The 72089-nt window shown below is 42.5% G+C and overlaps 3 protein-coding genes and 1 long non-coding RNA gene across 4 annotated transcripts in view; 3 read left to right on the top strand and 1 right to left on the bottom strand.

Annotated features, from left to right (window-relative positions):
- Positions 1–629, top strand: part of LOC128124029 (extracellular calcium-sensing receptor-like) — a 14879-nt gene extending 14250 nt beyond the window's left edge. The window contains exon 6 of the mRNA XM_052760264.1: positions 583–629. Coding sequence (XP_052616224.1) covers positions 583–629 — 47 coding nt within the window. The remainder of the gene's footprint in view (positions 1–582) is intronic.
- A 10912-nt stretch (positions 630–11541) lies between these two features.
- On the top strand, positions 11542–36659 carry LOC128124028 (extracellular calcium-sensing receptor-like; the record flags this gene model as incomplete). Its single annotated transcript, XM_052760263.1, has 6 exons — positions 11542–11708; positions 21086–21377; positions 25537–26334; positions 28421–28630; positions 33344–33467; positions 36631–36659. Coding segments are annotated over 6 exons (1620 nt in total), but the record flags the coding sequence as incomplete, so codon positions are not given.
- On the bottom strand, positions 29131–31774 carry LOC128095119 (uncharacterized). Its single transcript, XR_008213161.1, has 3 exons — positions 31675–31774; positions 29844–29944; positions 29131–29294 (listed from the first exon to the last, which is right to left on the bottom strand). It is a non-coding gene; the product is annotated as an uncharacterized LOC128095119 (long non-coding RNA).
- A 5060-nt stretch (positions 36660–41719) lies between the features above and the next one.
- Positions 41720–70400, top strand: LOC128124027 (vomeronasal type-2 receptor 26-like). The gene is made up of 6 exons (XM_052760262.1): positions 41720–41928; positions 45391–45682; positions 50843–51640; positions 53814–54023; positions 66874–66997; positions 69424–70400. The coding sequence occupies exons 1-6, from the start codon at positions 41720–41722 to the stop codon at positions 70398–70400; spliced, it is 2610 nt and encodes an 869-aa protein (XP_052616222.1).
- The last annotated feature ends 1689 nt before the right edge of the window (positions 70401–72089 follow it).

Below are 72089 nucleotides of genomic sequence, written 5' to 3'. Positions count from 1 at the left end.
GCTCTTTAAAGCATTCACTGTTAACTCTGACAGCCTGAGTCCAGCTTCAGAGACCCTGACAGGTTTACTGACCTTCAGGAGGATACCAAGTAAGTTTGATTAGAAAAATAAGGTGGGCAAAATGATTGGGAAACAATATCTGATAATCTCTGGTCCCACAAGCATGTGCATCAGCTTACATACATGTATGCACACACAAACCTGCACATACACAAACTCACACAAATTAGGTATCGTGGTGCAGGCCTCTAATCACAGCACTTGAGAGGATGTGGAAGAAGTCTCAGGAGTTGAAGGTCATCCTCTGCTATTCAACAAGTTCAAGGACAGCCTGAGTTACACAAGACACTGTTTGAAGACAAAACAAAACTCCTCACATAAAACAGATATAAATTGTGTAGTTATTTCCTTTGTGTCTCTGCCTCTAATACCAGACATTCCAGCCCTGGACACCAAGAATAAATCATAAATACATGACTTGATGGACAGGCTGTAAGAGCAGTTAGTGCTTGGGACACCTTCCTTCAGAGCTGGTGTAGTTCATATAGTGTTGTAGAAATGGTGTCTGTGTGTCTCCCATAGACATGAAGAGCTGTCTTCTGTGCCCCAAGGAGCATCACCATCCCTGACCTCAAGGTCTACTTTAGAGCTATAGTAATAAAAACAGCTTGGCATTGACATAAAAATCGACATGTGGACCAAAGGAATCTAATTGAATACCCTGACATTAATCCGCATACCTGTGAACACCTGATTTTTAACAAAGAAGCCAAAACTGTACAATGGTAAAAAGAAAGCATCTTCAACAAATGGTGCTGGTATAACTGGATGTCAACATACAGAAGATTGCATATAGATCCATGTCTATCTGCATACACAAAACTGAAGTCCAAGTGGATCAAAGACCTCAATATAAATTCAGTTAAACTGAACCTGATAGAAGAGAAAGTAGGAAGTAGCTTTGAATGCATTGGCACAGGAGACCACGTCCTAAATATAACAGTAGTAGCACAAACTGAGAACAACAATCAATAAATGGGATCTTCTGAAACTGAGAAGCTTTGTAGGGCAAAGGACATGGTCAATAAGACAAAACAACAGCCTACAGAATGGAAAAAGATCTTCACCAACCCCACATCTGACAGAGGGCTGATCTCCAGAATATGTAAAGAACTTAAGAAACTAGACATCAAAATACCTAACAGTCCAATTAAAAAATGGGCTGTAGAGCTGAACAGAGAATTCTCAACAGAAGAATGTCAAATGGCTGAAAGACATTTAAGGAATTGCTCAACATCTTTAGTCATCAGGGAAATGCAAATCCAAACAACTCTGAGATACCACCTTACACCTGTCAAAATGGTTAAGATCAAAAAAACTGAAGACAGCTTATGTTGGAGAGGATGTGGAGCCAGAGGAACTCTCCTCCATTGGTGGGAGTGAAAACTTGTACAGCCACTTTGGAAATAAGTATGGTGGTTTCTCAGGAAATTTGGACTCAGTCTACTTCAAACCCAATGATACTACTCTTAGACATATACTCAAGGAATGCTCAATCATACCACAAGGACACTTGCTCAAGTATGTTGTTCATCGCCACATTATTCATAGTAGTCAGAACTTGGATACAACCTAGATGACCCTCAACCAAAGAATGGATAAATAAAATGTGGTACATATACACAATGGAGTGCTACTCAGCAGTAAAATTCTATGACATCAAGAAATTGGCAGGCAAGTGGATGGAAAAAGAAAATATCATCCTGAGTGAGGTAACCCAGACTCAGAAAGACAAACATGGTATGTACTCACTCATAAGTGGATAGTAGAAGTAAAGCAAAGGATAACCAGCTTACAACCCACAGTTTAAGAGAAGCTAGGTAACAAGGAGGTCCCTAAGAGGGGTGCATGGAATGCCCTGGGAATGGGAAATAGATGAGATTCCCAGAGTAAACTGGGGCATGAGGGGGAGCATTGGATTGTAAGGGGTGGTGGATATGAGCATGGGGAAATGGGGTGGTTGAGCTGGAACATTGGTGGAATGGGAGAGCAATGAAAGAGATTTCTTGATAGAGGGAGATATCATGGGGATAGGAGAAACCTGGTGCTAGAGAAATTCCCAGAAATCCACATGGATGACCCTAGTTTAGACTACTAGCAGTGGTAGAGGGGGTGCCTGATCTGGCCTACCCAGGTGATTAGATTGGTGAATACCCTAACTATCATCATAGAGCCTTCATCCAATAAGTGATAGAAACAGATCTAGAGAGCCACAGCCAAGCACCAGGCCAAGCTCTGAAGTCTAGTTGAAGAAAGAGATGAGGGATTCTATGAGCAAGGTGCATCAAGACCATGATGGGGAAACTTACAGACACAAGCGAACCAAGCTAGTGGGAACTCATGAACTTTGGACTGACAGCTGTGGAGCCTGTATGGGACTGGACTGGGCCCTCGGCATGGTTGAGACCATTGTGTAGCTTGGTCTCTTTGAGGGGCCCCTGTCAGTGGGAATAGGATCTGTCCCTGGTGCATGAACTGGCTTTTTGGAGCCAATTGCCTATGGTGGGACAATTGCACAGCCTTGATCCAGGAGTAGAGGCTTGGACCTGCCTCAGCTGAATGTACCAGACACCCCATGGGAGGCCATACCTTTTCAGATGAGGGCCTGTGAGGTGGCTTGTGGTGGGAGAAGGCTGGGAGGAAGTGGGAGGAGAGATGAGGGAGGATCTGTCATTGGTATGTGGAATGAACAAAAAATTTCTTAATAGAAACGGAAAAAAATAAAAGTTGCATAATGTAAATGAATGAACCGCACAGTATGTGAATTATGTCTCAATAAAGCTTGTATTAATAAAGAATTATCTATTGGACCCAGTCCCTGGGACATAGCCAGTCCCCAGGAACCCACACCCAAATCTGTGCCAGTTGCCGGCCAGCAGGGAAAACTCCTGCAGAAAGCCCCCCCCCCCCCCACGGAAACTCCCCATCAGACCCTGAAATCTACTAGTTCCATACTCCACAACTATACCCATATGCCTGTGACCCCAGTAATTTCCTGAGGCAAGAAAACCAAACTGCTAGCTCTCATTGGACCAAGAGGTGAGTCACTCTTCCCATACCCAGAGTCCTGCCCCTAGGTCCTAGGCCCTGGGACACAGCCTGTCCCCAGGAACCCCTACCCAACTCTGCCCCAGTTGCCAGCCAGGAGGGAAAACTCCTGCAGGAAGGTTCCCACACACCCAAAACCCCCATTGGACCCTGCAATCTACAAGTTCCACACCCTGCCTCAACACCCATCCACCTGTGACCCCATCCTGAGGCATGGAAGCCAAACCACCAGCTCTCATTTGACCAAGAGTAACTTCCTGAGGCACAGAAACCAAACCACCAGCTCTCATTGGACCAAGAGCTCTCATTGAACCAAGAGTAATCTCCAGAGACAGGGAATCTGCCAGCCCTCATTGGACCAGGAGTGTCTTTCTGAGATATAAAATCTGCCAGTTCTCATTGGACCAAGAGAGGCTTCCTGAGACACAGAATCTGTTAGCTCTAACTGGACCAAGAACCCCGATAAGACCAAGAGTGGCTCTGTGACTCATAGAATCAACTAGCTTGGGTTAGGCCAAGTGCAGCTCCTTGAGATACAGAATCTGCCAGCTCCAATTAGACATGAGCCCAGATTGGACCCAGAGGGGCCCCCTGAGACACAGACACAACAAGCACAGATTGGACCAATAGCAACTCGTTCAGACACAGGCACCTCTTATACCTATTAGAGGAGGAGATGGGCAGATGCAAAGGCAAAAATAGATACAACAACATGAAAAGCAATATGGCATCACCAGAACCTAGCCCTCCTCCAACAGCAAGACCTGAACATCATAAGGTAGAAGAAGCAGAAGAAAGCAACCTTAAAAATAGCTTCATGAAGATGCTAGAGGCCTTTCAAGAAAAAAATGAAAAATAAAATTAAAAAGACAAACAAAAAATTGGAAGAAATCAATAAAGAAATTAAGGAAAGACAAAAAATTGGAAGAAATCAATAAATCCCTTAAAGAAAGCCAAGAAAACCATGAAAAAGCAATTTAACAGGTGAGGGAAACAGTTCAAGCCCTGAAAAGTGAAATAGAAACAATGAAGAAGACACAAACAGAGGGAATGCTAGAAATAGAAAATCTGAATAAATGAACAGAAAACACAGAAGCAAGGTTAGCCAACAGAATTCAAGAGATGGAAGAGAGAATCTCTGGTGTAGAGGATACAATAGAGGAAATATTTTTGTCAGTCAAAGAAAATACAAAAGCCAAAAAAGTCATAACACAAAATGTCCAGGAAATCTGGGACACCATGAAAAGACCAAACCTACGAATAATAGGGATAGAAGAAGGAGAAGAATACCAACTCAAAGGCACAGAAAATATAGTCAACAAAATCATAGAAGAAAACTTTCCCAACTTAAAGAAGGAAATGCCTATGAGGTACAAGAAGCCTATAGAACACCAAACAGACTAGACTCCTGCAAAAGTCCCCTCGCCACATAATAATTAACAACTAAACATACAGAATAAGGAAAGAATATTGAGAGCAGCAAAGGAAAAAGGCCAAGTGACCTATAAAGGCAAACCCATCAGAATAACACCCAAATTCTCAATGGAGACTTTGAAAGTCAGAAGGACCTGGACAGATGAAACGCAGACACTAAGAGACCATGGATGCCAGCCTAGACTAATATACACAGAAAAACTTTCAATCACCATAGATGGAGTGAACAAGACATTCCAAGTATAAACCAGATTTAAGCAATACCTATCCACAAACCCAGCCGTAGAGAAAACACTAGAAGGAAAATTCCAACCTAAGGAAGTCAGATACACCCATGAAAACACAGGTAATAGATAACCCCACAGTAGTAAATCCCAAAGAAGAGAAGTACACACACACTACCACCAAAAGATAACAGGAATGAATAATCACTGGTCATTAATATCCCTTAATATCAATGGAATTCATTCACCTATAAAAAGACACAGGCTAACAGAATGGATATGAAAGCAGGACCCATCTTTCTGATGCATACAAGAAACACACCTCAACTTCAAAGATAGACACTACCTTAGAGTAAAAGGCTGGGAAAAGACTTTCCAATCAAACGGTCTTAAGAAACAAACTGGTGTAGCTATGCCAATATCCAACAAAATAGACTTCAAACTAAAATCAATCAAAAGAGATCAAGAATGGCTTTACATACTCATCACAGGAAAGATCCAGCAAATTGAAGTCTGAATTCTGAACATTTATTCCCCCAATACAAAGGCACCCACATATGTAAAAGAAACATTACTAAAGCTTAAAACACACATAAAACCCCACACATTAATAGTGGCAGACCTCAACACTCCACTCTCACCACTGGACAGATCTGCCAGATCAAAACTTAACAGAGAAAGAAGGGACTTAAATGATGCTATGACTCAAATGGACTTAATCTATAGCTCCAGAACATTCCATCCTAACAAAAAAGAATATACCTTCTTCTCAGCACCCCATGGAACCTTCTCCAAAATCGACCTCATACTCAGTCACAAAGCAAACCTCTACAGATACAAAAAAATTGGAATAACCTCCTGTGTTCTAACAGACCACCATAATTTAAAGTTAGATTTCAACAGCAACAAAAACTACAGAAACCCTACAATCTCATGGAAACTGAATAATGCTCAATTGAATCACCAATGGGTCAAGGAAGAAATAAAGAAAGAAATTAAAGACTTCCTAGGGATCAATGAAAATGAATGTACTACATTCCCAAACTTACGGGACACTATGAAAGCAGTGCTAACAGGGAAATTCATAGCACTAAATGACCACATAAAGAAGTTGGAGAAATCTCACACTAGTGACTTAACAGCACACCTGAAAGCTCTAGAACAAGAAGAAGCAAACTCACCCAGGATTAACAGATGCCAGGAAATAGTCAAATTGAGGGCTGAAATCAATAAAATAGAAACAAAGAGAACAATACAAAGAATCAATGAAATAAAGAGTTGGTTCTTTGAGAAAATCAGCAAGATAGACAAGCCCTTATCCAGACTAACCAATAGGCAGAGAGAGAGAGCATCCAAATCAACAAAATCAGAAATGAAAAGGGAGACATAACAACTGACAACAAAGAAATCCAGAGAATCATCAAGTCATACTTCAAAACCCTGTACTCCACAAAATTGGAAAATCTAAATGAAATGGATAATTTTCTGGATAGGTACCACATACCTAAGTTAAATCAAGACCAGATAAACTTTTTAAATAGAGCTAAGGAAATAGAAACAGCCATTAAAAGTCTCCCAACCAAAAAATGCCCAGGACCAGATGGTTTCAACACAGAATTAAGCCAGATCTTCAAAGAATTGTTAATACCAATGTTCTTTAAATTGTTCCACATAATAGAAACAGAGGGAACTATACCAAACTCCTTTTATGAGGCTACAGTTATTCTGCTTCACAAGCCAAACAAAGATGCAACAAAGAAAGAGAATTACAGACCAATCTACCTCATGAACACCGATACAAAAATACTTAATAAAATATTGGCAAACAGACTCCAAGAACACATGAAAAAAATATCCACCATGATCAAGTAGGCTTCATCCCACAGATGCAAATTTGGTTCAACATAGGAAAGTCTGTCAATGTAATACACATATAAAAAAGCTGAAAGAAAAAAACCACATGATCATTTTATTAGATGCTGAAAAGACATTTTACAAAATCCAAAACCACTTTATGATAAAGATCTTGGAGAGATCAGGAATACAAGAACTTAACTAAACATAATAAAGGCAATTTACAGCAAGCCAACAGCAACAACCAAGTTAAATGGAGAGAAACTCAAAGCAACTCCACTAAAATCAGGAACAGGACAAGGCTGTCCACTCTCCCCATACTTACTCAATATAGTACTTGAAGTTCTAGCTAGAGCAATAAGACAACAAAAGGAGATCAAGGGCATAAAAATTGGAAAGGAAGAAATCAAACTTTCACTATTTGCTGATGATATAATAGTATATATAAGTGACCCCAAAAAATCCACCAAGGAACTCTTACATTTGATAAACACCTTCAGTAAGGTGGCAGGATACAAGATTAATTAAAAAAAATCAGTAGCCCTCCTATATACAAATGACAAACAGGCTGAGAAAGAAATCAAAGAAACATCTCCCTTTACAATAGCCACAAATAATATAAAATACCTGGGGTAACTGTAACTAAGCAAATGAAGGACCTGTATGACAAGAACTTTAAGTCTCTGAAGAAAGAACTTGAGAAGATCAGAAAATGGAAAGATCTCCCATGCTCATGGATAGGTAGGATTAACATAGTAAAAATGGCAATCTTACCAAAAGCAATCTGCAGATTCAATGCAATACCCATCAAAATCCCAACACAATTCTTCACAGACCTTGAAAGAACAATACTCAACTTCGTATGGAAAAACAAAAAACCCAGAATAGCTGTAGCAGGAATCTTAGAAGGTCTTATTAATAAAATCAAACCTGAGGCCAGTTATTGGGGTGAATACTGGAAGATCAGAGAGACAGAACAAGCCACAGCTAACCTCACCCGGCCAACTTCTCAGCTGATTTTGTTTCCTCAGACTGGAAGCCTCTGTGTCCTCATATCCGAATGGCTCTCAGCTGAACTGTGCTGCTCAAAACCTAAAAGCTTAACCAGCCAAAATGCTTCTAGTTTCTGGAATTCATGCCTTATATACCTTTCTGCTTTCTGTCATCACTCCCTGGGATTAAAGGCTTGCTTTCTGGGATTGAAGGTGTAAGTCACCATGCTTGGCTGTATCCTTGAACAGATGGATTTCTGCCTCTGGAATGCTAGGATTAAAGGCATGTGCTACCACTGCCTATCCTAAGTATCTAGTGGCTTTTCTGTTCTCTGACCCCAGATAAGTTTATTAGGGTCCACAATATTTTGGGGAACACAATACCACCACAGATAGCTAAAAGAATCATATACAATAAAGCAACCTCTGGAGGCATCATGATGCCTGACTTCAAGCTCTACTATAGAGCTACAGTAATAAAAACAGCTTGATACTGGCATAAAAACTGATATGTGGACCAATGGAACTAAACTGAAGACCCTGACATTAATCCGCACATGTATGAACACCTAATTTTTGATAAAGAAGCCAAAACTGTACAATGGAAAAAGAAAGCATCTTCAACAAATTGTGCTGGTATAACTGGATGTCAACATGTAGAAGATTGAAAATAGATCCATATCTGTCACCTTGAACAAAACTTAAGCCAAGTGGATCAAAGACCTCAACATAAATCCAGTTACTCTGAACCTGATAGAAGAGAAAGAAGGAAGTAGTCTTGAATGCATTGGCACCAGAGATCACTTCCTAAATGTAACACTAGTAGCACATATTGAGAACAATGATTAATAAATGGGACATCTTGAAATTGGGAAGCTTTTGTAGAGCAAAGGACATGGTCAATAAGACAAAACAACAGCCTACAGAATGGAAAAAGATCTTCACCAACCCCACATCTGACAGAGGGCTGATCTCCAGAATATGTAAAGAACTTAAGAAACTAGACATCAAAATACCTAAAAGTCCAACTAAAAAATGGGCTATAGAGATGAACAGAGAATTCTCAACAGAAGAATGTCAAATGGCTGAAAGACATTTAAGGAATTGCTCAACATCTTTAGTCATCAGGGAAATGCAAATCCAAACAACTCTGAGATACCACCTTACACCTGTCAAAATGGCTAAGATCAAAAACACTGAAGACAGTTTATGTTGGAGAGGATGTGGAGCAAGGGGAACACTCCTCCACTGTTGGTGGGAATGCAAACTTGTACAGCCACTTTGGAAATCAGTATGGCGTTTTTTTTTCCAGAAAATTGGGAATCAATTTTCTTCAAGAACTAGCTATAGCACTCTTGGGCATATACCCAAGGAATGCTCAATCTTACCACAAAGACACATGCTCAACTATGTTCATATCAGCATTATTTGTAATAGCAAGAACCTAGAAACAACCCAGATGTCCCTCAACTGAAGAATACATAAAGGAAATGTGGTACATATACACAATGGTTACTACTCAGCAGAGAAAAACAATGACATCATGTTGCAGGCAAATGGATGGAACTAGAAAATATCATCCTGAGTGAGGTAACCCAGACTCAGAAAGACAAACATAGTATTACTCACTCATAAGTGGATACTAGATGTAAGGCAAAGGATAACTGCACTGCAACCCACAGCTCCAGGGAGACTAGCTTGTAAGTAGAATAGACACAGGGATCGCCCAGAGACGGGAAATGGATGAGATCTACATGAGCAAACTGGGGTTAAGGGTGGGTAATGGAGGGCAAGGGATGGGGGAATGAGAGTTTAGGGGAGCGGAAGGTTTGAGCTGGATCAGGAACAGAGTGGGAGAACAAAGAAAGAGGTACTGTAATAAATGAAGGCACCATGGGGCTAGGGAGAAGCAGAGTGCTGGGGAGGTCCCCAGGAATCCACAAAGATGACTCCATCATTGACTGCTGGCAATGGTCAAGAGTATGCCTGACCTGACCTACTCTGGTGGTCGGATGGCTGAATACCCCAACTGACATCATAGAACCCTCATCCAGTGACTGATGGAAGCAGATGCAGAGATCTACGGCCCGGTCCCAGGCGGAGTTCCAGGAGTCCAATCGATGAGAGAGAGAGGAGGGATGCTATGAGCAAGAGACATCGAGACCATGATTGGAAAAAGTACAGAGACAACTAGCCAAACTAGTGGAAACACATGAACTGTGGACCAATAGCTGAGTAGCCCCCATGGCATTGGGCTAGGCCCTCTGGATAAGTGAGACAATTGTTTAGCTTCAACTGTTTAGGGGGCCCCCAGGCAGTGAGACTGAGACCTGTCCTTAGTGCATAAGCTGGCTTTTTGGAACCTAGTGCCTATGGTAAGACACTTTGTATAGCCTTGGTACAGGGAGGAGGGGCTTGGACCTGCCTCAACTGAATGTACCAGGCTCTGCTGACTCCCCATGGGAGACCTTGTCTTGGAGGAAGTGGGAATAGGGGGTGGGTTAGGGGAAAAGCCTAGGGGGTGGGAGGAGGGAGGACAGGGGAAATCTATGGTTGATATGTAAAATGAATAGAAAATCTTTTAATAAAAAGGAAAAAAGGAAAAAAGAATTATCTATCAATTAAAGAGTGTGAACTTCCATTATATCCTGATATCTAAGTAAAGATCAAATTATTGAAAGTGAAAGTTCAATAAGCATAGGCATATATATTAGTGAACTGGATTATTGCTGGTTTTTATTTATCTGTTTTTAATTTTATACATCTATTGATTGATAGAGTTGTGTGTGCATGTTCCCATCTATGTTTTTGGACATGCAAGTGCCAAAGCACTATGTGGAGGTCAGAGGATAAGTTTGAGAAGTCAGTTCTTTTCTCTCATCACCTACGACCTGTACATTTAATGAGGATCATCAGGCTGCCTTTACTTGCTAAGGTGCTGAGCCATCAATTTGGCTCTATTTAAGGCTTCAGTGTGAGAATTATGATTACGTTAGAAAATTATACTCATATGTTGGAGTAACAGAGTTTAGAATTTGTCTTCTTACCTGAGTATATCTTTTTCGTATGTATAAATAGTGTGTGTGTGTGTATGTGTGTTAGTGTGTGTTTTTGTGTATGTGTGTGTATGTGCGCACCATGGCTTGTGAGTGGAGTCAGAGGATAACTTTGTAGAGTTGGTTCTCTCCTTCTACCTCTATGGGGGTTCTTAGTATCACACACAGGTCATCAGGTTTGTGTATCAAGTGATTTTATCTGAAAACCATTGTGGCAGCCTTAGGATCTGTTTTCAAATGACAGAAAAAAGGCTCAGTCACTTGGGAGGATTTCTCATGACTCTACAATGACATGGATATTTGTTGTTTTCTACTGGTTGTTTGTTTGTATGTCTAAATTATCCATGATAAACTACTCTAAAAATTCTTTAAGGAAAGCAAAGATCACCCAGAATGTAGAGTATGAAAGAAATATTTTACTTCAGCCACTGGGCTATTTACTTCTTGTACCTACCTGGGTCTCTCTTCAGAACAGTGCCCTGAGGACAGATGACCCTGCAATTGCAAGTCCCACAGGAGACAATCAGACCTGTTGTTGCCCTTCCTGTAGTCTGCAGATGATGCCCAGAGCTGTGAACTTGGATGCAGAGAGGCCATGAAGCCTTGGGAGAAGGGGATAAAACTCTTAATGACTCTGGGATTTAGTGGCCACCCACCTCCACCACCTCCTGATCAATATTTTCCCTACAGCCTGCAAACATCTAGCTCCCAGTGTGGTCTTAGCCTGAGGTCCTTGATCAAGGGCAGTCTCCCAGATAAAAGCCCCATTCACTGTGAGCCATTGCCCCATGTGGGGCTGTCCTGTCACTGGCTGTCTGGCCCCCAGCAGGCATGTGACTGTGTACTCTTCTTCCTGTTCTCTTTGGCTGTCTCTCTGGGTCTGCCTTTTCTGCACCAAGATCCTGGCTGTTGCCAAGGCAGAGGCCTCACTTTGACCGTCCTGGAGATGTAATAGTGGGGGGCAGCTTCTCCATCTTTTACCTCTCTATTGGTAACCTGTCTGACTTCACTGCCCCACCATCTGGACTTGTGGCTTCAGGGTAAGTGCTTGATGTGGGATAGGATTCTCTTAAATCCAGAAGCAGCTTTACAAGCTTGTGTGAAGTTTTGGATAAGGGTTGATTCTCATAATCTGAGATAGATGGCCACCACTTTTCTCTGTGTATACATGCACTAGTTCTGTTTTTCTCCTTTTACATCACTTCTGTGTGTCTGTCTTTCTTGTTTGTACCAGATTAAAGTATAGGCTGCTCATGTACTGGCTGTAATGTATGTGCTCCAAAGGCCAGAGGGTGATTCTTGATTCTTTTGTATATCCTTGGTTCCCAATGTAGTGTCTAGGTAGGTGTGGTTGTTGAGTGCGTTAATGTGTTAATAATAGATTTTTCATTATTTATTAGCCTCTCAGATTCTTCTGTACTATATTCCTTTTGCTTGTTATTTTTCTAAGCCTCCTAAGCCTCTAACTCACTAGGTAGTCAAAGATGACCTTGAATTTCTGATCCCCCTGCCTCTACCTTCTGAGTGCTGAGATTATTGGATCATATCACCAACTCAGTTCCTTAGGTGCTGGAGATCATACTTATGACCTGAGCCATCCACAGTCCCACTTTAGGATATTTTTGTCCCAGCTTTTCCAAGACACTGTTGTATGCATTAGTATTCAAAACAAGCATTTGGGATATTATTTGATTTTTAAATGGTTGTATTTAGCTTTATTGCTTTTTAATTGCTGCAATGACTGAGCATAGGGTGTATGGCTGCACTCCTGCCTTCAGGAAGCTGAGGCAGGAGCATTATTAGTTACAGGCAAGACTGTGTTACGTAATGAGACCTGAGTCATAAAGAGTTGGTAAGAGAGTTTTCTAAACTAAGTACCATCATTTTTTGTTTCTTCTTTTCATTTTTATTAAGACATTTTCTATTTACTTTATATACCAACCACAGATTCCCATCTCTTCCATCTTCCCATCCCCTAGCCTTCCCTCCCAAGCCACTGCCCCCATTCCCATATTTTCCAAATCAAGGTCTCCCATGGGGAGTCAGCAGAGCCTGGCACACTCAGCTGAGGCAGCTCCAAGCCCCTCCCAGCTGCACCAAGACTGTGCAAGGTGTCACACCCTAGGCACTGGGCTCCAAAAGCCTGCCCATGCACCAGGGAGCAGGTCCTGATACCTCTGCCTGGTGTCCCCTAAATAGTTCACGCTAAACAACTGTCTCCCATATTCAGAGGGCCTAGTCCAGTCCTATGGTGGTTCCATGGATATTAGTCCACAGTTCACGGGTTTCCCATAGTGTGGCTGGTCATCTCTGCACATTTTCCCATCATAATCTTGACGTCCCCTGCCCACAGAATCCCTCCTCTCTGTATATGATTGGATTCCTGAGCTCAGCCTAGTGCCTGGACGTGGATCTCTGCATCTGCTTCCATCAGTCACTGGATAAAGTTAGGGTTTTCACTAGACCAGTCACCAGAGTAGACCAGACCAGGTACCCTCTCAGTCATTGCCAGTAGTCCAGGGTGGGGTCATCCTTGTGGATTCCTGAGAGCTTGCCCGGCACTCTGCCTCTTCCTATTCCCATGATGTCTTCATTTATCATGATATCTCTTTCCTTACTCTACCAATCTGTGCCTGTTCCAGCTCGATCCACCCATTTCATTATGTTGTCAACCCCCATTCTTTACCCTTCATTATCACCCCCCCACTCCCAGTTTGCTCATGTAGATTTCATCTATTTCTCTTTCCCTGGGATATCTATGTGTCTTTCTTAGGGTCCCTCCTTGTTAGCTAGACTCTGGAGCTGTGGGATGTAGTTGGGTTATCCTTTGTCTTACATCTACTATCCACTTATGAGTGAGTATATACTATGTTTGTATTTATGAGTCTGGGTTACCTCACTCAGGATGATATTTTCTAGTTCCATCCATTTGCCTGCAAATTTCATGATATCATTGTTTTTTACTGCTGAGTAGTACTCCATTGTGTATATGTACCACATTTTCTTTATGCATTCTTCAGTTGAGGGACATCTAGGTTGTTTCTAGGTTCTTGCTATTACAAATAATGCTGATATGAACATAGTTGAGCATGTGTCTTTGTGTTTAGATTGAGCATTCCTTGGGTATATGACCAAGAGTGGTATAGCTAGTTCTTGAAGAAGACTTATTCTCAATTTTCTGAGAAGCTGCCATACTGATTTCCAAAGTGGCTGTACAAGTTTGCATTCCCACCAACAGTGGAGGGTTGTTCCCCCTATGAAGACATAAGCTGTCTTCAGTGTTTTTGTGTAAGGTGTAAGGTGGTATCTCAGAGTTGTTTTGATTTGCATTTCCCTGATGACTAAGGATATTGAGCAATTCCTTAAATGTCTTTTAATCATTTGACATTCTTCTGTTGAAAATTCTCTGTTAAGCTCTGTAGCCTATTTTTTTTTAATTGGAATGTTCAGTATTTTGAAGTCTAGTTTTTTGAGTTCTTCATCTATTTTGGAGATCAGCTCTTTGATCTGGGGTTGGTGAAGATCTTTTCCCATTCTGTAGGCTGTTGTTTTGTCTTATTGACCATGTCCTTTGCTCTACAAATGCTTCTCAGTTCAGGAGGTCCCATTTGTTAATTGTTTCTTTCAGTGTCTGTGCTACTGTTGTTATATTTAGGAAGTGGTCTCCTGTGCCTATGCATTCAACTACTTCCTATTTTCTCTCCTATCAAGTTCAGTGTAACTGGATTTATGTTGAGGTCTTTGATCCACTTGCATGGCGACAGATATGGATCTGTTTACAATCTTCTGTTTATTGACATCCAGTTATGCCAGCACCATTTGTTGAAGATGCTTTCTTCTTTCCATTGTACAGTTTTGGCCTCTTTGTCGAAAGTCATATATTCATAGCTGTGTACTTTAATGTCAGGGTCTTCAGTTTGATTCCATTGGTCCACATCTTGGTATTTATGCCAGCACTGTTGCTAGAGTTTTCCTGCCTGGCCCACAGTCAGGACAAATTTCTCTCACCTGCCAGTCCCACAGCCGCTCAAACCCGACCAAGTAAACACAGAGACTTATATTGGTTACAAACTGTATGGCCGTGGCAGGCTTCTTGCTAACTGTTCTTACAGCTTAAATTAATCCATTTCCATTCATCTATACCTTGCCACATGGCTCGTGGCTTACCGGCATCTTCACATGCTGTTTGTCATCATGGCGGCTGGCAGTGTCTCTCTGACTCAGCCTTCCACTTCCCAGCTTTATTCTCCTCCTTGTCCCGCCTACACTTCCTGCCTAGCCAATGGCCAATCAGTGTTTTATTTATTGACTAATTAGCAACACATTTGCCATACAGAACACCCCACAGCACAGCACCAAGCTGTTTATATTACTATAGCTCTATAGTAGAGCTTGAGGTCAGGGATGGTGATGCCTCCAGAGGTTGCTTTATTTTACAGGATTCTTTTAGCTATCCTAGGTGTTTTTTCCATATAAAGTTAAGTATTGTTCTTTCCAAGTCTGTGAAGAATTGAGTTGGGATTTTGATGGGTATTGCATTGAATCTGTACATAGCTTTTGGTAAGATTGCCATTTTTACTGTGTTAATCCTACCTATCCATGAGCATGGGAGATATTTCCATTTTCTGATATCTTCTTCGATTTCTTTCTTCAGAGACTTAAAATTCTTATCATACAGGTCTTTTACTTGCTCAGTTACAGTTACCCCCAAGGTATTTTATATTATTTGTGGCTATTACAAAGGGTGATGTTTCTTTGGTTTCTTTCTCAGCCCATTTATCATTTGTATATAGGAGGGCTACTGATTTTTTTGAATTAATCTTGTATCCTGCCACCTTAATGAAGGAGTTTATCAGCTGTAGGAGTTCCCTGGTAGAATTTTTGGGGTCACTAATGTATACTATCATATCATCTGCAAAAAGTGAAAATTTGACTTCTTCGTTTCTAATTTGTATCCCCTTGATCTTCTTTTGTTGTCTTATTGCTCTGGCTAGAACTTCAAGTACTATATTGAGTAAGTATGGGGAGAGTGGACTGCCTTGTCTTGTTCCTGATTTTAGTGGAATTGCTTTGAGTTTCTCTCCATTTAACTTGGTTGTTGCTGTTGGCTTGCTGTAAATTGCCTTTATTATGTTTAGGTGTGTTCCTTTTATTCCTGATCTCTCTAAAATCTTTGCAATGAAGGGGTATTGGATTTTGTTGAAGGCTTTTTCAGCATCTAATGAGACGATCATGGGTTTTTTTCTTTCAGTTTGCTTATATGGTGTATTACATTGACAGATTTTTGTATGTTGAACCATCCTTGCCTCCCTGGGATGAAGCCTACTTGGTCATAGTGGATAATTTTTTTGATGTGTTCCTGGATTCGGTTAGCCAGTATTTTATTGAGTATTTTTGCATCAATGTTCATGAGGAAGATTGGTCTGTAGTTCTCTTTCTTTGTTGCATCTTTGTGTGGTTTGGGTATCAGGGTAATTTTAGCCTCATAAAAAGAGTTTGGTAATGTTCTTCTGTTTCTATTGTGTGGAACAATTTGAAGATTATTGGTATTAGCTCTTCTTTGAAAATCTGGTAGACTTCTGCACTGAAACCATCTGGTCCTGGGCATTTTTTCATTGGGAGACTTTTAATGACTGTTTCTATTTCCTTAGGGGTTATTGGTCTATTTAAATAGTTTATATGGTCTTGATTTAACTTTGTTATGTGGTACCTATCTAGAAAAATGTCCATTTTTTTCAGATTTTTCCAATTTTGTGGAGTATAGGTTTTTGAAGTACCACCTTATGATTCTCTGGATTTCCTCATTGTCTGTTGTTATGTCTCCATTTTCATTTCTCACTTTGTTAATTTGAATGCTTTCTCTCTGCTTTTTGGTTAGTTTGGATAAGGTCTTGTCTATCTTGTTGATTTTCTCAAGGAACCAACTTGTTCTTTCATTGATTCTTTGTATTGTTCTCTTTATTTCTATTTTATTGATTTCAGCCCTCAATTCGATTGTTTCCTTCCTTTGTTTCTCCTGGGTGAGTTTGCTTCTTTTTATTCTAGAGCTTTCAGGTGTACTGTTAAGTCACTATTGTGAGATTTCTCCAACTTCTTTATGTGGACATTTAGTGCTATGAATTTTCCTCTTAGCACTGCTTTCATGGTTTCCTATAAGTTTGGGTATGTTGTACATTCGTTTTCATTGAATTTTAGGAAATCTGTAATTTCTTTCTTTATTTGTCCTTGATACATTGGTGATTCCATTGGGCATTATTCAGGTTCCATGAGATTGTAGGCTTTCTGTAATTTTTGTTGTTGTTGAAATGTAACTTTATTCTCTGGTAGTCTGATAAGATACAGGAGGTTATTCCAATTTTTTTGTGTCTGTTGGGATTTGCTTTGTGACCAAGCATGTGGTCAGTTTTAGAGGAGGTTCCATGGGGTGCTGAGAAGAAGGTATATTCTTTTGTGTTTGGGTGGAATATTCTGTAGGTATCTATTAAGTCCATTTGAGTCATAGTGTCTGTTAGTTCCCTTATTTCTCTGTTAAGTTTCTGCCTGGTAGACCTGTTTATTGGTGAGAGTGGGGTGTTGAAGTCTCCCACTACTAGTGTATGAGGTTTGATGGGCGATTTTTGCTTTTGTAATGTTTCTTTTACAAATGTGGGTGCCCTTGCATTTGGGGCATAAATATTCAGAATTGAGACTTCATTTTGTCGGATTTTCCCTGTGATAAATATGTAATTTCCTTCCTGATCTCTTTTGATTGATTTTAGTTTGAAGTCTATTTTATTAGATATTAGAATAGCTACACCAGATTGCTTCTTAAATCCATTTGATAGGAAAGTCTTTTCCCAGCTTTTTATTCTGACATAGTGTCTGTCTTTGAAGTTGAGGTATGTTTTTTTTTATGCAGCAGAAGGGTGGATCTTGTTTTCATATCCATTCTGTTATCCTGTGTCTTTTTATAGATGAGTTAAGACCATTGATATTAATGGATATTAATGACCAGTTATTGTGAATTCCTGTTATTTTTTGGTGGTAGTGTTATATGTTTCCCTTCTCTGGTATTCATTGGTGTGGGACTATCTATTGCCTGTGTCTTCATGGGTGTATCTAACTTCCTTATGTTGGATTTTTCTTTCTAGTGCTTTCTATAGGGCTGGCTTTGTGGAAAGATATTGTTTAAATCTGGTTTTATCATGGAATATTTTGTTTGCTCCATCTATGTTGATTGACAGTTTTGCTGGGTGTAATATTTGGCATCCATGGTCTCTTAGTGTCTGTATATTGTCTGTCCAGGACCTTCTGGCTTTTAGATTCACCATTGAGAAATCAGGTGTTATTCTTATGGGTCTGCCTTTATATGCATGTTACTTGGCCTTTTTTCCTTTGCAGCTCTTAATATTTTTCTTTATTCTGTATGTTTAGTGGTTTGATTATTATGTGGTGAGGGGACTATGTTTTGAATCCAGTCTATTTGTTGTTCTGTAAGCTTCATGTATCTTTATAGGCATTTCCTTATTTAGGTTGGGAAAGTTTTCTTCTATGATTTTATTGAATATAATTTTCTGTGCCATTGAGTTGGTATTCTTCTCCTTCTTTTATTCCTATTATTCTTAGGTTTGGTCTTTTCATGGTGTCCCAAATTTCTTGGACATTTTGGGTCACAACTTTGTTGGCTTTAGTGTTTTCTTTGACTGATGAATCTATTTCCTCTATCGTACCTTTAATGCCAGAGATTCTCTCTTCCATTCTGTTGGTTATGCTTGCATCTGTAGTTCCTGTTCATTTACTCAAATTTTCCACTTCCATCATTTCCTCAGTTTATTTCTTATTTATTGTCTCTATTTCGTTTTTCAAATCTTGAACTATATCTCTCACTTGTTCAATTGCTTTTTCTTGACTTTCTTTAGGGGATATACTGATTTCTTGCATTTTTTTGTTTGCCTTTTCCTCTAATTATTTAAGGGAATTTTTCATTTCCTCTTTAAACATCTCTATCATCTTCTTAAAGTTTTTTTTTAAGATCGATTTCTTCTGTTTCTTCAGTGTTGGGATGTTCAGGTCTTGCTGATGTAGCTTCTGATAGAGCAATATTGGTTTTTATGTTGTTGACTATATTTTTACACTGGCGTCTACCCCATCTCTTTCTCCACTTGGTCTAAGCGGTGTCTGTGTCTTAGGGAGCATCTCTTGGTCCAGTGGGAGCTCTTGGTCTAGTCGATGCTGATGGATTCTTCATCTCAGGGAGCAACTGTTAGTCCAATTGGCGATTGTGGGCTCTGTCTTAGGGAGTAGCTGAAATCTCTTAGTCCAGTCTGGTGCTGGGAGGCTCTGACTACCATCATTTTATAATCAGCTACATATGCAAAAGATTTTCACTACTGATTTTTCACCTTTATCATGATTTATATTACTTCTTTTGAGACAGTATCCTACTTTGTGCTCTGACTAGTCTGGAACTCCTTGTGCAGTTCATACTAGCCTTGAAACTCAGGATTACAAGCATAGGCCAACACAGTGGCCACAATGGCTTATCCTTGAGGTTTTTTGAGAGAAGGTCTTACTGTGTAGATGATGCTAGCCTAGAACTCACTATCTTCCTGCCTCCATAAGCTGATTTCTGGAATCACAAATGTGTGCCACTATACCTGGATCCCATATTGTTTTTTAAGAAAATGCGTAGTAATTGTATGTATGTATTGGGTACAAAGATGTATTTTTTTTTTTTTTGGTTTTTCGAGACAGGGTTTCTCTGTGTAGCTTTGCGCCTTTCCTGGAACTCACTTGGTAGTCCAGGCTGGCCTCGAACTCACAGAGATCCGCCTGGCTCTGCCTCCCGAGTGCTGGGATTAAAGGCGTGCGCCACCACCGCCCGGCTCACAAAGATGTATTTTAATGAACATTTACAATATAGAATATTTCATTAACTCACTAACAAACCCATCACATTGCATACTTATGTTTTGGTGATGTGAACATTTAAAATCCAACCTGGGAATTGGAGACCGGAGAATCTGTAAGTGAAGCTCTTAGGTTCTGGGGAAATTTCTGTGTTGGTGACTTGTCTGCTGTGCAAGCCTGAAGACCTGAGATTGAATTTCCAGCACCCATGTGAAAGCCCAGCATGTTGAGAATCTGTAACCCTGGTTAGGAACAGTGAGACAGGCAGATTTTAAAGGTCACTAGCTGGCCAGTCTTACTGAATGGATGAGGTCCAGGTTCAGTGATATAACCTGTCTCAGAAAATAAGGTGAAGAGGGACCCTTGAGATGCCTTAAGGGGTAAAATGCTTGGCATGCAAGCTTTATAGATGACCTAAGCCCTCTCTGAAACCCACGTAAATGAGGGAGGAGAGAATTGACTCAAAAGGTGTTTCCTGACCTCCATATGTTGTAGCATATTTTGGTCTGCTGACACATCATATACACACATGCACACAGAATAATGTTTTTTAAAGGTGGAGAAGCAATTGTGAAAGATATCCTGACATCCCATCAGCCATTCCCCACCTTGGGGATATACCCATGCACACACATAATAACTCTGCCACACACAAACACACACACACACACACACACACACACACACACACACACACACACACCCATGCTTGAAGACACTCACTTTGTAGACCTGGCTGGTCTTGAACCCACAAAGATTCACGTGTCTCAGGCTTCCCAGTTCTGGGATTAAAGGTGTGTGCCACGACCACCAGGCTGTGACCAGGGCTATCTGTGTGGTTGCAGATTTGGAACTGTCCTTGGAGCTTGGTGGGTTCACGTGTTGGGTACATGACTGAAGACAATGAGTGTCTTCTTCACAAAATACATTAGTTGACAATAGTTCAGCAGGGAAGAGTAGGTCCACACAAGGAATTTTCCAGTGCATGATTGGCTGCTGACAGGCTCACAGGTCTGCAATATCTGAGTCATGTCCTAAAGACAGCATTTCACATCTCTTCTCCCTGTATTCTGGGTTTTGGGTTCAGTACTTCTGAAATAGATGTTAGTTACTATAAATTGTAACCAGTCATACAATGTAATAGATTTTTACTTTGTTTTCATGACACAGAGTTTCTTTATGTACGTTTGGTAGCTGAGTCTGGCTATGTAATCCATGCTGGTCTCTAACTCAGGAAATCCACCTGCTTCTGTATCCTGAGTGCTGGGATTAAACAGGTGTCCTACCACACCAGATTATATAATACATCCTTACTTATCCCTCCTGTCTTCTGAAACTGTCCCCTCTGATTACTGTCTCCACGTTCCCTCTGGCTTCCCTTTATGTATTCTGAACTGTGCTCCTCTGCACATCTGTGTGCAAGATTTGAGGAGATGTAGGATTTACATGTATCCCTTGAGTCACTGTGTTTATTCTTGTTCCATTTACCCCATCATGGATGATGAATGTGGGCTTCTCTTTCCCTCAGCGTTTCCAACTGGGGCTACCGGGTGGCCCAGAGTTTCGTCTTTGCCATCGAGGAGATTAATAGGAGTGCTCACTTGTTGCCCAATGTGACCCTGGGCTTCTCTATTCGAAACTCTGGGGACACAGTGCATGGAGCCCTCCATGAGACAATGAGCTTTCTCACGAGGCAGCAGGAGCCCATCCCCAACTACACATGCCAGCATGGCTCTCCTCAGGCTGCCTTGGTTGGGGACACGCGGTCATCCCTGTCTGTCTCCATGGCCAGACTTCTGGGACTGTACAAGTTTCCCCAGGTGAGTTGCTGAAAGTCTTCTTCCTTCCTGATTGTAGTGCAATCCCTTACTGATGATAGTGAAAACAGTGGTTATGGTCACAGTAGTGAGCAGCTCTACTGTGCAATCCCTTACTGATGGTAGTGAAAATGATGGTGATGGTCACAGTAGTGAGCAGCTCTACTGTACAATCCCTTACTGATGGTAGTGAAAACAGTGGTGATGGTCACAGTAGTGAGCAGCTCTAATGTGGAGCCAGGTTTTTGCAAATATTCTCTATGTCCAAAATGGTTCTCCTACAAGTGTAGAAATGTTGGAGAGAACTATCCTCCCTCTCATTGATGAGGAAACTTAGACAAACTTTTTAAAAAATATCTTTTTAAAAATTTACTTTTTATTTATTTATTTATATTTTAATTTTATAATTTGATTTAATTTTACTTATCAGCCACGGATTCCCCCGTCCTCTCTACTCCTACCCCCCCACCCTTCCTCCCAGGCCATCCCCCATTCCCATCTCCTCCAGGGCAAGGACTCCCCTGGGGATTCATCTCAACCTGGTAGATTCAGACCAGGCAGGTCCAGTCCCCTCCTCCCAGGCTGAGCAAAGTGTCCCTGTGTAAGCCCCAGGTTCCAAACAGCCAGCTCATGCACTAAGGACAAGTCCCAGTCCCACTGCCTGGGGGCTTTCCAAACAGTTCAAGCTAATCAGCTGTCTCACTTATCCAGAGGGCCTGATCCAGTTGGGGGCTCCTCAGCTATTGGTTCATAGTCCATGTGTTTCCACTAGTTTGGCTATTTGTCCCTCCTCTTTCTCGCCGATTGGACTCCTGGAGCTCTAAGAAATGGGCTATAGAGCTAAAGGATTTACTTATTTTTATTTTTTATGTATGTGTGTTTTGGTTTTATGTATACGTATGTATTACATGTGTGCCTAGAGCCCATAGAAATCTGAAGAGGGCATTGGATTTCTTACAACGCCATTAAAGAAGTAACCATTTGATCAGGTCAGAGCCCTTAGCATTCGATCACTTCCCACAGCCCATTGGCTGGGAACTGTGTCCCCAACATGTGAACCTTCCTGTAACATCGCAGATTCAAACCATAATAGTCACTTCAGGGGCTGGGATGTGGCTCTGTTGCTAGAGCACTTGTCCAGCACACACAAGGCCCTGGTTCTAAACTCTAGTGTTCCTGTAATATAGCAGTCAGAAGGTGGAAACAGGAGGATCCAGTGTGCCATGTTATCCTTAGCTATATAGTGAGATTGAGGCTAGCCTTGGCTAGTTGAGACCCCTTCTCAACATATATATATATAATAAATATATATATAATATATATATTATATATATATGTGTGTGTATGTGTGTGTGTGTTTGTGTGTGTACACACACACATGTATACATACATACACAAATGTATATGTATATTCATGCTGTACATTAACATAAGTATTGTATGAAGATTCTGATTTAAATCCATTTGCTTTTCACTATGAAGTCTCTAAATTCGGGGAAATTCCAGTCTCTTGGAATGTCTCACATTTGTTAATTTTTTTTGTAAGAAGGGGTTTCCCCTGTCCCTTGAAACTGAATGGTGTAATCCACAGAACTGTATCCAAGGACTTACCTATCACCACTTTAGTGTATATTCTCACTGAAGTGCTTCTGAACTTGAGGTTTCTGTAAAGTTTATAATTTTGTTTCTTGAGACACAGAGTCTTACCCTGAAGACCTAGGTGCCTTAGAACTCACTATGTAGACCAGGCTGGCCTTGAAATTGCAGATACATTCTCATGCCTCAGCCTTCCAAATGTTACATTACAGGTGTGTTTCACCATGCCCCGCTGTAAGGCAGGATTATTTTTTTTTTTGAAATTATGGCATAATCAATGTATGTGTATGTGTTTCCATGAGTGTATGCTTCTCTCTCTCTCTCTCTGTCTCTCTCTCTACATCTATGTGCATGCAGGAGTGTGTGTGTGTGTGTGTGTGTGTGTGTGTGTGTGTGTGTGTGTGTGTGTGTAAGTGTATGAAGCTCTGTATCGTTGTGGAGGCCATTAGAGGCCATCTGGTGGCCTACTTCATCAGTCTCTACCTATCACTTTGAGGCAGAATCTCTCCCTTAACCTAGGGCCCATGTTTCCTTGGCTAGGGTGGAAGAAAGTAAGTTCTATCTATCCTCCTATGTGCACCCTTCTTGGAGCTGAGGTTACAGCCATGAAAGGAGCACCAAACTTGTTATGTGGGTACTGGGATCTGAGCTCCTATCCTTATGATTTTGCAGCTAGTGCTTTTAACCACTGAGGCATCTTTCCATCCCATCTCATTTAGGGATATTTTAATGATTAGAAACTTCATTTCTTACTCTGAGTATGATGACATACACAACAGAAAGCTTCATTTATGTCATTGGTGGTGGTGTGTGTGTGTGTATGTTGAGACACCAATTCTCCATGTAACCCAGGCAACCCGGAACTCTAGTTCCTTTTTTTTGTGATTCCTAAGTGCTGTGAAATATCGTGACCGGAGCAGAAACTTGATATATTGAACTTACCTTAAGAACTTCTAGTTTTTGAACTTGTTGGGCTGCCCGATAAGATTTAGTTTAATTTGAATTTCAGGAACTGGAGAGATGTTTCAGAGGTTAAGAGTACTCACTGGCTGCTCTTCTAGTGGATCCAAATTCAATTCCCAGCACCCACATGGGGACTCACAGTCATCTGTAGCTCCATTTCCAGCAATGGGGCTCCTTCTGTCCTCCAAGGACACCAGACACACATGTGGTGCACATCATACAATCAAAACATTCATGCATGGAAAAGAGTAAATATTTGAATATCAATGTAACAATGAATTATTTACAGTCAAACTTATTCTCAATATTTCCATTAAACTATAATTTGTCATTAGTTAAAAATGTATGTGTAATTGGATATGTTTATAAAAATGATCATTGTTTGTAATCAAACTTAACTGAATATCTTCTGTTTTATTGGAGAGCCTGGCAGGACCACCTGCATGAGATTGAGTCAGCCTTATCACTGAATATGAACCAACAAGATGCTAGGGCCTCTGTGTTAAGACAATAAAACTTTTACAGATCTTGTAGTGGTAGGAGAAGGGTTTGCATTCACACCCTGAGGCTGAGAGCCACATTCTGAGCCCCTCAAAACAAACACAGACACAGATTCCCCAATCGTCACATCTCCAAGAACTCTCTCTTTTGAGAACATGATACCATCTCTTCCTTGACAACATGTCAAACCAGGCTCCGATTTGTCTGAAAACTGGAAAATCTCACAATGGTGGTGTGATAAGAGCCGATTGTTATTCTTGCAGGTTGGTTCCTACCAGGAACTGACTGTTTCATACCAGGGAGAGTGAGATGGCTGATGGGGTAAAGCTGCTAGCCAAGCATGATGACGTGAGATTCGGCCTCTGTGATCGACATGGTGGAAGAAGAGACCCAGTTCCCACAATTTGTCTTCTGACCTCTATACATGTACTATCCCACCATACACCACACCACACACACAGACACACAGACAGACACACAGACACACAGACACACACACACACACACACACACACACACACACACACACACACACACACACGGAATTTCAAAAGAAGAATATAACAGTTGGTTGCAAAGCAGAGAGTCATACCAATCTAAGCCGAGGTGCAAGAATGAAATATTAGGGGGCAGGTGAAGGACAGATGCTGAGAGCAGAGGAGGTAAAGCTATGGTTCTGGGCTTCATTCCAAAAGCCACAGGGCTGTGTCAGGGATGATCAGCCAGTGAGGGGCACACAGCTGCCTATAGAACCAGCACAATTCTCAAATCAGGATGCTCAAGTCCTTCCCTGAAAATTATTTATGTTTTAAAATTTAATACACATTCATGTGTATGTAAATGTCTGTGTGAATCTATGCTACAGATGCAGGAGGAAGCCAGAAGAGGGTATCAGATTTCCTGGAGCTGAGTTACAGGACAATGTGAGCAACCTGATGTGGGTACTAGGAAATGAACTTGGGTATTCTCCAAGAACAATAAGGGCTCTTAACTGCAGAAGCATGTGTCCATCCTCTTCCTTCCCCCATTTAAACCAGACAATCAGCCCATGCTTAAGTCCAGATCTCATACATTTTGTTATCACCTTGCTCTTCCTTGACAGGTCAGTTACTCATCCTCACTACCCAGCCTCAGTGACAAGATCCAGTTCCCATCTTTCCTGCGAACTGTAACTAGTGACCTCATATCCTCCCTTGCAGTGACTCAGCTGATAATTCACTTTCAGTGGTCCTGGGTGATCATTCTGGCCTATGATGATGACTTTGGGCAGCAGGCCAGCTCTCTGGCCACTCAGGAGCTGAGCACAGCTGGTGTGTGCATTGAGTACACCCTCCATGTTCCTTCCCATGAGTCCCTGGGGAAGATTGAAGAGATTGTCCAGAATATGCAAAAATCCACAGCCAGGGTTGTTCTAGTTTTCCTAAGCAGTTCCAATTTCCAGCCCATCCTGTATGGCTTACTGGCTGTCCCTGTCTCAGGCCAGGTCTGGGTCAGCAAGAACATTCTTCACATGGTGCTCACCATCACCATTCCAGGCATTTCCCAGGTACTGCACAGCACATTTGGCCTTCTGTATCACAGCAGCAGGGCAATTGGCTTCCCTGAGTTCCTTGCTCACCTGCGGCCCAGCCAGACCCCCGAAGACATGTTTATAAAGAAGTTTTGGGAGTTCACCTTTGATTGTACATGGCCCCACCAGAGCAGCACAATGACAGAGGGTGTCCAGTTGTGCTCAGGGAATGAGAGTCTGAAAAACAAGCAGCATCCTTTCCCAGAAGTGAGTCAAATTGATGATGCTTACACAGCTGTCTACAGCATTGCTCATGCCCTGCAAGACATGATAACCCATGGGCACCAGCATGGGAAAGTAACCAACTCTCAGGATGTCCAACCCTGGCAGGTGAGAGAGGCATGTGGAGTGGGTGATTCAGGTATGTTTGGGGAAGAGGACATTGGTTCCAACTAGAGTATAGAGGTGAAGCTGACTGTATGCTCCAGCAAGGATGCCTCATACTTGCAACTGAGAGGAATCTTAGAAGGAGCAGTGGACAAGGATTCCATGCTATGTGTGTGATCTCAGATAAGTTCTGTCCATGTGGCTTGCCTAACTTTGCAAATACAGGATGCCTAGTAAAATTAATATTTCAGATAACAGTAAATAGATTTTTTAGTGTCACAAATTTAATTTTTGGTAAACAGTTGATGACTTTTAGCATAGGCATGCTGCAAAATCAGAATTTCAAACAGATATCCAATGCCATTTATTTATTTTTTATTTTTTTTGATATATGGTACAAGTCTGTGGGCACATGTGTGTGGGCATGGAGACACATGTTGTGGGGAGCACACTCATGTGTACAATATATGGGAAGGCCTAGGATGATGAGGAATCATCTTTCAATCCTCTTCTATCTTGCTTTGGGGCAGAGTCTTTCACTCAAACCCAGAACTTGTTGATGTGTTGAGTCTTGCTAGCCACCTTGGTCTGGGCATCTCCTGTCTCCACCTTCTGAGGATGTAAGTAGAGATTGGCTGCCACATCCACCTGACATTTACATGCATCCTGGAGATTTGAAGGCTGATACTCAAGTGTTGATGACTAGTTTTTTAATCACAGAGCCATCTCCTAAGCCCTTATTTATTTTTCTATTTTAAGAATATTGATAATTTCATACATTTATCTATATATTTTGGCCATTTTGCCCTGAGTCTTTATCTGTCTTTAAATTTGTCTGAAGTCTGTCTGTCTATCCATCCATCATCCATCCATCCATCCATCCATCCATATATCTATCTATCAATCTATATATCTGTTTATCTTTTCCAAGGCACTCAGGGTAGAAAAGGTCCCAATTGGTAAGAGGACCCCTGGAAGACACGTTGCTCACTGATGAGGTAAACAGTGAGAATCATTGCCAAGGAGGGGGTATGGTTTCATTACCGAAACTCAGATGACCTGAGTTTCCTGTATGTGCCTGGTGAAGATACATATGGTTGTAAACCAGAAGGAGAGTGATAGTTGTTGGCATTCTGGCTGTGGGTGACAGATTAAAATTTATAGGAAGCCAGGCTTGGAGGCCCATGCCTGTCATCCTAGCACACAGGATATTGAGGCCAACTTGGACTACAAAGCAAGATCCTGCCACAAAATTAAAATATGTGAGTGTTGCAATGTCTGTGTGTAATCTATGATGAAGATATAAAGTAAGTTGAGTGAGGAGCTGAAAGGCTATAAACATTCTCTTGGTATGGAAATATGTGAGTTCCAGACAAGAGGATGAGAAGTCTCACCATGGGTAGAAGTGATTGCATTGCAGATGGCAGGGACAGCATGTGTCAAGACCCTAGAATGGAGCAAATAGAAGAGCATCATGGACGGGACTGATGAGTAATGGGAGACTGTTGGGAGTGAATGGGTGGTCTAGGTGGGCTGGGGCCAGTCTGTGGAAGTCCTGCTAGGATTTGGAGTCTACTGAGTGTGATGGGAAGACTGAGGACAGTAGTGCACAGCCAAATGAGACCCTGGAGCAGGAACCACATTGTCATGTTTTTGGGTTTAATTTTAAGGCTATTGAGATGGCTCATTGGGTAAAGGCACTTGTCTCCAAGCATAAGTTGGATTCTGAGTCCCCCATGGCAGCAGGAGAGAACATTCCTGAGAGTTGTTCTCTCGATTACACAATATGAGTGAGCTACACACACACACACACACACACACACACACACACACACACACACACACACACACACACACTGTACTAGGTTTAAAATTATCTTGATTAAATATTATGTATTATTACTTAAAGCTAAAACATATTTGGAAGTCCCTGAAAATATCACAGGTCTGTGATCTTCCCCATGCCCAATGGGACCAGTCCATGGTTGAAGTGACTCTGTACCATTGCAGAGGTGAATGGTATATGCTATTTTGGACAAGACTCCAGACCTGCCCTGGTTTGTGTACAATGTCTCCCTTCTGTTTTCAGCTGTTTCAAGCCCTCAGGAAGGTGCACTTCAAGACTCCTGATGGAAGCGAAATTATATTTGATGCTAATGGAGATTTGGTGACAAAATTTGACATTCTCCAAGGGCAGAAGACCCCTGAGGGTGTATTTCACTTGGTCCATGTAGGCACGATAGACCCTCAAGTCTCTTTGGGGAACAAAATGAAGTTCCATTTGATGGAGGATCTTCATGTGAGTTGCCTGAATGCAGAGATGACTCTTGTCCAAGTGTGTTAAGATCACAGGGAAATTCCAAGTCCAGGATTCCTCATCTCCATTTGTGCATGAAGTAGATGTAGCCCTAGATTGGGCCAGTCAGGGATAACTGGCTATGCTGTTTACCTCATAAGAGATCTTTCTCTGCATGATCTTGATTCACAAACCAAAATGAAAATATAAAAGCTGGTATTCGGAGATGGCTCAGTGGTTAAAGTATTTTGTATGCAAGTACAAGAACCAGACTTTGGATCTCCAGAACACTTGTACACGATGAGTGGGCAGTGTGTTCCACCTGTAATTTCAGTCTTGGAAGGTGGAGAAAAGGAGATTCACAAAGCAAACTTGCTAGTAAGACTAGTCATATCAGTGAAGTCTGGGTTTTACTTTGAGCCTCTGCCTTAATGAACATAGTGGAAAAGCAGTTGAGGATGATTCCCAACTTTAACCTTGGGCCTCCATATATACTTGTCCATTCAAGAACATGAACCCACATGGATGTATAAGTGCACATACAAATATTTACACCACATACACATATAAAAATAATGTTGGGGAGAACATAAAAGACGTAGAAAATAGAATGAGTATCTGCAGCTGGTGCTCCCTTGGAAGTATTTTCAGTGTCTGTGTTCAGGACCTGCTCTGAGAAGAGGATGATAGTGACTTACTTTCCCATGGTCTATCTGGGTCATAGACTCAACAGACACTCAGTGTACTTGTTGTGTTAATATTTTTTCACCCACTATGACAAATACCTGAGACACAGTTTGAAGTGAGGAAAAGTTTTAATTGCCTCTTGGTTTGAGAGATTCAAGTTCAGATATATCCATTTTTTTGTGTGTATGTGTGCTTGAGGCAGTATGTCATGCGTGGCAGCAGGCATGTGTGGTGGAAGAGGTTGCTCCATTCATAGGGCACAGGTAGGGAATGTGGGGAGCCAGATTGATTAGATAGGTAAACAAGTTACATCTTACCAGTGCATAGCCCCAGTGTCCCACTAATCCTAACTAGATCCCATGTTCTATTTCCATTATGTAGAATAATTAGTCAAATTATTAATCCACTGAGGAATTAATACATTGATTATGTCAGAGGCATTGTCTTACTTAGGGTTTCTATTGCTGTGAGGAGACATCATGACCACAATATCTCTTATAAAATAAAAGCATTTAATGAGGTGGCTTACGTTTTCCCAGGTTTACTTGGTCCATTATCATCCTTATGGGACATGGTGGCATGCAGGCAGAACTGGTGCTCGAGAAGGAGCCGAGAGTCCTACGTCTCGACCTGTAGGCAACAGGAAGTGAACTGGGTCACTGGGTGTGACTTGAGCACAGATGAGACCTTGTAGTCCATCTCTAGTGTCACACTTCCTCCAACAAGGCCACACCTACTCCAACAAATCCACATCTCCTAATAGTGCCACTTCCAATGAGCTTATAGAGGCCTATTATGTTCAGACCACCATATTTCACTCCTTACCCCTCTATGCTTGTAAAATTATCATAATGCAAGTGCATTGAGTCCAATTTCCAAAATTCTCACTGTCTATCATAGTTGAAACAATGTTTAAATGTCCAAAGTTCAAAGTCTCTTTTGAGATTCATGCAGTCTCTTAACTATAATCCCCTATAAAATCAAAGTTAAAAAAAAACAGATCACATTCTTCCAACATATAATGGCACAGGATGTACTTTATTGCTCCAAATGAATAAAAGGGAGCATGGTGAGGAAATAGTGGACCAAAGCAGGACAGGTGACCAGGTGGGAAAGCTCTAAACTGCATATTTATGTCAGTTGTTAATACGTTCCTCAAACTCCAACTCCTTTCATCTATGTTAACTGCAACACACTTCTCTCTCTTGGGCTGGTTCCACTCCCTGTTAGTAGCTCTCAGCAGCGGGTATCCCACGGCTCTGGCATTTCCAACATCTTGGGAACTTCAAGGCAATTCAGGCTTCATCTTCAAAGCTTCAAGCAATGACCTCTTTAGGCCTCCATTCAGGGACTTCCTGGACACATGACTTGCCTCAGCAGCTTTCCATAGTCTCAGAGGCAATTTCCATAACACTTTTCTTCTAGCCTAAGAGCCAGAACCACATAGCCAAACTGCCAAGTTCTGTTGCTTACTGGTACTGGAACATGGCCCTCTCATTCAATTACATGTTTATCGCTTTCTGTTTTTGATGTTTTCCTTCACTGCCCAAGCTTGGCTGTCCTGAAACTGGATCTGTAGACTAGGCTGGCCTCAAAGTCAGATACACCTGCATCTGCCTTCTGATTTCTGGGACTAAAGTTGTGCACCACATACCTGACTTTAAGCTTTTCTTTAATTCCTTTTCACAAGTTGGAAATTTAGCTGAGAGGGATCTTGCCCTGTGGTCACCAATCCCCTTATTCCATTTCTTAATCTGTTTATCACCTTGAACACAGGACGTAGCTCCATTCCAGGTCCTGGTGTTCCTTTTCTCCTCAAACTATACATATTTCATATTTTTCCTGGCTCAGCTTGTTCCTTTTCATTATAAATCTTTCTTAGAGTTAACACTAACAACCACAGGACACAGTCTATATTTGGCTATATTGAAATTTCTTCTGCCAATGGAATTAATCCAAAACTCTTCATTTTAGCCTCAGGCAGATTATTTGGACAAGAGCAAAAAGCAATCACACTCTTCAACTAATTATCAAAAGAACAATCTCTAGGTCACACATTAGTATTCTTCTCTTCTGAAACTTCTTGAGCAATGCCTACTGTTCATCTAATCACACTTAGCACCTCGGTCTCTGTGCTCCTACTAGAATGGGCCAGTAAGCACCACTTAAAACTTTCTACTGCTTTTCTAATCGACTTTCCCATGATCCATATTTATTCAAACAATAACATGATCAGGCCTATCACTTTAATACCCCAATCCCAGTAATCATTTTCTGTCTTAGGCTTTCTATTGCTGTGAAGAGACATCATGACCATGACATCTCTTACAAAGGAAAAACATTTAATTTGGGTGGCTTACATTTTCAGAGGTTTAATCCATTACCATCTTGGTGCAGCATGGTGGCTTGCAGGCAGACATGATGCTGGAGAAGGAGCTGAAAGTCCTACATCTTGACCTACAGGCAACAGGAAGTGAACTGGGTCACTGGGCATGGTCTAGCATATATAATACCCCAATGCCCACCCCCATAATGACACACTTCCTCCAACAAGGCCACACCTACTCCAAAAAGCCACATCTCCTGATAGTGCCACTCCCTATGAGTTTATGGGGGCCAATTACATTCAAACCACCACAGGCATCAAGATCCAATCATTCTTTAAATACCCACTGCCACATAACCAGTGGTCCAACACAGGAGACTTTGGGAAACATTTGAGGTTCAAGCCCTGACATTTACTAACACAATGAGAAGCAGTGTTGGGATAGTTATGTCTATGTGTGGAATGTGGTGCATAGAAATGACTCAGCTGCCTAATACCAGTGTACATAGAGTTCTCTCCTCTACAACTTGATCTACCATTGTTCTGGTGGCATCTCCAATCAAGGCTTTCCACATGAGAATGAGGTTCCCTTTCTTATATTTCTCAAGCATGAATGACACATGCTATGTGTTCCAAGGACTTCTTTGAAGAACCTTTCAATGGCCTTGATCATGGGAGGGTTTTCTGCTGTCTTCTGTTGTGGCAGTGATGGCAGCATGCCACACTTCCATCTTCCTAATCCTTGCCTGGAGGTAGGGCTCCGCTAAGAAAAACTGAGTTATCCTTGGCAGGTCCAAGGTAAAGGAGAGGATGATTAAGTGTGGTGTGAAAGTGTGTATGTGTGTGTGTGTGTGTGTGTGTGTGTGTGTGTGTGTGTGTGTGTGTGTGTGTATGTGTCTGTGTGTGTTGAGGGGGGAGTCAGTACTTAAATTTTTCTCTTACTGAAGCTGGATGATATTTTAATATTAGGGTTTAAGTGAAAAATAGCAGTGTAGTCAAACTGTAAATCTTAACAGCTTCACATGGGAGATGGAGAAAAGTAAGAGAGACTATCATGTCTTCTGAGTTAAACTTGGAGTACATCAAGCAGCCCCAAGGCTGTGGAGAGCTTCAGAGAAAGAAATTGAAAGCCATGAGCATCAAGGAAATCATGTCCAGGCTGTGGACTTTTGAATGGCTGCCAATACTTAAAATCCTTTTCAAAGATTTTTGTGCATATATGGAATTTTTCCTGCATGTATTTTTGTGTACTGTTGTGTGTGTCTGGTGTCTGTTCAGGCCAGAAGAGGACACAGGATCTTCTGGAACTGGAGTTACAGTGTAAGCTGCTATATGGGGGCTTGGAATTGAACCCTACTCTTCTGAAAGAGCAGCCTGCACTTTTAACCACTGAGCCTTCTCTCCTGTCCCATTACCTTTAATTGTTGGTATAGGATTCCCAGAGGGACTGGAAAGACAACATATCCAACTGTTTAGCTATGTTTTTGAATCCCTTAGTCAAGTAAGTCAGATGCAGTCATTCCTATACACCATTCAAAGGTCCCTCTCCAGTCTGACATCTGATGGGATAGACGTGTTTTTCTGACAGTCATCTATGCCATCTAGAGTTATGTGAGGAAACTGTTCTGTTCTGGTTCTCAGGCTGAGGTCAAGCATCTGTATTCCTGGAGAGTCACTGGTGATACTGTGCTCACTGTTACTAGGTGCCCAGCTCTGTCTGCAGTGAAAGCTGCCTTCCAGGGTTCAGCCAAGTGCCCAGGCTGGGAGTCCCCCACTGCTGTTTTGATTACAGTCCCTGCCCTGAGGGACAGTTTGCAGACCAAAGAGGTAAGGGCATGTGGAGCTGGAATCTGAGGGTCAAGAGGGCACTGTGAGCCTCCTGTACGTGTCCTTTGTCTTTGTTACTGTTCTACTGCTGTGAAGAGACATAATGACCAAGACAGGTTCTAAAAGAAAAGCATTTAACTGGGGACTTATTTAGAGTATCAAAGGGTAAGTCCATGACAATCACGATAGGAAGCATGGCATCAAGCAGGCAGGCATGGCACTTCAGCAGTAGCTGAGATCTTACCTTCTGATCTACAGGCTGGCAGAGAGGTGGAGAGTGTGCCTAGTGTGGGAATTTGAACTTTTTTTTTTTTTTTTTTTTTTTGGTTTTTCGAGACAGGGTTTCTCTGTGTAGCTTTGCGCCTTTCCTGGGACTCACTTGGTAGCCCAGGCTGGCCTCGAACTCACAGAGATCCACCTGGCTCTGCCTCCCGAGTGCTGGGATTAAAGGCGTGCGCCACCACCGCCTGGCCGGAATTTGAACTTTTAAAGACCACCCTCATTGACACCCTTCATGCAACAATGCTACAACTCTCAATCCATCCCAACAGTCCACCAACTATGAACCAACATTCAAATAAATGAGACTGTAGGTTATTTACAGTCAAATCACCGCATCCATCCAGTGAAATATTGCAGTCTTTGCTTTTCTGTGGACACCAGCCAGAACCCTAATCTTACAGCTGTTCTTAGTTACATGCTTTGTTGAGACAGACAAGTGCACTACCCATAATTGGGGTGTAGAATGAATACTCCCCTAGCAAACACTGCACATCCTTGGCCTCCAATCAAGAATCAGCTACTTCCAGAAGCTTCTAGTAGTCCTGTAACAGAACCCTGGCTTTTGCTCACACTGACGAATTTCACTTGCTTTTTAAACCTCTTGTAAGTGGAAATGAATGGTAAATGTTCTTTTGTGATTTTCTTCCTCCTATTTATTAGTGGGGTTCATTCCAGAGGTTGAATGGCAGCAGACCACCACATTCCATACTGTTTGAGCTGCAGAACTTATTCCTTCACCATTCTGAAAGCAGGAAATGCAAAGCTAAGTTATCATTAGGGTTTGTGTTGTGTGTGGCCTCACTCTTGCCCTGACACAGTCATCCCCTCACTGTGTGTTCTCATTTCATCATGTGTGTGTGCATGTGAGTGTGTGTGTGTGTGTGTGTGTGTGTGTGTGTGTGTGTGTGTGTGTGTGTGTGTGTTGTATCCTCTTGTTTTTGGTGTGTAGTTTGATTTTGAGACAGTGTCTCACCCACAGCCATGGCTGGCTTGAAACTCCTAATGTTGACCAGTCTGTCCCCAAACTGATAGAAATCTACCTGCCTCTGCCGCTCAAGTACTGAGATTGAAGTCATTCCAGACACACCCAGCCCCAATTCCCTCTTCTAAACAGGATAGCAGCCCTGTTGGAATTAGGGACTAATTCTAACCTGGGGACACCATTTAAACTTTATTACATCAGCTCCAGTTTACTTATGGCAAAGTATGTCCCATTTTGAGGTGCTTAGAGACAGGACTTGAAGAAATGAATTTTGGAGGCACAGCTCAGTGTTAAACCTTTTTAATTCAACCAGTTACTGCTACTCTTGGAAAGAAATGAACCATTAAAAACTCACAGAGGAGACAGGTTGTACTGGCACATTCCTATAATCTCAGCACTCAGGAGTCAGAGAAAGGAGGAACTTTGGGGATTTTGGTCTGCCAGTATAGTCAACTCAGTGATGTCCAGGTTCAGTGAGAGATCCTGTCTTAAAACCTAAGGTAAAAAGGGGGCTGAGGAGATGCCTCAACAGTTAGGAACACCCACATGGTGGTTCACAAACCCATGTACCTCAAGTTTCAGGGGAACTGATGGCAAATTCCGAGTTCTGCAGGCACCAGGCATGCACATGATTTCCATACATAGGTATAGACAAAACAGTCAAGAAGTAAAATAAAATAAGGAATTACAAAATAATAAGCTTCAGAGTCTGGTGAAATGGTTCCCCAGTTAAAGTATTCCCTGTCAACCCTGACAGTGTGAGTTCAGTTCCTGGGACCCGCATGGAGGAAGGTGAGCACCAAATTCCTGACAGTTGTCCTGACCTCCACGTGCACACCTTGGCATGTCTGAGCCCATGCACACATACACGCAAACAATAATCAAATAATTTAGATTAGAAAAATAAGGAAGGGGAAGTGGTTGAGCAATAATATCTGATGATAATGTCTGGTCTTGAGAAGAATGTGCATCCACTTACATGTATGTGTGCACACCCAAACCTGCACATACACAAACTCACACAATTTAGTATAGTGCTACAGGCCTGTAATCATAGCACTTGAGAGGATGTGGAAGGAGGCTTAGGAGTTGAAGGTCATCCTCTGCTACTCAACAAGTTCAAGGCCAGCCTGAGTTGCATGTATTGGTAAAATTGATCACAATTGAGACAGTTAGAAAGGGGAGCTGACAGGATGGCTCAATGGGTAGAGGCACTTACCATTGACCTTGGCAACCTGGGTTTGATACAGAGGACCCATATTTTGGAAGGAGATAGTTGACATCACTAAGTTGCTGTGTTACCTCTGCTTTCTACCAGAAGCACCCCCTATCTGCATACACACAAAATATAAATGTAAATTATGAAAAGGGTGATGAAGTGATGATGATCTCAAGTGTTGCTGAGGGTGTGAGGAAGTGACAGGCTGATCATAGATCTCTCCTTTGTGTTTTGAGATCATTAGTAGTGGGGATTGAATCTTTCATTGACAGTTCCTTCACAGACTTACCATGTGATTTAGCAATCTCACAGATATATACCCAAGAAAAATAAAAACACGTCTGCAAGGACTGTAAATGAACCTTCAAGGAAGCATTATTTAGGCACTAAAAGTTGAAACACTCAAAATATTTATCAGTTTATGAATGTTTGGTATGACTTACTCATCCCTAGGACGTTATTTGGCAATAAGAAATAAATATAAGGGCTGGAGACATGGCTCAGAAGTTAAGAGCACTTGCTGCTTGCTCTTCCTGAGTTTTGAGTTCAATTCCCAGCAACCACATGGTGGTTCACAACCATCTATAGAGAGATCTGGTGCCCTCTTCTGTTATGCAGGAATACATACACTATATACATAATAAATAAACAAATCTTAAAAAAAGAAATAAATATAAAAGATATAGAATACTGTCTAATATGTGGTTAAATACTGAGAATTTTATAGTGATTTAAGGAAGCTAGATAAAGAACATTATATATTTTAATATTTCAATCTATGAAGAAGGAAACCCAGAGAGACACATATTAGAATAGTGTTTTCTTGAGGTTTCTGGAGGGGACATTGGAGGTGAGGCATGTAGACTAAAGGGTGCAGTATTTCTTTCTGGGGCATTGAAGGTCTGAAATTTGTTTGGTGTGGCTGTAGAATTGGCTCAGTGGTTCAGCGCACTCACTCCTCCTCCAAAGAATCCACTTTGGTTGCAAGAACCCATGTCAGGCAGCTCACAAGTCATTAATTAAAAAATGACTTGGTAATGGTTGTAAGACTCCACCAATAAGCTAAACACCACTAAATTGTCATCTTCTTTTATTTACTTATTTGGGACAGGCTTTTATACATCAACCAGGCTGGCTTCAAACTTGTAGCAATCTTCCTGCTTCAGCGTCCTGAGTGTTGGGATTTTAGATGTATTCCTACACCTGGATAGTTGCATAAAGAAAATGTAGATGGATGAATTGTACTCTATGTGAATTATGTCTCAATAAAGTTTGTTTTAAAAAAGAACTACCCATCAATTACAGAGTGTGAACTTCCATTATTTCCTGATGTCTGAGAAGAGATCAAGTAGGCTTTATCCCAGAGATGTATGGAGGGCTCAACATATGAAAACTGTCAGTGTAATACACTGTATAAACACACTGAAAGAAAAAACTCCACATGACCATCTCATAAGGTGCTGAAAAAGCCTTTGACAAAATACAACACCCCTTCATGGTAAAGATCTTGGAGAGATCAGGAATACAAGGAACATACCCAAAACATAATAAAGGCAATTTACAGCAAGCCAACAGCCAACATCACATTGAATGGAGAGCAACTGAAAGCAATTCCACTAAAATCAGGAACAAGACAAGGCTCTCCACTCTCCTCATATCTATTCTATATAGTACTCAAAGTTCTAGGTAGAGAAATAAGATAGCAAAAGGAGATCAAAGGGATACAAATTGGAAAGGAGTAAGTCAAACTTTCCCTATTTGCAGATGATATGATAGTATACATGTGTCCCCAAAATTCTGCCAGGGCACTCCTACAGCTGATAAACACCTTCAGCAATGTGGTAGGATACCAGATTAACTAAAAAAAAATTAGTAACCCTTCTATATACAAATGATAAATGGGCTGAGAAAGAAATTAGAGAAATATCACTCTTTACAATAGCGACAAATAATATCAGATACCTTGGAGTAACTCTAACTAAGCAAGTGAAAGACTTGTATGACAAGAACTTTAAGTCTTTAAAGATAGAAATGGAAGAAGATATCAGAAAATGGCAAGTTCTCCCATGCTCATGGAAAGGTAGAATCAACATAACAAAAATGACAATCTTACAAAAAGCAACCTACAGATTTAGTGCAACCCCCATCAAAATCCCAACACAATTCTTCACAGACCTGGAAAGAACAATACACAAGTTTATATGAAAAACAAAAAACACAGGATATCCAAAATAATCTCGAATAATAAAGACACCTCTGGAGACATCACCATGCCTGACCTCAAGGTCTACTATAGAGCTATAGTAATAAAAACAGCTTGGTATTGGCATAAAAATTGACATGTGGACCAAAGGAATCTAAATGAATACCCTGACATTAATCCGCATACCTATGAACACCTGATTTTCAACAAAGAAGCCAAAACGGTACAATGGTAAAAAGAAAGCATCTTCAACAAATGGTGCTGGCATAACTGGATGTCAACATGTAGAAGATTGCAAATAGTTCTGCATATATCAGCATGTAGAAAACTGAAGTCCAAGTGGATCCAAGACTTCAATATAAATCCAGTTACACTGAACCTGATAGAAGAGAAAGTGGGATGTAGCTCTGAATGCATTGGTACAGGAGACCACTTCCTAAATAAAACACCAGTAGCACAGACACTGAGAACAACAATCAATAAATGGGACCTTCTGAAACTGAGAAGCTTCTATAAGGCAAAAGACATGGTCAATAAGACAAAATGACAGACTACAGAAAAGGAAAAGATCTTCACCAATCCCACATCTGATAGAGGGCTGATCTCCAAAATATATAAAGAACTCAAGAAACTAGATATCAAAATAACAAACAATCCAATGAAAAAATGGGCTACAGAAGTAAACAGAATTCTCAACAGAATGTCAAATGGCTGAAAGACATTTAAGGAATTGCTCAACATCCTTAGTCATCAGGGAAATGTAATCAAAAGACTCTGAGATACCATCTTACACCTGTGAGAATGGCTAAGAACAGAAACACTGAAGACAGCTTATGTTGGAGAGGATGTGGAACAAGGGGAACACTCCTCCATTGTTGGTGGGAGTGCAAACTTGTACAGCCACTTTGGAAATCAGTATGGTGGTTTCTCAGGAAACTGGGACTCAATCTACCTCAAGACCCAATGATACCACTCTTGGGCATATACCCAAGGAATGCTCCATCATACCACAAGGACACTTGTTCAAGTATGTTCATAGCAGCATTATTTGTAGTAGCCAGAACCTGGATACAACCTAGATGCCCCTCAACCAAAGAACGGATAAAGAAAATGTGGTACATTTACACAATGAAGTATTACTCAGTGGTAAAAAAAAAAACAATGACATCATGAAATTTGCAGGCAAATGGATGGAAAAAGAAAATATCCGAGTGAGGTAACCCAGACTCAAAAAGACAAACATGATATGTAGTCACTCATAAGTGGATACTAGAAGTAAAGCAAAGGACAACCAGCCTACAACCCACAGCTCCAGAGAAGCTAGGTAACAAGGAGGACCCTAAGAGGGATGCATGGAATGCCCTGGGAATGGGAAATAGATGAGATCTCCTGAGTAAACTGTGGGTGAGGGGAGCAATGGAGTGTAGGAGGTGGTGGGTGTGAGCATGGGGGAATGAGATCATTGAGCTGGAACATGGGCAGAGTGTGAGAGCATTGAAGGACATTTCTTGAGAGAGGGAGCCATCACTGGTATAGGAGAAACCTTCTGCTAGGAAAATTCCCAGGAATCCATAGGGATGACCCCAGCTTAGACTACTAGCAGTGGTGGAGAGGGTGGCTGAGCTGGCTTATCCAGGTGATTAGATTGGTGAATACTCTGTCATCATAGAGCCTTCATTCAGTAACTGATGGAAACAGATGCAGAAGCCATGGCCAACCACCAGGCCAAGCTCTGAATTCCAGTCTAAGAAAGAGATGAGGGATTCTGTGAGCAAGGTGCATCAAGACAATGATGGGGAAACTTACAGATACAAGTGAACCAAGCTAGTGGGAACTCGTGAACTTTGGACTGACAGATGTGCATGGTCTGTATGGGACTGGACTGGGCTCTCTGCATGGGCGAGACAGTTGTATAGCTTGGTCTGTTTGAGGGGCCCCTGACAGTGGGAATAGGATCTGTCCCTGGTGCATGAACTGACTTTTTGGAGCCAATTGCCTATGGTGGGACAATTGCACAGCCTTGATCCAAGAGGAGAGGCTTGGATCAGCCTCAGATGAATGTACCAGAATCCCCATGGGAGACCATACCTTTTTAGACGAGGGGCTGTGGGGTGGGCTGTTGGGGAACGCTAGGAGGGAGTGGGAGAAGAGATGAGGGAGGAGCTGTCGTTGGTATGTGGAATGAATAAAAAATTTCTCAATAAAAAAGGAAAAAATTAAAATAAAGTTGCATAATGTAAATGGATGAACTGTACATTACGTGAATTATATCTCAATAAAGCTTGTATTAATAAGGAATTATCTATCAATTACAGAATGTGAACTTCCATTATATCCTGGTATTTAAGAAAAGATCAAAGATTGAAAGTGAAAGTTCAATAAGCATAGGCTGAAATATTAGTGAAATGGAGTATTGCTCGTTTTTATTTATCTGTTTTTAATTTTATACATTAATTGCTTGATAGATTTGGTGTGTGCATGTTCCCATCTATGTTTTTGGACATGCAAGAGCCAAAGCACTATGTGGAGGTCAGAGGATATGTTTGAGAGGTCAGGTCTTTTCTCTTATCACCTAGGACCTGTACATTTAATGAGGATCATCCGGCTGCCTTTACTTGCTAAGGTGCTGAGCCATCATTTTGGCTCCATTTTAGGCTTCAGTGTGGGAATTATGATTATGTTAGAAAATTATACTCATCTGCTGGAGTAACAGAGTTTAGAATTTGTGTTCTTACTTGAATATATCTTTTTTTGTATGTGTAAAGTGTGTGTGTGTGTGTGTGTGTGTGTGTGTGTGTGTGTGTGTGTGTGTGTGCATCATGGCTTGTGTGTGGAGTCAGAGGATAACTTTGTAGAGTTGGTCCTCTCCTACCTCTATGTGGGTTCTTAGGATCACACACAGGTCATCAGGTTTGTGTATCAAGTGATTTTTACCTGAAAACCATCGTGGCAGCGTTAGGATCTGTTTTCAAATGATAGAAGAATGGCTCAGTTGCTTTGGAGGATTTCTCATGACTCTACAAAGACACGGATATTTATTGTTTTCTACTGATTGGTTCTTTTTATGTCCAAATTATCCATGATAAACCCCTCTAAAATTTCCTTGAGGAATAGCAAAGATCACCCAGAACATAGAGTGTGAAAGAAATATTCCATTTTAGCTATTCAGGTATTTGCTTCTTGTACCTACTTGGTCTCTCTACAAAACAGTTCCCTGAGCACAGCTGCTCGTGCACTTGTAAGTCCCCCAGGAGACAGTCAGACCTGTTGTCGCCCTTCCTGTAGTCTGCAGATGATGCCCAGAGCTGTGACTTTGGATGCAGAGAGGCCATGAAGCCTCAGGAGAAGGGGATAAAACTTTTAATGGCTCTGGGATTTAGTGGCCATCCACCTCCACCACCTCACGATCAATATTCTCCCCACTGCCTGCATACCTCTAGCTCCCAGTGTGGTCCTAACCTGAGGTCCTTGATCAAGGGCAGTCTCCCAGATAAAAGCCCCCTTCACTGCTAGGCATTGCCCCATGTGGGGCTGTCCTGTCACTGGCTGTCTGGCCACCAGCAGGCATGTGGCAGTGTACTTTCCTTCCTGTTCTCTTTGGCTGTCTTTCTGGGTCTGCCTTTTCTGCACAAAGATCCTGGCTGTTGTCGAGTCAGAGGCCTCACTTTGATCGTCCTGGAGATGTAATAGTGGGGGGCAGCTTCTCCATCTTTGACCTCTCTATTGGTAACCTGTCTGACTTCACTGCCCCACCATCTCGACTTGTGGCTTCAGGGTAAGTTGTGGATGTGGCATAGGATTCTCTTAAATCCAGAAGCAGCTTTACAAGCTTGTGTGAAGTTTTGGATAAGGGTTGATTCTCATAATCTGAAATAGATGGCCACCACTTTTCTCTGTGTATTCATGCACTAGTTCTGTTTTTCTCCTGTTACATCACTTCTGTCCGTCTGTCTTTTTGTACCAGACTGAAATATAGGCTTCTAATGTACTGTGTTTAATGTATGTGCTCCAAAGGCCAGGGGCGATTCTTCATTCTTTTTTATATCCTCGGTTCCTAAAGTGGTTTCTAGGTAGATGTGTTTGTTGAATGGGTTAGTGTGTAAATAATAGATTTTCATTATTTATCAGCCTCCCTGATTCCTCTGTACTATATTCCTTTTCTTGTTATTTTTTTCTATGTCTCATAAGCCTCCAATTCACTAGGAACTTGAAGATAACCTTGAATTTTTGATCCTCCTGCCTCCTCTTTCTGAATGCTCAGATGATTGGACCATATCACCAACTCAGTTCCTTAGGTGCTGGAGATAAAACTTATGAACTGAGTCATCCACATTCGCACTTTAAGATATTTTTGTCCCAGCTTTCTCAAAATACTGTTGCATGCAATAGTTCTCAAACAAGTATTTGGAATATTATTTGGTTTTTAAATGTTTGTATTTAGCTTTATTGGTTTTTCATGCAGCAATGAATGAGCATAGGGCATATGGCTGCACTCCAACCCCTCAGGAAGCTGAGGCAGGAGCATTATTCGTTACAGGTAAGATTGGGTTATATAATGAGACCTGAGTCATAAAGAGTTGTTAAGAGAGTTTTCTACAGTAACTACCATCAGTTTGTAATCAGCTACAAATGCAAGAGACTTTCACTACTGATTTTTCACATTAATCATCATTTATATTACTTTTTTTGAGACAGTAAACTTCTCTGTGCCCTGACTAGTCTGGAGTCCCTGTGCAGTTCAGACTAAACCTCACACTCAGGATTACAAGCATGGGCCAACACAGTGGCCACAATGTCTTGTACTTGAGTGTTTTTTTTTTCTTTTTCGAGAGAAGGTCTTACTGTGTAGATGATGCTAGCCTAGAACTATCTTCTTTCCTCCACAAGCTGATTGCTGGAATCACAAATGTGTGCCACCATACCTGGATCTCATGTTGTTTTTTTAATAAAATGAGTAGTACTTGCATGCGTGTATTGGGTACAAAGATAGATCTTAATGAACATTTATAATATAGAATATTTCATTAACTCATCAACAAACCCAACACACTGCGTACTTATGTTTTCATGATGTGAACATTTAAAATCTAATGTGGGAATTGGAGACAGGAGAATCTGTAAGTGAAGGTCTTAGGGTCTGGGGAAATTCCTGTATTGGTGTCCTGTCCCTCTGTGCAAGCCTGAAGACCTGAGTTTGGATTCTCAGCACCCACGTGAAAGCCTAGCATGTTGAGCCTCTGTAACCCTGGTTAGGAACAGTGAGACAGGCAGAATTCAAAGGTCACTGGCTGGCCAGCCTCTCTGATTGGATGAGGTCCAGGCTCAGTGGTATAACCTGTCTCACAAAATAAGGTGAAGAGTGGCCCTTGAGATGCCTTATGGGGCAAAGTGCTTGGCATGCAAGCTTTATGGATGACCTGATCCCTCTCTGAAACCCACATAAAGGTGGAAGGAGAGAACTGACTCAAAAGTTATTTTCTGACCTCTATGTGTTATAGCATGTTTTGGTCTGCAGACACATCATATACACACATGCACACAGAATAATGTTTTTTAAAGGTGGAGAAGCAATTGTGAAAGATATCCTGACATCACATCGCCTTTACCCTCAACGAAGATACAACCATGAATACATATATTAACTTTGACACACACACACACACACACACACACACACACACACACACACACACACACCATGCTTGAAGAAATGCTAGAAGTCATCTTCTGTCTTATACATGCATGCACACACATATACAGATGATGACTGGTGTCATTTTTGGCTAAATAGTGAGTGCGAGTTCAGACTGGGTGGTGTGGGACTCTGCATCAAAACAAAAAAAATCTACTCTCAACGTTAACATTTAGAAAAAATACACCAACATCAGCTGGATGTGGTGGCATTTTCCTTTAATCCCAGCACTCAAGAGTCAGAGGCAGGTAGATCTCTGATTTCCAGGCCAGCCAGGGCTATGCAGAGTCTTTTTATGTGAACAGCCCCATATTTGTATATGCACATATGTAGCTCACTTTTCTCCTTTCAACACCTCCCATGTGCCTCTCCCGCTCTAATTCATGGTCTTTTATTCTTTACTTATTTTGGTGCATAAATATGCAAACAAATATATAAAGACATTAATGTGACCTGTTGAGTTCGTTTAGTGTTACTTGTATGTATATGTTTCAAAATTTTATTGCATTTTTCTTGGTTCCTTTGATATTTTTATAATGTGCATTTTGTTTAATTTCATCCCCAGCCTTTCTTACCTTCCTTTCACACCTGCCCTTCCTTCCTCCTCTATATAGGTCCCTTACCCACATTCATGGTTTTTTGTTTCATTAGCCATTGATTTTTTTCTTTTTTTTTTTGTTTTTTTTTCTAGACAAGATTTCTCTTTGTAGCCCTGGCTATTCAAGAACTCACTTTGTAGACCCGGCTGTCTTGAACCCACAAAGTTTCACCTGCCTCTTCCTTCCCAGTTCTGGGATTAAAGGCATGTGCCACAACCACTGGACTGTGACCCATTGATTTTAACCAGGGATATCTGTGTGGTTGCAGGTTTGGAATTGTCCTTGTAGTTTGTGGGTTCACCTATTGGGTACATGAATGAAGACTCTTCTCCCCCAAATACATTAGTTGACAATAGTTCAGCAGGGAAGAGTAGGGCCACACAAGGAATTTTCCAGTGTATGATTGGCTGCTGACAGGCTCACATTGTCTGCAAATGTCTGAGTCATGTTCTAAAGACAGCATTTCACATCTCTTCTCCCTGTCTTCTGGCTCTTGGGTTCAATACTTCTGAAATAGATGTTGGTTTCTTTTGATTGTAACCACCCATACAATGCAATAGATTTTTACTTTGTTTTCATGACACAGAGTTTCTGTATGTAGGTTTGGTGCCTAAGTCTGGCTATGTAATCCATGCTGGTCTCTAACTCAGGAAGATCCACCTGCCTCTGTCTCCTGAGTGCTGGGATTAAAAAAGTGTTCTACCACACCCAGCTTATTTAATACATCTTCACTTATCCCTCTTGTCTTCTGAAACTGTCCCCTCTGATTACTGTCTCCACATACCCTCTGGCTTCCCTTTATGTATTCTAAAGTGTGCTCCTCTGCACATCTGTGTGCAAGTATTTGTGGAGATGTAGATTTTACATGTATCCCTTGAGTCACTGTGTTTATTCTTGTTCCATTACCCCATCATGGATGATGAATGTGGGCTTCTCTTTCCCTCAGAGTTTCCAACTGGGACTACCGGGTGGCCCAGAGTTTCGTCTTTGCCATCGAGGAGATTAATAGGAGTGCTCACTTGTTGCCCAATGTGACCCTGGGCTTCTCTATTCGAAACTCTGGGGACACAGTGCATGGAGCCCTCCATGAGACAATGAGCTTTCTCACGAGGCAGCAGGAGCCCATCCCCAACTACACATGCCAGCATGGCTCTCCTCAGGCTGCCTTGGTTGGGGACACGCGGTCATCCCTGTCTGTCTCCATGGCCAGACTTCTGGGGTTGTACAAGTTTCCCCAGGTGAGTTGCTGAAAGTCTCCTTCCTTCCTGAATGTAGTGCAATCCCTTACTGATGATAGTGAAAACAGTGGTGATGGTCACAGTAGTGAGCAGCTCTACTGTGGTTCTCCTACATGTGTACATATGTTGGAGAGAATTATTGTCCCTCTCATTGATGAGGAAACTTAGACAATTTTTTTAGAAAATGTCTTTAAAGATTTACTTATTTTCTTTTATATGTATGTGTATTTGCCTTTATGTATGCATATGTATGACATGTGTGCCTGGTGCCCATAGAAATCAGAAGAGGGCATTGGATTTCCTAGAACTGGAGTGAGAGATGGTTTTTAGCTGCTGTGAGGATTCTCAGAATTGAACCTAGATCTTCTGAAAGAGTAGTACGTACTGTTAGCTGCTGTACCATCTCTACAGATTTTATCATTATCATCATTATTATTAATATTGTGTGTGTGTGTTTGTGTGTGTTTGTACCCAACACCAGTGTCATTGTGCTCATCTTTATGTCAAAGACAACTTTTGAGAGTCAGTTCCTTTCTTCTAGTATGTTGGTTCTGGGTATTAAACTCAGGTTTCCAGGCTTGGTGTCAAACACCTTTACCTGCACAGACATCTTCCCAGTCCACAGAGAAAACAAGCAAAGAAACAAACAAAACCAAAAGCACAATTTAAGAGTAAGCTCTCCTGGCTGTAGGTACTGGAGCTGGGATTTGAGTCTAGGCAATTGGGCTCATGCCACTTGCTCCCATCTACCCCCTGGATGTTCCCGGTAACCCAGCCATCAGTGTCATTCCCACAAGGTTGGCCATACATGACAATCATCTCTTCAGTTCATAGGTTTAAGAGGTGACTTGAGGATAATTTCTCCATTTAAGTTGAACAATTCAATGACTTTTATCTTAGTGTGATTATTACAATTGATTTAAGAATGTTTTCATCTTCCTGCAAAGAGCTACCCCCTTCAAGCCAATTAGTACCACATCCCATCATTCCTATCCAGACACAACCTCTTCTCCTTTCTGTCTCTGTGGATTTGACCTTTTCGGTCTTTTCACATGACTGAATCACACTCTCCACAGCTATCTGGCCTGGCCTTTTTCACTGAGCATGTCTTCAAGGTTCATCCATGTCATAGCTTTACAGCGGGGCATGTGAAATTATATTACTATTATAATAATTATATTAATTTGTATTAATAATTATAATAATTTGTATGCAAAGACCATGTTTTGCTTATCCATTTATCAGTTCATATACCTTTGATTATGAAATACGCTCATGTGTTTGAAGACTTAACCCTCAGCCCCAGCTGTGGGCCTGTATTAGAAGGTTATGCAACCTTGAGGAGCATGGCCAGTGTAGATGGATGGGCCCTAGGGTTTAATACTATGGTCCCACTTCCTGTATGTTCTTTGCTTCCTGTTCCATGAAGAATGATGATTCCCAGGTCCATATCTACCTCCATGGCACTCTCTGCTGCCGTGTATACACCGCCACATGGATTGTACTTTTTTTTTTTTTTTAGAAATGTCACAATTAATTGATTGTACTTTTTCAAACCATGAACCTAAAACTACCCTTCCTCATTAAAATTGCTTCTTGTCAGATATTTCTCTCACACCAATGAGCAATCATTACTAGAGCTGGTTCCTCTTTGGGGCCCTCATGCATGTTGTTTCTATGAATATTTCAGTATAGGGTTTTTTCTGTCCATATCATTTTGGTTATCATAGGAATGTAGATAAAATTGCTGGGTCAAATGGCAATTCTGTTGAACTATTTAATCAATCACTAAACTGTTAATTAGCTTTTCCTTGCTGTGACAGACATACCTGAGAGAAACAGCTTAAGAGAGGAAAGATTTATTCTGACTTAGTTTCTGAAGCTTCACACTTTTGTGATCTGATACCATTGTTTCTGGGCCTGTGGTAATCCAGAGCTTCATGGCAGAAGTGTGCAGTGGGACAGTCAACCCCAGTGGTCAGGAAGCAGAGAGACATAGGGTGTGGGAGACACACTACATCCACCAGGACACAGCTCCAGAGATCTGGTTCCTCCCACCTACTTTCCATGGGGTCTATAAAATGCCACCACTATGACTCCATTAAAGGACTAACCATTGATCAGGACAGAGCCCTGAGGATCCAGTCACTTCCTAGAAGCTCATCTACAGGAAACCAAGTCCCCACATGTGAATCTTCTGGTAACATCTCAGATTCAAACCATAATAGTCACTTCAAGAACTGGGATGTGGCTCTGTTGCTAGAGCACTTGCCTAGCACACACAGGGCCCTGGTTCTAAACTCTAGTGTTCTTATAATATAGCAGTTGGAAGGTGGAAACAGGAGGATCCAGTGTGCCTTGTTATCCTTCACTATATAGTGAGATTGAGGCTAGCCTTGGCTGGTTGAGACCCCTTCTCAATGCATATATATGTATACACACATATATGTATATATACAAATGTGTATATATATATATATATATATATATATTCATGCTTCACATTAACATAAGCATTGTGTGAAGATTCTGATTTAAATTATTTGCTTTTCAATATGAAGTCTCTAAATTTGAATAAATTCCAGTCTCTTTGAATGTCTCACATTTGTTAATTTTTTTTTTTTTGAGATGGGCTTTCTCCTGTCCCTTGAAGCTGAATGGTGTAATCCACAGAACTGTATCCAAGGACTTACCTATCACCACTTTTGGGCGATTCTCACTAAAGTGCTTCTGAACTTGAGATTTCTGTAAAGTTTGTAATTTTGTTTCTTGAGACACAAGAGTCTTACCCTGAAGACCTAGGTGGCTTAGAACTCACTATGTAGAACAGGCTGGCCTTGAAATTGCAGATACATTCTCATGCCTCAGCCTCCCAAATGTTACATTACAGGTGTGTTTCACCATGCCCCGCTGTAAGGCAGGATTATTTTTTTGAAATTATGGCATAATCCATGTATGTTTATGTTTCCATGAGTGTATGCTTCTCTCTCTCTCTCTCTCTCTCTCTCTCTCTCTCTCTCTCTCTCTCTGATTGTGTGTGTGTGTGTAAGTGTATGAAGCTCGGCATAGGTGTGGAGGCCATTAGAGGCCCTCTGGTGGCCTACTTCATCACTCTCCACCTATGACTTTGAGGCAGAATCTCTCCCTTAACCTAGGGCCATGTTTCCTCAGCTTGGCTGGAAGCAAGTAAGTTTCATCTAGCCTCCTATGTGCATCCTTCTTGGAGCTGAGGTTACAGCCATGAAAGGGACACCAAACTTCTTATGTGGGTACTGGGATCTGAGCTCCTATCCTTATGATTTTTGAAAAACAGTGCTTTTAACCACTGAGGCAACTTTCCATCCCATCTCATTTAGGGATATTTTAATGATTAGAAACTTCATTTCTTACTCTGGATATGATCACATATACAGCAGAATGCTTCATTTATGTTATTCGTGGTGGTGGTGGTGGTGGTGGTGGTGGTGGTGGTGGTGGTGGTGGTTGTGGGTGTATGTGTGTGTTGAGACAGCAACTCTCCATGTAACTCAGGCTGCTCTGGAGCTCTCATTCCTTTTTTCTCTGATTCCTAAGTGCTGTGCACTATCATGACTAGAACAGAAACTTGTTATGTTGAACTTACCTTAAGACATCTAGTTTTTGAACTTGTTGAGCTGCCTGATAAGATTTAGTTTAATTTGAATATCAGGAACTGGAGAGATGGTTCAGAGGTTAAGAGTTGTCACTGGATGCTCTTCTAGTGGATCCAAATTCAATTCCCAGCACCCACATGGGGACTCACAGTCATCTGTAGCTCCATTTCCAGCAATGGGGCTCCTTCTGTCCTCCAAGGGCACCAGACACTTATGTGGTGCACAATCATACATACAATCAAAACATTCATGCATGGAAAAGAGTAAATATTTGAATATCAAGGAAACAATGAATTATTTATAATCAAACTTTATCCCAGGATTTCCACTAAATTATAATTTGTCATTAGTTATTAATGTGTGTGTAATTGGATAAGCTTATAAAAATGATCATTGTCTGTAATCAAACTGAACTGGATATCTTCTATTTTATTGGAGAGCCTGGCAGGACCACCTGCATGAGATTGAGTCAGCCTTATCCCTCCATATGAACCAACAAAATACTAGGGCTTCTGTGTTAAGACAATAAAACTTTTATAGATCTTGTAGTGGCAGGAGAAGAGTTTGCACTCATACTCTGAGGCTGAGAGCCACATTCTGTGCCCCTCAGAACAAACACAGACACAGATTCCCCACTTGTCACATCTCCAAGAACTCTCTCTTTTGAGAACATGGTACCATCTCTTCCTCGACAACGTGTCAAAGCAGACTCCTATTTGTCTGAAAACCGGAAAATCTCACGATGGTGGTGAGATACGAGCCGATTGTTATTCTTGCAGGTTGGTTCCTACCAGGAACTGACTGTTTCATACCAGGGAGAGTGAGATGGCTGATGGGGTAAAGCTGCAAGTCAGGCCAGGTGACTTGAGATTCGGCCTCTATGACCCACGTGATAGAAGTAGAGAACCAGTTCCCACAATTTGTGTTCGGACCTCTACACATGTATTATCCCACCCCCTAACCCCCCAAGAAATATCAAAAGAAGAACATAACAGCTGTGTGCAAAGCAGAGAGTCAGACCAATCCAAGCTGAGGTGTAAGAATGAAATATTAGGGGCAGGTGAAGGACAGATGCTGAGAGCAGAGGAGGTAAAGCTATGATTCTGGGCTTCATTGTTGAAGCCACAGGGCAGTGTCAGGGATGATCAGCCAGTGAGGGGCACACAGCTGCCTATAGAACCAGCACAATTCTCAAATCAGGACTCTCAAGTCCTTCTATGAAAATTATTTATGTTTTAAAAGTTAATACACTCTTATGTGTGTGGATATGTCTGTGTGAGTCTATGCTACAGATGCAGGAGGAAGCCAGAAGAGGGTATCAGATTTCCTGAAGCTGGAGTTATGGGCAGATGTGAGCAACCTGAGGTGTGTGTTGGGAATTGAACATGGGTCCTCTGCAAGAACAACAAGGGCTCTTAACTACTGAGTCATGTCTCCCTTCCCTTCTATCCCACATTTAAACCATATCATCAGCCCACGCCTTAGTTCAGATATCATCTACTCTTCTATCCTGGCTCTTCCTTGACAGGTCAGTTATTCATCCTCACTACCCATCCTCAGTGACAAGATCCAGTTCCCATCTTTCATGCGGACACTGACTAGTGACCTCATATCCTCCCTCGCAGTGACCCTGCTGATAATTCACTTTCAGTGGTCCTGGGTGATCATTCTGGCCCATGATGATGACTTTGGGCAGCAGGCCAGCTCTCTGGCCACTCAGAAGCTGAGCACAGCTGGTGTGTGCATTGAGTACACCCTCCATGTTCCTTCCCATGAGTCCCTGGGGAAGATTGAAGAGATTGTCCAGACTATGGAAAAATCCACAGCCAGGGTTGTTCTGGTTTTCCTAAGCAGTTCTAATTTCCAGCTCATCCTTTATGGCTTACTGGATGTCCCTGTCTCAGGCCAGGTCTGGGTCAGCAAGGGCGCTCTGCACATGGCGCTGGCACTAAATATTCCACGAGTATCTCAGGTATTGCACAGCACATTTGGCCTCCTGTATCACAGCAGCAGGGCAATTGGGTTCCCTGAGTTCCTTGCTAATCTGCGGCCCAGCCAGACTCCAGAAGATATGTTTATAAAGAAGTTCTGGGAGTTCTCCTTTGGTTGTACATGGCCCCACCAGAGCAGAACAATGACAGACGGTATCCATTTGTGCTCAGGGAATGAGAGTCTGAAAAACAAGCAGTACCCTTTTGCAGAAGTGAGTAAAATTGATGCTGCTTACACAGCTGTCTACAGCATTGCTCATGCCCTGCAAGACATGATAACCCATGGGCACCAGCTTGGGAAAGTTACAGACTCTCAGGACTTGCAGCCCTGGCAGGTGAGAGAGGCATGTGTGGAGTGGGTGATTCAGGGATGGTTCAGGAAAAGGATATTGGTTCCAACTAGGCTATAGATGTGAAGCTGACTGCATGCTTCAGCAAGGATGCCTCATACTTTTAGCTGAGACACATCTTAGAAGGAACAGTGGACAAGGATTCCATGCTATGTGTGTGATCTCACATGAGTCCTGTCCATGTAGCTGGTATAACTTAGCAAATACAGGATGCCTAGTAAAATTAATATTTCACATAACAGTGAATAGATTGTTTAGTGTCACAAATTTAAGCTTTGATAAACAGTGGATGACTTTTAGCATAGGCATGCTTCAAAATCAGAATTTCAAATAGATATCAAATGCCACTTATTTATTTTTCACTTTTTGGTATATGGTACAGGTATGTGGGCACATGTGTGTGGGCATGGAGACACCTGTTGTGCGGAGCACACTCATGTGGGAAGGTCTGAGCATGATGAGGAATCACCTTTCAATCCTCTTCTAGCTTACTTTGTGTTGAGGTCTTTCACTCAATCCCAGAACTTGTTGATGTGGCTAGTCTTGCTAGCCATCTTGGTCTGGGCATCTCCAGTCTTCACCTTCTGAGGATGTAAGTGGAGATTGTCTTCCACATCCACCTGACATTTATGTGGGTTCAGATTTGAAGTCTGATCCTTAGGTGTTTATGACCAGTGATTTAATCATAGAGCCATCTCCTATACCCTTAGTTGTTTTTGTATTTTAGAAATATTGATAATTTCATACATTTATCTATCTATTTTGGTCATTTTGTCCTGAGTCTTTATTTGTCTGTCTGTCTGATGTTTGTCTGTCTATACATCCATCATCCATCCTTCTTTTCTTCCATCCATCCATCCTTCTATCTATCTATCTTTCCATCCATCCATCTATCTACTTTCTCCTCCTAGCCACTCAGGGTAGCCAAGGTCCCAATTGGTAAGAGGACCCCTGGGAGACAAGTTGCTCACTGATGAGGTAAACAGTGAGAATCATAGACAAGGAGGGGGTATGTTTTCATTATGGAAACTCAGATGACCTGAGTTTCTACTATGTGCCAGGTGAAGATACATATGGTTGTAAACCAGAAGGAGAGTGATAATTGTTGGCATTTTGGCTGTGGGTGACAGGTTAAAATTTACAGGAGGCCCAGCTTGGAGGCCCATGACAGGCATGGACTTCCAACCCTGGCCTCCTAGCACACAGGATATTGAGGCCAAAATGGACTACAAAACAAGATCCTGCCACAAAATTAAAATGTGTGTTTTGAAATGTCCGTGTGTACTCTATGATGAAGATATAAAGTAAGTTGAGTGAGGAGCAGATGAAGGGAAGTGAAAGACTGGAAAAGTTGTCTTTGTATGGAAATAGATCTGAGTTCCAGACAAGAGGGTGAGAAGTCTCACCATGGGTAGAAGTGATTGCATTGCAGATGGCAGGGTCAGCATGTGTCAAGACCCTAGAATGGAGCAAATAGAAGAGCATCATGGGCGGGCCTGATGAATAATGGGAGACTGGTTGAAGTGAATGGGTGGTCTAGGTGGGCTGGGGAAGTCTGTGGAAGTCCTGCTAGGATTTGGAGTCTACTGAGTGTGATGGGAAGCCTGAGGACAGTAGTGCACAGCCAAATGAGACCCTGGAGCAGGAACCACATTGTCAGGTTTTTGGGTTTAATTTTAAGGTTGTTGAGGTGGATCAGTGGGTAGTGGCACTATCCCCAAGCATAAGTTGGATTCCTGAGTCCCACATGACAGCAGGAGAGAACATTCCTGAGAGTTGTTCTCTGGATTACTCAATATGAGTGAGCTGTATGTACGTGTGTGTGTGTGTGTGTGTGTGTGTGTGTGTGTGTGTGTCTTTGTGTGTGTGTGCGTGCGCTCTCACACACAGACACACACAGACACACAGACATACACACAGACGCATACTGTACTAGGTTTAAAAATTATCTGGATTAAGTATTATTACTTCATTAAAGCTAAAACATATTTGTCAGTCCCTGAAAATAGCAAATATCCTTGATCTTCCTCATGCACAATGGGACCAGACAGTGGTTGAAGTGACTCTGTATTATTGCAGAGGTAAATGGTATGTGCTATTTTGGAGAAGACTCCAGACCTGCCTTGGTTGGTGCACAATGTATCCCTTCTGTTTTCAGCTGCTTCAAGCCCTCAGGAAGGTGCACTTCAAGACTCCTGATGGAAGTGAAATTATATTTGATGCTAATGGAGATTTGGTGACAAAATTTGACATTCTCCAAGGACAGAAGACCCCTGAGGGTGTATTTCACTTGGTCCATGTAGGCATGATAGACCCTCAAGTCTCTTCGGGGAGCAAAATGAAGTTCCATTTGATGGAGGATCTTCATGTGAGTTGCCTGAATGCAGAGATGACTCTTGTCTGAGTGTGTTAAAATCAGAGGGAAAATCCAAGTCCAGGACTTCTCATCTCCATTTGTGCATGAAGTAGATGTAGCCCTAGATTGGGCCAGTCAGGTATAGCTGGCTATGCTGTTTACCTCCTAAGAGATCTTTCTCTGGATGGACTTGATTCACAATCAAAAATGAAAATACAAACCTGGAATCGGGAGATGGCTCAGTGGTTAAAGTATTTTGTATGCAAGTACAAGAACCAGACGTTGGATGTCCAGAACACTTGTACACGATGAGTGGGCAGTGTGGCCCACCTGTAATTTCAGTCTTGGAAAGTGGAGACAAGGAGATGCACAAAGCAAACTGGCTAGTAAGACTAGTCATATCAGTGTAGTCTGGGTTTTACTTTGAGCCTCTGCCTTAATGAACATAGTGGAAAAGCAGTTGAGGATGATTCCCAACTTTAACCTTGGGCCTCCACATGTACTTGTCCATACATGAACATGATCCCACATAGATGTACAATTGCATTAAGCATTTTTACACCAAATACACATGAAAATAGGGCTGGGGAGAACATATAAGACCTACAAAATAGAATGAGATCTGCAGCTGATGCTCCCTTAGAAGTATTTTTAGTATTTGTGTTCAGGACCTGCTCTGAGAAGAGGATGATAGTGACTTACTTTCCCATGGTCTATCTGGGACATAGACTCAACAGACACTCAGTGTACTTGTTGTGTTAGGTGTTTTAGCCACTATGAGAAATACCTGAGAAATAGTTTGAAGTGAGGAAAAGTTCTAATTCTCTCCTGGTTTGAGATATCCAAGTTCAGATGTATCCATTTCTTTGTGTGTATGTGTGCTTGAGGCAGTATGTCATGCATGGCAGCAGGCATGTGTGGTGGAAGAGGTTGCTCCTTTCATGGGGCACAGGTAGGGAAGGTCGGGAGCCAGATAGATTAGATAGGTAAACAAGTTACATCTTACCAGTGTATAGCCCCAGTGTCCCACTAATCCTAACTAGGTCCCATGTTCTATTTCCAATATGTACACTAATTAGTCAAATTATAAATCCACAGAGGACCTATTCCATTGATTATGTCAGAGGCATTGTCTTACTTAGGGTTTCTATTGCTGTGAGGAGACATCATGACCACAGTATCTCTTATAAAATAAAAGCATTTAATGAGGTGGCTTATATTTTCCCAGGTTTATTTGATCCGTTATCATCCTTATGGGATGTGGTGGCATGCAGACGAATTGGTGCTCGAGAAGGAGCCGAGATTCCTGCATCTTGACCTGTAGGCAACAGGAAGTGGACTGGGTCACTGGGTGAGGCTTGAGCATAGATGAGATGTGCCCATCTCCATAGTGACACACTTCCTCCAACAAGGCCACAGAAACTCCAACAAAGGCTCATCTTCTAATAGTGCCACTCCCTATGAGTTTATGGAGGCCTGTTATATTCAAACCACCAAATTTCTCTCTCTGCCCCTCAATGCTTGTAAAATTATTATAATGCAAGTATATTTAGTCCATTTTCCAAAGTTCTCACTATCATAGTTGAAACAATGTTTAAATGTCCAAAGTTCAAAGTCTCTTCTGAGATTCATGCAGTTTCTTAACTGTAATCCTCTATAAAATCAAAGTAAAAAAACCAGATCACATTCTTCCAACATATAATGGCACAGGATGTACTTTATTGCTCCAAAATGTGTAAAAGGGAGCATAGTGAGGAAATAGTGGACCAAAGCAGGACAGATGACCAGGTGGGAAAACTCTAAACTGCATATTTATGTCAGTTGTTAATATGTTCCTCAAACGCCAACTCCTTTCATCTATGTTAACTGCTTCACACTTCTCATTCTTTCGCTGGTTCCAATCCCTGTTAGTAGCTCTCCCCAGCATGTGTTCCACGACTCTAGCATTTCTAACATCTTGGGGTCTTCAAGGCAATTCAGGCCTTATGTTCAAAGCTTCATGCAATGGCCTCTCTAGGCCTCCATTTAGGGACTCCCTGGACACATGCCTTGCCCCAGCAGCTTTCCATAGTCTCAGAGGCAATTTCCATAACACTTTTCTTCTAGCCTAAGAGCCCGAACCATGTAGCCAGACTGCCAAGTTTTGTTGCTTTTCGGGCTGAACATGGCCCTCTCATTCAATTACATCTTTATCAGCTTTTTGTTTTTTATGGTTTCCTTCACTGCCTAACCTAGGCTGCCCTGAAACTGGATCTGTAGACTAGGCTGGCCTCAAAGTTGGAGATCCACCTGCATCTGCCTTCTGAGCTCTGGGACTAAAGGTATGCACCACCATACCTGACTTTAAGCTTCTCTCTAATGCCTTTTCACAAGCTGGAAATTTAGCTGAGAGGGATCTTGCCCTGTGGTCACCAATCCCTTTATTCCATTTCTTAATCTGTTTATCACCTTGAACACAGGACTTAGCTATATTCCAGGTCCTGGTGTTCCTTTTCTCCTCAAACTATACATTTCATATTTTTCATTGCTCAGCTTGTTCCTTTTCATTATAAATCTTTCTTAGAGTTAAAACTAACAACCACACAACAGAGTCTATATTAGGCTATTTTGAAATTTCTTCTGCCAATGGACTTAATCCAAAACTCATTACTTTAGCCTCAGGCAGACTCTTTGGACAAGAGCAAAAAGCAACCACATTCTTCACCTAAATATCACAAGAACAGTCTCTAGGTCACACATTAGTATTCTTCTCTTCTGAAACTTTTTGAGCCAGGCCCACATTTCATCTAAATACACTCAGCACCTCAGTCTTCTATGCTCCTACGAGATGGCCCACTAAGCAGCACTTAAATCTTTCTACTGCTTTTCTAATCCATTTTTCCATGGTCCATATTTATTCAAACAATAACATGATCAGGCCTATCACTTCAATACCCCAGTGCCGGAATTACCTTCCATCTTATTAGGCTTTCTATTGCTGTGAAGAGACACCATGACCATGACATCTCTTATAAAGGAAAAACATTTAATTGGGGTGGCTTACATTTTCAGAGATTTATTCCATTATCATCTTGGTGCATCTTGGTGGCTTGCACTTAGACATGGCGCTGGAGAAGGAGCTGAAAGTCCTACATCTTGACATATGGGCAACCGGAAGTGAACTGGGTCATTGGGCATGGTCTGAGCATATATAATACCCCCAAATCCATCCCCGTAATGACACACTTCCTCCAACAAGGCCACACCAACTCCAAAAAGTGACATCTTCTGATAGAGCCTATGAGCTTATGGGGACCAATTACATTCAAACCACCACAGTTATCAAGATCCAATCATCTTTAAATATCCACTGTCAGGTAACCAGTGGTCCAACACAGGAGACTTTGGGAAACATTTGAGGTTCAAGCCCAGACATTTACTATCACAATCAGAAGTAGTGTTGGGATAGTTATGTCTATGTGTGGAGTCTGGTGCATAGAAATGCCTCAGCTGCCTAACACCAGTGTACATAGAGTTCTCTCCTCTACAGCTTGATCTAACTTTGTTCTGGTGGCATCTCCAGTCAACGGTGGCCTTAAGGCTTTCCACATGAGAATGAGGTTCCCTTTCTTTTTCTTTTTCTTTTTTTTTTTTGCTTCAGCTGCTGTTTATTGACATTCAGGTGGGCACTATAGCAACAGGCCTGGAGATGATGCTGCGGTAGAATGGAAGGTGCAGAGTGGAGTGTGTGTGTCTGCAGTAACAGCTGAGGAGTGCACAAGGAGGAGCGGGGGAAGGCCAAGGCTGTTGGGGAAGCAAGTCAGGGCCAGGGCCAAAGGCTATCTACACAGGAACCTGGGCCCCGTACCCTAAGCCCCTACTCTTGCGGTCTCCTGACTCCAGGCCAGGGCTGGGAATTCTCTGGGCAACTTTCTACAGGAACAAAGTACACAGAGATGTCGCTGCCCTTGTGTGATAAAGCCGGAGGGTTTCCAGTTCTGCATTCCTCCTTCACCCCTGGCTTGGGTAGGGCCACATGATAGAGAGCTGGGCTTTAGTCCACGGTTCAGAGAGGCATTAATTTTCTCGGGTGTCCCAGCCCACCAGCGCCACACTATGGCCTAGAGTGAGCACTACAAGCGTTGCTGGACTAATGGATGGGATGGGGGAGGGGCTGGGAAAGGGCCTGGAAGAGGGGCTCCAGAGGGCCATCAAGGCACAGGCACTACACGCATGGTGTTGGTTCCCTTGTTCTCCCCCCTCCCGTCCCCCTCACCTTCCCCTCAACCCCCCCCCTCCCCCATTCCCATCTCCTCCAGGGCAAAGCCTTCCCCACAGACTAAGGTCAACCTGGTAGACTCAGTCCAGGTAGGTCTAGTCCCCTCCTCCCAGGCCGCGCCAAACAATCCTGCATAGGCCCCAGGTTTCAAACAGCCAACTCATGCAATGAGCACAAGATCTGGTCCCACTGCCTGGATGCCTCCCAAACAGATCAAGCCAATCAACTGTCTCACCCATTCAGAGGGCCTGATCCAGTGGGGACCCCTCAGCCATTGGTTCATAGTTCATGTGTTTCCATTCATTTGGCTATTTGTCCCTGTGCTTTATCCAACCTTGGTCTCAACAATTCTCGCTCATATAAGCACTCCTCATTCTCGTTAATTGGACTCCCAGAGATCCACCCGGGTCCTAGTCCTGGATCTCTGCATCCAGATCCCTCAGTAGTTGGATGAGGTTTCTAGCACAACAATTAGGGTGTTTGGCCATCCCATCACCAGAGTAGGTCAGTTCGGGCTGTCTCTCGACCATTGCCAGCAGTCTGTTGTGGGGGTATCTTTGTGGATTTCTGTGGGCCTCTCTAGCACTTTGCTTCTTCCTATTCTCATGTGGTCTTCATTTACCATGGTCTCCTATTCCTTGTTCTCCCTCTCTGTTGTTGATCCAGCTGGGATCTCCCGCTCCCCCAAGCTCCCTTTCCCTCAACCCTCGCCTTTCATTACCCCCACTCATGTCCAGGCTGTTCATGTAGATCTCATTCCATTTCTCTGTCATTGGGCGATCCCTGTGTCTTTCTTGGGGTCCTGTTTTCCAGGTAGCCTCCCTGGTGATGTGAGTAGCAGACAAGTCATCCTTGTTTCATGTCTAGTATCCTGCTATGAGTGAGTACATACCATGTTTGTCTTTCTGAGTCTGGGTTACCTCACTCAGGATGATTTTTTCTAGATCCATCCATTTGTCTGCAAACCTCATGATGTCATTGTTTTTCTCTGCTGAGTAGTATTCCATTGTGTATATGTACCACATTTTGTTTATCCATTCTTCAGTTGAAGGGCATCTGGGTTGTTTCCATGTTCTGGCTATTACAAACAATGCTGATATGAACATAGCTGAACAAGTGCTCTTATGGTGTGGTTGAGCATTTCTTGGGTATATGCCCAAGAGTGGTATAGCTGGATCTTGGGGGAGATTGATTCCCAATTTTCTAAGAAAGCGCCATATTGATTTCCAAAGTGGTTGTACAAGCTTGCATTCCCACCAGCAGTGGCGGAGAGTTCCCCTAGCTCCACATCCTCTCCAGCATAAGGTGTCTTCAGTGTTTTTGATCTGAGCCATTCTGACAGGCGTAAGGTGGTATCTCAGAGTTGTTTTGATTTGCATTTCCCTGATGATTAGGGATGTTGAGCAATTCCTTAAATGTCTTTCGGCCATTTGAGTTTCCTCTGTTGAGAATTCTCTGTTTAGTTCTATAGCCCATTTCTTATTTGGACTGTTGGGCATTTTGATGTCTAATTTCTTGAATTCCTTATATATTCTGGATATCAGTCCTCTGTCAGATGTGGGGTTGGTGAAGATCTTTTCCCATTCTGTAGGCTGTCGCTTTGCCTTGTTGACCGTATCCTTTGCTCTACAAAAGCTTCTCAGTTTCAAGAGGTCCCATTGATTGATTGTTTCTCTCAGAGTCTGTGCTACTGGTGTTCTATTTAGGAAGTAGTCTCCTATGCCAATGCGTTCAAGACTACTTCCTACTTTCTCTTCTAGCAGGTTCAGAGTAGCTGGATTTATGTTGAGGTCCTTGATCCACTTGGACTTAAGTTTTGTGCACGGTGATAGATATGGATCTATTTGCAGCCTTCTACATGTTGATATCCAGTTTTGCCAGCACCATTTGTTGAAGATGCTTTCTTTTTTCCATTGTGCACTTTTGGCTTCTTTGTCAAAAATTATATGTTCATAGGTGTGCGGATTAATGTCAGGGTCTTCAGTTCTATTCCATTGGTCCACATGTCGGTTTTTATGCCAGTACCAAGCTGTTTTTATTACTGTAGCTCTATAGTAGAGCTTGAAGTCAGGGATCGTGATGCCTCCAGAAGTTGTGTTATTGTACAGGATTCCTTTGGCTATCCTGGGTCTTTTGTTTTTCCATATGAAGTTGAGCATTATTCTTTCCAGGTCTGTGAAGAATTGTGTTGGTATTTTGATGGGGATTGCATTGAATCTGTAGATTGCTTTTGGTAAGATTGCCATTTTTACTGTGTTAGTCCTGCCTATCCATGAGCATGGGAGATCTTTCCATTTTCTGACATCTTCTTCAATTTCTTTTTTCAGGGACTTAAAGTTCCTGTCATATAGGTCCTTCACTTGCTTGGTTAGTGTTACCCCAAGGTATTTTATATCATTTGTGGCTATAGTAAAGGGTGATGTATCTCTGATTTCCTTCTCCGCTTCTTTGTCCATTGTATATAGGAGGGCTACTGATTTTTTTGAGTTGATCTTGTATCCTGCTATGTTGCTGAAGGTGTTTATAAGCTGTATCAGTTCCTTGGTGGAATCTTTGGGGTCGCTCAAGTATACTATCATGTCATCTGCAAATAGGGAAAGCTTGACTTCTTCCTTTCCAATTTGTATCCCCTTAATCTCCTTATGTTGTCTTATTGCTCTGGCTAGAACTTCAAGTACTATATTGAATAAGTATGGGGAGAGTGGACAGCCTTGCCTCGTTCCTGATTTTAGTGGAATTGCTTTGAGTTTCTCTCCATTTAATTTGATGTTGGCTGTTGGCTTGCTATAAATTGCCTTTATTATGTTTAGGTATGTTCCCTGTATTCCTGATCGCTCCAATACCTTTATCATGAAGGGGTGTTGGATTTTGTCAAATGCCTTTTCTGCATCCAGTGAGATGATCATATGGTTTTTTTCTTTGTTTATATGGTGTATTACATTGACGGACTTTCGTATGTTGAACCACCCTTGCATCCCTGGAATGAATCCTACTTGATCATGGTGGATAATTGTTTTGATGTGTTCTTGGAGTCTGTTTGCCAGCATTTTATTGAGTATTTTTGCATCAATGTTCATGAGGGAGATCGGTCTGTAGTTCTCTTTCTTTGTTGTATCCTTGTTTGGTTTAGGAATTAGGGTAATTGTAGCCTCGTAGAAGGAGTTTGGTAATGTTCCTTCTGTTTCTATTGTGTGGAACAATTTAGAGAGTATTGGTATTAACTCTTCTTTGAAGATCTGGCAGAATTCTGCCCTGAAACCATCTGGTCCTGGGCTTTTTTTGGTTGGGAGACTTTTAATGACTGTTTCTATTTTGTTAGGGGTTATTGGACTATTTAAATAGTTTATCTAGTCTTGATTTAACTTAGGTATGTGGTACCTATCCAGAAAGTTATCCATTTCTTTTAGGTTTTCCAGTTTTGTGGAGTAGAGGTTTAAGTATGATCTGATGATTCTCTGGATTTCCTCAATGTCTGTTGTTATGTCCCCCTTTTCATTTCTGATTTTGTTGATTTGGATGCTCTCTCTCTGTCTTTTGGTTAGTTTGGATAAGGGCTTGTCTATCTTGTTGATTTTCTCAAAGAACCAACTCTTTGTTTCATTAATTTTTTGTATTGTTCTCTTTGTTTCTATTTTATTGATTTCAGCTCTCACTTTGATAATTTCCTGGTGTCTATTTTTCCTGGGAGACTGTGCTTCTTCTTGTTCTAGAGCTTTCAGGTATGCTGTTAAGTCTCTAGTGTGAGATTTCTCCAACTTATTTATGTGGGCATTTAGTGCTATGAATTTCCCTCTTAGTACTGCTTTCATAGTGTCCCATAAATTTGGATATGTGGTGTCTTCATTTTCATTGATCTCTAGGAAGTCTTTAATTTCATTCTTTATTTCTTCCTTAACCCATTGGTGATTCAGTTGGGTATTATTCAGTTTCCATGAGATTGCAGGTTTTCTGTAGTTTTTGTTGTTGTTGAAATCCAACTTTAGACCATGGTGGTCTGATAGAACACAGGAGGTTATTCCAATTGTTTTGTATCTGTTTAGATTTGTTTTGTGGCCAAGTATGTGGTCAATTTTAGAGAAGGTTCCATGGGGTGCTGAGAAGAAGGTATATTCTTTTTTGTTAGGATGGAATGTTCTGTAGATATCGATTAAGTCCATTTGAGTCATGACATCAGTTAAGTCCTTTATTTCTTTGTTAAGTTTCAATTTGGGAGATCTGTCCAGTGGTGAAAGTGGGGTGTTGAGGTCTCCCACTATTAATGTGTGGGGTTTTATATGTGATTTAAGCTTTAGTAATGTTTCTTTTACATATGTGGGTGCCCTTGTGTTTGGGGCATAAATATTCAGAATTGAGACTTCATCTTGGTGGATCTTTCCTGTGATGAGTATGTAATGCCCTTCTTGATCTCTTTTGATTGATTTTAGTTTGAAGTCTATTTTGCTGGATATCAGGATGGCTACACCCGCTTGTTTCTTAAGACCGTTTGATTGGAAAGTCTTTTCCCAGCCTTTTATTTTTAGGTAGTGTCTATCTTTGAATTTGAGATGTGTTTCTTGTATGCAGAAGAAAGATGGGTCCTGCTTTCGTATCCATTCTGTAAGCCTATGTCTTTTTATAGGTGAATTAAGTCCATTGATATTGAGGGAAATTAATGACCAGTGATTGTTCATTCCTGTTATTTTTTGGTGGTGATGTGTGGGTACTTCTATACGTTGGGGTTTACTGCTGTGGCTTTATCTGTTGCCTGTGTTTTCGAGGGTGTATCTGACTTCCTTAGTTTGGAATTTTCCTTCTAGTGCTTTCTGTAGGGCTGGGTTTGTGGATAAGTATTGTTTAAATCTGGCTTTGTCATGGAATGTCTTGTTCACTCCATCTATGGTGATTGAAAGTTTTGCTGGGTATATTAGTCTAGGCTGGCATCCATGGTCTCTTAGTGTCTGCATTACATCTGTCCAGGTTCTTCTGGCTTTCAAAGTCTCCATTGAGAAATCGGGTGTTATTCTGATGGGTTTGCCTTTATATGTCACTTGGCCTTTTTCCTTTGCTGCTCTTAATATTCTTTCTTTATTCTGTACGTTTAGTTGTTTAACTATTATGTGGCGAGGGGACTTTTTTTTGGGTTCTAGTCTGTTTGGTGTTCTATAAGCTTCTTGTATCTTCATAGGCATTTCCTTCTTTAAGTTGGGAAAGTTTTCTTCTATGATCTTGTTGAATATATTTTCTGTGCCCTTGAGTTGGTATTGTTCTCCTTCTTCGACTCCTATTATTCTTAGGTTTGGTCTTTTCATGGTGTCCCAAATTTCTTGGACATTTTGCTTCATGACTTCGTTGGCTTTAGTGTTTTCTTTGACTGATGAATGTATTTCTTCTACTGTATCTTCAACGCTAGAGATCCTCTCTTCCGTCTCTTGCATTCTGTTGATTATACTTGCATCTGAAGTTCCCAATCGTTTACTCAGATTTTCTATTTCCAGCATTCCCTCTGTTTGTGTCTTCTTCATTTTTTCTATTTCCCTTTTCAGGTCTTGGACTGTTTCCTTCATTTGTTTCATTGATTTTTCTTGATTTTCTCTCAGTACTTTATTGTTTTCTTCCAGGACTTTATTGATTTCTTCTAATTTGTTTGCCCTTTCCTCTAGTTGTTTACAGCATTCTTCACATTTTTTTGTCTTTTCCTCTACACAAGCCTCTAGCTTCTTCATGATGTCATTCATAAGGCTGTTTTCTTCTGCTTCTTCCAATTTCTGATGTTCAGGTCTAGGTGTTGGAGGAGGGCTAGGGCCTGGTGATGCTGTATTGCTATTCATTTTGTTGTATATGTTTCTGGCTTGACAGCTGCCCATCTCCTTGTGGTTCGTTCTTGGCCTTATCCGCACACTTGGTTCAGACAGACCAGTGTTCCAAAAGGGAAGTCTGGAGCAAGATGGGAGCTGGGGGCCGGCCTCTAAGTCTCAGGAAGAGGCTTGGGGCTCAGGCGGATGGGCGTGGGGGCAGGGCGTGGAGACTGCAGGGTCTGCCAAGGGTCTTGGAGAAGGGGATCCTTCCTGGTGGGGCTAGCAGGGAACCTGCACGGTGGCCAGAACCTGGGGCCAAGTTGGGCAGGTCTTCCCTGGAGTGGCTGGTGCCCAGGGATGGGGTCTGGGGCAAGGAAGGGCACTCATCAGTGTTCCAAAAGGGAAGTCCGGAGCAAGATGGGAGCTGGGGGCTGGCCTCTAAGTCTCAGGAAGAGGCTTGGGGCTCAGGCGGATGGGCGTGGGGGCAGGCCTTGGAGACTGCAGGGTCTGCCAGGGGTCTTGGAGAAGGGGATCCTTCCTGGTGGGGCTAACAGGGAACCTGCACGGTGGCCAGAACCTGGGGCCAAGTTGGGCAGGTCATCCCTGGAGTGGCTGGTGCCCAGGGATGGGGTCTGGGGCAAGGAAGGGTACTCACCAGTGTTCCAAAAGGGAAGTCCGGAGCAAGATGGGAGCTGGGGGCCGGCCTCTAAGTCTCAGGAAGAGGCTTGGGGCTCAGGCGGATGGGCGTGGGGGCAGGCCTTGGAGACTGCAGGGTCTGCCAGGGGTCTTGGAGAAGGGGATCCTTCCCGGTGGGGCTAGCAGGGAACTTGCCCGGTGGTCAGAACCTGGGGCCAAGTTGGGCAGGTCTTCCCTGGAGTGGCTGGTGCCCAGGGATGGGGGCCGGGGCAAGGAAGGGCACTCACCAGTGTTGCAAAAGGGAAGTCTGGAGCAAGATGGGAGCTGGGGGCCGGCCTCTCAGTCTCAGGAAGAGGCTTGGGGCTCAGGCGGATGGGCGTGGGGGGCAGGGCGTGGAGACTGCAGGGTCTGCCAGGGGTCTTAGAGAAGGGGATCCTTCCCGGTGGGGCTAGCAGGGAACCTGCCCGGTGGTCAGAACCTGGGGCCAAGTTGGGCAGGTCTTCCCTGGAGTAGCTGGTGCCCAGGGATGGGGTCTGGGGCAAGGAAGGGCACTCACCAGTGTTCCAAAAGGGAAGTCCGGAGCAAGATGGGAGCTGGGGACCGGCCTCTAAGTCTCAGGAAGAGGATTGGGGCTCAGGCAGATGGGCGTGGGGGCAGGGCTTGGAGACTGCAGGGTCTGCCAGGGGTCTTGGAGAAGGGGATCCTTCCCAGTGGGGCTAGCAGGGAACCTGCCCGGTGGCCAGAACCTGGGGCCAAGTTGGGCAGGTCTTCCCTGGAGTGGCTGGTGCCCAGGGATGGGGTCTGGGGCAAGGAAGGGTACTCACCAGTGTTCCAAAAGGGAAGTCCGGAGCAAGATGGGAGCTGGGGGCCGGCCTCTAAGTCTCAGGAAGAGGCTTGGGGCTCAGGCGGATGGGCGTGGGGGCAGGACGTGGAGACTGCAGGGTCTGCCAGGGGTCTTGGAGAAGGGGATCCTTCCTGGTGGGGCTAGCAGGGAACCTGCACGGTGGCCAGAACCTGGGGCCAAGTTGGGCAGGTCTTCCCTGGAGTGGCTGGTGCCCAGGGATGGGGTCCGGGGCCGAGATTCCCTTTCTTATATTTCTCAAGCATGAATGACACATGCTATGTGTTCCAAGGACTTCTTTGAAGAAGCTTTCAATGGCCTTGGTCATGGGAGGGTTTTCTGCTGTCTTCTGTTGTGGCAGCGAGGTCAGCATGCCACACTTCCATCTTCCTAATCCTTGCCTGGAGGTAGAGCTCCGCTAAGAAAAACTGAGTCATCCTTGGCAGGTCCAAGGTAAAGGAGAGGATGATTAAAGTGTGGTGTGAATGTGTGTGTGTGTGTGTGTGTGTGTGTGTGTGTGTGTGTGTGTGTGTGTGTGTGTGTGTATGTGTCTGTGTGTGTTGAGGGAGTCAGTACTTAAATTTTTTTCTCTTATTGAAGCCGGATGATACTTTACTATTAGAGTTTAAGTGAAAAACAGCAGTGCAGTCAAACTGTAAGTCTTAGCAGCTTCAGAGATGTAGATGGAGAAAAGTAAGTGAGATCATCATGTCTTCTGAGTTAGACATGGAGTGCATCAAGTAGCTACCAGGCTGTTGGGAGTTTTAGAGAAAGAAATTGAAAACCACGAGCATCAAGGAAATCTTATCTAGGCTGTGGACTTTAGTAATGGCAGCCAACATTAAAAATCTTTTCAAAGGTTTTTTACATATATGGATGTTTCCCTGCATGTATTTTTGTGTACTGTTTTGTGTGCCTGGTGTCTGTTCAGGCCAGAAGAGGACATTAGATTCTGCAGAACTGGAGTTACAGTGTGAGTTGCCCTACAGGGGCTTGGAATTGAACCCTGCTCTTCTGGAAGAGCAGCCTGCACTTTTAACCACTGAGCCTTCTCTCCTGCCCCTGTGCATTCAATTGTTGATGTAGGAGCCCCAGAGACTGGGAAACAAAACGCATCACATGTTTAGCTATGTTTTTGAATCCCTTAGCCAAGAAAGGCAGACGTAGCCCTTCCTCTGTTGCATTCAAAGTTACATCTCCTGTCTGGCATCTGATGGGATAGACATTTTTTCTGAAAGGCATCTATCTCATCTAGAGTTATGTGAGGAAACTGTTCTGTTCTGGTTCTCAGGCTGAGGTCAAGCATCTGTATTCCTGGAGAGTCCCTGGTGACACTGTGCTCACTGTTACTAGGTGCCCAGCTCTGTCTGCAGTGAAAGCTGCCTTCCAGGGTTCAGCCAAGTGCCCAGGCTAGGAGCCCCCCACTGCTGTTTTGATTGCAGTCCCTGCCCTGAGGGACAGTTTGCAGACCAAAGAGGTAAGGACGTGTGGAGCTGGAATCTGGGGCGTGGGGTCAAGAGGGCACTGTGAGCCTCCTGTACTTGTTCATTGTCTTTGTTACTGTTCTACTGTTGTGAAGTGACATAATGACCAAGGCAGCTTCTAAAAGAAAAGCATTTAATTGGGTGCTTACTCAGAGGATCAAAGCATAAGTCCATGACCATCATGGCAGGAAACATGGTATGAGACAGGCAGTCATGGTGCTTCAGCAGTAGCTGAGATCTTACCTTCTGATCTACAGGAACCAGGCTGCTAGAGAGGTGGAGCATGTGCCTGGTGTGGGAGTTTGAACTTTCAAAGGTCACCCCCATGGACACCCCTCATCCAACAATGCTACACCTCCCAATCCATCCCAACAGTTCACCAACTAGAAACCTAACATTCAAATATATGAGTCATTCACAGTCAAAACACCACACCCATCCACTGAGATATTGCAGTCTTTGCTTTTCTGTGGAACACCAGCCAAATGCTAGTCTTATGGCTGTTCTTATTTAAATGCTTTGTTCAGACAGACAAGTGCACTTCCCATATGTGGGGTGTAGAATGAATACACCCCTAGCAAACACAACCCATCCTTGGCCTCCAATCAAGAATCAGGTACTTCTAGAAGCTTCTAGTAATATCGTAACTGAACCCTGGCTTTTGACACACTGATGAATTTCACTTGCTTTTTAAACCTATTGTAAGTGGAAATGAATGGTAAATGTTCTTGATTTCCTTCCTCCTGTATGTTATTGGGGTCCATTCCAAAGGTTGAATGGCAGCAGACCACTACATCCCATACTGTTTGAGCTTCAGAACATATTCCTTTATCATTGTGAAAGCCCGAAATGTGGAAATGCAAAGCAAAATTATCCTCAGGGTTGGTGTTGTGTGCTGTCTCACTCTTGCCCTGGCACAGTCATCCCCTCCCTGTGTGCTCTCATTTCTTCATGTGTGTGTGTCTGTGTGTGTGTGTGTTGTTTCCTTTTGTCTTTGGTATGTGGTTTGGTTTTGAGACACTGTCTCACCCCTAGCTCTGACTGGTTTGTCACTCCTTATGTTGACCAGTCTGTCCCCAAACTGATAGAAATCTACCAGCCTCTCCCCTTCAAGTGCTGGGATTAAAGTCATGTGCAGCTACATGCAGTCCAATTCCCTCTTCTTATTAACATAGTAGCTTTGTTGGAATTAGGGGCTAATTCTACCCTGGTGACACCATTTAAACTTTATTACATCATCTCCAGTTTCCTTATGGCAAAGTATGTCCCATTTTGAGGTGCTTAGAGACAGGACTTGAAGAAATGAATTTTGGGGGACAGCTCAGTGTTAAACCCTTTTAATTTGACTAGTTACTGATACTCTTGGAAAGAAATGAACCATTAAAAACTCACAGAGGAGACAGGTTGTGCTGGCACATTCCTATAATCTCAACACTCAGGAGGCAGAGGCAGGAGGGACTTTGGGGATTTTGGTCTGCCAGTATAGTCAACTCAGTGATGTCCAGGTTCAGTGAGAGATCCTGTCTTAAAACCTAAGGTAAAAAGGGGGCTGAGGAGATGCATCAACAGTTAGGAACACCCACATGGTGGCTCACAAACCCATGTACCTCCAGTTTCAGGGGAACTGATGGCAAATTCTGAGTTCTGCAGGCACCAGGCATGCACATGATTTCCATACATAGGTGTAGACAAAACAGTCAAGAAGTAAAATAAAATAAGGAGTTACAAAATAATAAGCTTCGGAGTCTGGTGAAATGGTTCACCAGTTAAAGTATTCCCTGTCAACCCTGACAGTGTGAGTTCAGTTCCTGGGACCCGCATGGAGGAAGGTGAGCACCAAATTCCTGACAGTTGTCCTGACCTCCACGTGCACACCTTGGCATGTCTGAGCCCATGCACACATACACACACCAAAATATACAAATAAGTTTGATTAGAAAAATAGGGTGAGGGAAATGACTGAGAAACAATATCTGATGATAATGTCTGGTCTTGAAAAGTATGTATATCCACTTACATACATTTGTGCACACCCAAACCTGCACATACACAAACTCACACAATTTAGTATAGTGGTACAGGCCTCTAATCACAGCACTTGAGAGGATGTGGAAGGAGGCTTAGGAGTTGGTGGTCATCCTCTGCTACTCAACAAGTTCAAGGCCAGCCTGAGTTACAAGAGACACTGTTTGAAGACAGAAACAAAATCCTCACATAAAACAGATACAGACTGTGCAGGTTTTTCTTTTGTGTCTCTTCCTCTAATATCAGCCATTCCAGCCCTGGTCACCAGGAGTAATTCATAAATACATGACTTGATGGAAAGGCTGTAAGAGCACTTAGTGCTAGGGATGCCTTCCTTCAGAGCTGGTGTAGTTCATTTAGTGTTGCAGAAATGGTGTCTGTGTGTCTCCCATAGACATGAAGAGCTGTCTTCTGTGCCCCAAGGAGCAGTACTCGAGCCACACGAGAGACCGTTGCCTGCCCAGGACAGAGATCTTCCTGGCCTTTGAGGAACCTCTGGGATTCATGCTGGCTTTGGTGGCACTCTTCCTGGCTGGTCTGGCTGTCCTGGTTCTGGGAGTGTTCCTGAAGCACAGAGACAGCCCTGTGGTCAGGGCAAACAACAGAAGTCTCAGCTACTTACTCCTGCTCTCTCTTTGCCTCTGTGCCCTGTGTGCCTTGCTGTTCCTTGGGCGACCCAGTGTCTTTACGTGCCTCCTCCGTCAGACCACCTTTGCTGTGGTGTTCACGGTGGCCGTGTCCTCTGTTCTGGCCAAGACTCTCACAGTGGTCCTGGCCTTCAGGGTCACCAGGCCAGGGGACAGGATCCGGGTATGCCTGAGCCCTGGGGCTTCCACCTCAGTGGTCCTTATTGCTTCCTTCATGCAGGTTGTTCTTTGTGGGGTCTGGCTAGCCACCTCCCCACCATTCCCAGACAGGGATATGGTCTCAGAGTCCCAGCACATTGTCATCCAGTGCCAGGAGGGTTCTGGCACCATCTTCTTCTGTGTGCTGGGCTACTTGGGATTATTGGCAGTGGGTACCTTCTCTGTGGCCTTTCTGGCCAGGGACCTGCCAGATGTCTTCAATGAGACTAAGTTCCTGAACTTCAGCATGCTGCTCTTCTGCAGTGTCTGGACAGCCTTCCTGCCCCTGTACCACAGTGCCCGGGGCAAGTCCACTGTGGCTGTAGAGATCTTCTCCATCCTGGCCTCCACTGCTGGCCTTCTGGGTGGCATCTTCATCCCCAAGTGCTACATCATCTTGCTGAAACCAGAGAGGAACACCCCTGCCTGGCTAAGGCAAGGCCACCAGACACATCAGGAGGGGCAGAGTGAGATGCTCCAGAGAAGGTGTGTCCCCAGATCCACACCACAAAACTTCATGGTCTAGTCCTTGTGAAAGTCACTAGGATCACCTATGTGATTTTGTCTCACTGTTTTTGTGTGAATCAAAAGGTATTTAAAAGACAGATCAAGATTAAAGTGAGATACTTTAAACAAAGCACCTGTGACTATTACTCGATAGTGGCCACATAGATGGGTATTTACTATTATTCTCTATGTATTGGTAAAATTGATCACAATTGAGACAGTTAGAAAGGGGAGCTGACAAGATGGCTCAATGAACTTGGCAACCTGGGTTTGATATAGACCCATATTTTGGAAGGAGAGAGTTGACATCACTAAGTTGCTGTGTTACCTCTGCTTTCTACCGGAAGCACCCCCTATCTGCGTACACACAAAATATAAATGTAAATTATGAAAAGGGTGATGAAGTGATGATGATCTCAAGTGTTGCTGAGGGTGTGAGGAGTTGACAGGCTGATCATTGATCTCTCCTTTTTGTTTTGAGATCATCAGTAGTGGGGATTGAACCTTTCACTTGCAGGTCCTGCACAGACTTACCGTGTGATTTAGCAATCTTACTCACAGATATATACCCAAGAAAAATAAAAACATGTCTGGATGGACTGTAAATGAATATCCAGAGAAGCATTATTTAGGCACTGAAAGTTGAAACATTCGAAATGTTTATCAGTTTATGAATGTTTGGTATGACTTACTCATCCCTAGGCATTATTTAGCAATAGGATATAAATATAAAAGAAATAGAATACTGTTTAATATGTGGTTAAATACTGAGAACTTTACACTAAGTTAATGAAGCTAAATAAAGAACATAATGTATTTTAATATTTCAATCGATGAAGAAGTAAACCCAGAAAGACATAAATTAGAATAATAATTTTTGAGGTTTGTGGAGGGGACATTGGAAGTGAGGAGTGTATACTAAGGGGTGCAGTGTTTCTTCATGGGCATTGAAGGTCTGGAATTTGTTTGGTGGTGCTGTAGAGGTGTCTGAATGGTTCAGAGCTCTCACTTCTCCTCCAACTGCCTCAGTTTGGTTGCCAGAATCCATGTCAGGCAGCTCACAGTCACCTGAAATTCCAGCTCTGGAGGATTCAACACCCTGGTCTCTGTGCACCTGCACTCATGTGCACCCCATGCTTAATTAAAAAATGACTTGGTAATGGTTGTAAGACTCCACCAATAAGCTAACTGTCATCTAACCACTAAACTGTCATCTCCTTTTATTTATTTATTTGGGACAGGCTTTTCCACATCCTCCAGGCTGGCTTCAAACTTGTAGGAATCCTCATACTTCAGCATCCTGAGGGTGATCCCACATCTGGAAAATTGTATACTGTAGATAGATGAATTGTACACTATGTGAATTATGTTCAGTAAAGCTGATATTATAAAATAATTATTTGAATTGTGTGGAAAAGGGGGAGGAAAGATTCTGGGAGGCAGAGGGGCCAAGGACCCCACAAGAAAACCCAACCCCCAGAATCAACTGACTTGAGCTCTTAGGAATTCACAGGGACTGAGTGGCAACCAGAGAACTTGCATTGGTCTGACCTACATCCTCTGCACATTTGCTATAGTTGTGTTGCTTGATCTTCTTGTGCGACTCCTAACAGGGAGCAGGGGATGTCTCTGACTCTTTTTCCTCCTTTTGGGACCCCTTCCTTCGACTGTGTTGCTTTGTCCAGCCTTTGTGCTTTTGGTGGGGGGA

Source organism: Peromyscus californicus, unplaced genomic scaffold (assembly GCF_007827085.1).
Source record: "Peromyscus californicus insignis strain IS unplaced genomic scaffold, ASM782708v3 Scaffold_4__1_contigs__length_199733344, whole genome shotgun sequence".
NCBI classification, from domain to species: Eukaryota; Metazoa; Chordata; class Mammalia; order Rodentia; family Cricetidae; genus Peromyscus; species Peromyscus californicus.
This window is presented reverse-complemented; position numbering and strand designations above follow the sequence as displayed.

What these genes read in the sequence shown, in the direction of transcription:
- LOC128124027 (XM_052760262.1), top strand. Translation starts at nt 41,720, where the DNA reads ATGTGGCAGTGTACTTTCCTTCCTGTTCTCTTTGGCTGTCTTTCTGGG. An exon ending in ATTTGATGGAGGATCTTCAT is followed by an intron (nt 54,024 to 66,873) that starts GTGAGTTGCCTG and finishes CACTGTTACTAG; the next exon opens with GTGCCCAGCTCTGTCTGCAG. An exon ending in ACAGTTTGCAGACCAAAGAG is followed by an intron (nt 66,998 to 69,423) that starts GTAAGGACGTGT and finishes TGTCTCCCATAG; the next exon opens with ACATGAAGAGCTGTCTTCTG.